General features: G+C 43.7%; 2 protein-coding genes across 4 annotated transcripts; both read left to right on the top strand.

Moving 5' to 3' along the window:
• Positions 1-329: 329 nt before the first annotated feature.
• S100Z (S100 calcium binding protein Z) lies at positions 330-12,892 on the top strand. 2 transcript variants are annotated; one of them, XM_042855962.2, is made up of 5 exons: positions 330-709; positions 3,805-3,911; positions 8,834-8,899; positions 9,441-9,600; positions 11,585-12,892. In XM_042855962.2, the coding sequence occupies exons 3-5, from the start codon at positions 8,835-8,837 to the stop codon at positions 11,753-11,755; spliced, it is 396 nt and encodes a 131-aa protein (XP_042711896.1). In that variant the 5' UTR covers positions 330-709; positions 3,805-3,911; position 8,834; the 3' UTR covers positions 11,756-12,892. The 2 variants fall into 2 exon arrangements, with proteins under 2 accessions (XP_042711896.1, XP_005288348.2); XM_005288291.5 differs by lacking the exons at positions 330-709; positions 3,805-3,911; positions 8,834-8,899 and adding an exon at positions 8,907-9,089.
• A 23,884-nt stretch (positions 12,893-36,776) lies between these two features.
• Positions 36,777-62,335, top strand: CRHBP (corticotropin releasing hormone binding protein). Of its 2 annotated transcripts, none has more exons than XM_005288292.5 (7): positions 36,777-37,002; positions 37,491-37,584; positions 37,969-38,126; positions 42,261-42,471; positions 45,051-45,199; positions 48,556-48,673; positions 53,817-54,581. In XM_005288292.5, the coding sequence occupies exons 1-7, from the start codon at positions 36,922-36,924 to the stop codon at positions 53,972-53,974; spliced, it is 969 nt and encodes a 322-aa protein (XP_005288349.1). In that variant the 5' UTR covers positions 36,777-36,921; the 3' UTR covers positions 53,975-54,581. The 2 variants fall into 2 exon arrangements, with proteins under 2 accessions (XP_005288349.1, XP_065455145.1); XM_065599073.1 differs by lacking the exon at positions 53,817-54,581 and adding an exon at positions 60,165-62,335 and having other exon boundaries at positions 36,842-37,002.
• The last annotated feature ends 9,372 nt before the right edge of the window (positions 62,336-71,707 follow it).

Raw genomic sequence — 71,707 nt, 5'->3', positions numbered from 1 at the left:
TGTTGCTTATGGCAACTTGACCTCACTGCTGCGAACTGGTAGCTGAGGCAGTTACTGATGGGGGCCTTGGAGAGAGAAACTGAACTCTGACTGCTGGGGAAGCAAAGCAAGGTGTAGGTAGTGGCTCAGCTAGAAGATCTCTGGCACAGAAGTTGCTCTTGTTTCTCTCCCATAACAGTGCCACTGGAGGACTGGCAAGGAACATTCTGGCCAGAGGGAGACCTAACTGACCTAAAAGTTACTAGGAAGTGCAGAGAATACACCATATTGTCCAAATGGAAATCTAAACAGCATGAGATGAAGGTATTAGCACAACAATACTCTTCAGTTTGGGTGACTGTCAAAAAGCAACCCATTTAAAGGCGGTATTTAGGACCAGAACTCTTTGATTTAGGGGCTGTAGGCCCCATAATCCCAGTTCTGTCCCCTGTGATGCATTACAGTAAAAATGGGAGGGAAAACTAAAAGCAGAACAAACAGAGAAGGGAGAACGGCTGAATATAGTGAAAGAACTGAAAAACAGATACTGAAGTGGAGAGGAGAATACAGATACATGAGGGAGGACACGGAAAACTCCGCTGAGGAAAGAAGGGAAAGAGATACGAGAAGGGCACACAGACCTGGGAAAATTCACGGTAAGAGGAGGAGGAAATTAGAAAGGAGAAATTTGACTAGAAAAGCTATCCCCAGCAGCAGACAGGTGGACAAGGTAAGTAGCACATAACTACAAAGTGCTGCCTAGATAACAGCTCTTTGGCTGAAAATATAAGATTTTATTGTGCAAGAAATGATAGTTTTGCACTTAACTTGTGATCTGAACCCCACAATGACACAGGATGGGATTTTTATCTGGATGTTAAAACCTAGAAAGCATTAGATATATGTCAGGCTTCTGGTTTAAACTGATTTTTCCTAGTAAGAGCGAAGCTAAAATGCTGATTAGAACTCACCAGTAAATATTTGTTCAAAATGAAACCCTCTTTATTTTATACTACATCCATTCCCCAGAGCCGCTGAGTTCCCCACATTGCTTCCAGTCAAGCCTTGCGCCACCTGGGCTACAGAACTGATTAGCCAGGCATGCAGCCCGGAATTGGATGAGGCTGGTTACTGAGAGCAGAAAAAGCAAATATGTACAGGGTGGAGGTAAAGGGTGTGTGTGCGGAGGAAGGGCTGAATTGCCTTCTCCAGCTCAGCAATTATTTGCCAGAAGATATTGCCAGCATAGTTTGGGGGCAAATGTTGAAAACCAGATGCTAACCAAGGGCCAGTTCTGCCACTCTTACTCATATAGATGGAGCAATACTTAATTGTGGCCTATACTGCCAGTTTGCCATCTGCTCTGGGAAGAGGCAGCATGTGGTTGTGCTGCCTCAGGAGCAGACCTGGCAAGGAACTGAGATTCTGAGTGTCACGACAATTCCCTTTGTCTCCCCTGTAGCCTAATTTGACCTGAGTAACTTAACACAAGTAAGACCTCATGTCTCAAGTGGCATGACTGGGAAGGTGAATGGAAGAATCAGTTGTAAATAAGGGCATAACAAGCATTAGGCAGGAGTCAGTCTAGCTAAGATAAGCAGGTGATGGAGACAATGGACAAGACAAGTCTGGAATGTAGAGCTCAGGTTATACATGAACTGTACATGGACAGATCATGCTGTACAGGGACTGGTTCCTGAAAAGTAACCAGGCTAATCATGAAGTGCGTGTTGCAATGTATAGGCAGGCAGTAGAGATGTATATAAGGCAAAGGTTTGCTGTGTAACTTTGGATTTGTGGTGTGCCCTGCGTCCACCCCTGGTTCTGAACATGGCCAGCTATGGCATCGTGTTGCTGTCAAATAGTGTTGCTGTCACCTGACTGACAAATTCCAGAGTTGAACTGAGTTTTTGGGAAGTGAGTGGAAGAGGGGCTCAGTGGATCCTAACATCCCCTTATCCCAGGGGAAGGAGGCCACTTCTGGACTATACCAAGAGCACAATGCTCCTCCCGCCACCACAGCTCCATTGTGCTAGTCAGCATGTTGTGGGGAAGCACGTGGAGCCAAGACTCCACCCATTATATGCCCATTTGCATGGAAGGGGGAGGAGTGGCCCCCCACAGAGGCTGGTCTTCCCCCATTCTGGGGCCCACCATGTCATAGCCCACACAGAAGAGTAAAGGAGTGCCTTATGCCTCCAACACCTGCACAAGTGTGGGCAAGGACCAATCTTACCCTACGTGTGTAGCCCCACAGACATCGGATGGGCTATTTGTGCAGTAAGATACTATCCAGCATGGGTAAGGGGGACAGAATCTGGCCCTATATGGTCGACCAACATACACTAGTCACACCATCCAATATGAAAACACTTCTAAACTACATCTTGGACAGCAATGGATTTTACATAGCATATTTCCATATTTAAGAGCAGGATCAAGCTCCTCTTAGTTATCAGCTGGTGGGAGGAGGGCAGTGCTGGGACTGTCTGAAAGGAGCACACAGAACATGAAGGGGAAACATCTTAAATGCTGGAGCTATATTAGCTAAGCCAGGAGATCAGGCTGTGTTTCATTTTGTTTCTGATTTATAGGTCAGGAAGTTGAGATAAAGTTTGGTCATCAGCTATAAAGGGAATTTATATAGGGCCTGATCCCATTGGGAGCCTTTCCATTGACTTCAGTGGGCTGTCATTAGCTAGCAAGATACAGTACAGCCTGTATTAAAACAGAGCAGGTAATGCAGCTTGAAAGGAAGGTGAAAGTAATCCATTGATTTCTATTAATTTTGGGTAACCACCTAATTTTCTAGGGCAGTGGTTCTCAACCAGGGGTACACGTACCCCTGGGGGGTACGCAGAAGTCTTCCAGAGGGCACATCAACTCATCTAGATACTTGCCTAGTTTTACAACAGGCTACATAAAAAGCACTAATGAAGTCAGTACAAACTAAAATTTCATACGGACAATGACTTGTTTATACTGCTCTATATACTATACGCTGAAATGTAAATACAATATTTATATTCCAGTTGGTTTATTTTATAAGTATATGGTAAAAATGAGAAAGTAAGCAATATTTCAGTAACAGTGTGCTGTGATACTTTTATATTTTTATGTCTGATTTTTGTAAGCAAGTAGTTTTTAAGCGAGGTGAAACTTGGGGGTACGCAAGACAAATCACACTCCTGAAAGGGGTACAGTAGTCTGGAAAGGTTGAGAGCCACTGCTGATCCTGAATGGCACTGAGCATCCTCCACTTTCATTGAAGCCCCCTGGAAGGGGAGAGTATTCAGCATCTTACAGGATTCCTCTAATGGAAGAGCCAAGCGAATTCATGACAGTTTCTTGGGAAACAAATGAAAAGAATCTCTTGACAAGAGAGCTTTGGTACAGCTGATCATGCTATTAAATATAAACCAGCCCCCTGGAATAAAGAGTTTCTTAAACAATTAGCTAAAGTGAAGTAGTCAGAGTATTGGAAGGGGCTATGCAGATTATATCATTGTATAAATTATTGAGCTGGTGTGGGGGAAAAGAAAGATATAACTTTCTCTCTCATGTCCTGAGGGTGGGGGCGCTGAAAGTTTATACCTCTCATCTGAAAGTTATACCCATTGCTTTCTCTGCTTAGCTAATTGAATTTACAATATTCAGTAGCTAGATGGTGAATGTGGTTTAGAGAGATACATGCTGAATTATATATTCGACTGTGAATGTTCCATAGTTTTCAGTACCCTTCATTTGTGGATGCAGCAGCTCTTAACTTTTGCTGTTTATTTAATAGTCTTATTCAGGTGTTTTTATTTATTTTGATTAATAAAGATTTCTGAGCAATGATGTAGGTATTAGTGATCACAGGAAGATACAAGCCTGAATGGCCCTGGCTGCTTGAGAAACAACCTCTATCCTTCTGCACCATCTCAACAGCGGTGAGTAAATGGAATGATCCCCCTCACAGTACCCACATTTATGACTAAGGGCTATATAACCATGGGTAACGACATCACCAGGCTGCCTCCCAGTAGAACCTGTGGGGGTTAGCCACCCCAAAAGGGAGAGCAAGTGGATAGTGCCATGGAGTGGAGCACATGCTGCATTCCATGCATAGGTATAGTACACGGTGAGAGCCCTCTACATAGTAGGTGCCTCCTAGAATCCCTGCTGGGATGGGGTACCTCTGTGAGACACCCCTCCCCCATTGTGGGTCTTTGTATAATAGACACAACTGAGCCCCATATGTTTACGCTGATTTTTCAGGTAGGTACAATCAAAAAAGGATGGGGAGCACCTTGCCCTGATGGCAAAGGAGACATGCAGATGAGAAATGACGTCTATCTATCAAGATACTTATGTGGTTCCAATCATTGTAGTATATGAGTGCCTCACACCGATTTAAAATAGAATTGGCAGTAACAATCTCTCTCTGTTTCTTCCTAGGCTGTAGGAGAAATAGTTGGATTTATACATAGCATTTCTGTTTGCTTGCTTGTTTACATTTGTGTGCCAGAGAAAGAGAAAGAGAGAGAAAGAGAAACTAAGTGAATGAAATGAGTTTTGTACTTAGTTCCGAAGGTGGTGGAGGCCTGTGGTGAATTTTCTCTCGGGGGCGGGGGGTGAGCTGAATAATGCAGGTCTTACTCCTGTACAAGCTCTGTCTTCCACACTCACAAGCCTTTCCCTTCCCCTCGGTAGGCAGGAGTGTCATGGTTCCACTGGAACGTTGCTGTCATGGGAGGTCCTGGTCAAAGAGGGCGAGGTAATTCTTAGGTAGCTAGAGCCAATCCTATGGAGAGCTTTGATTATCAGGACAGAGGCTCTGAACTGGGCTCTGTACTCATTGGGGAGCCAGACCAGAGAGAGATGCTCAGTGATGATGCATAATCTGTTTTGCCAAGTAGATAAACTGCTGCATTTGGTATCATTTGAAGCTTTTCAGTGTGTTTTGCTTCATTTATCAGTATGGTGAGAGAGACAGGAAAAGAATGTAGCACACGGAGAGAATACTCACTGGGTATTGGGGTGAATGGGAATAGAATTAGGGTTACCATTCGTCCGGATTCCCGCGGACATGTCCGGCTTTTCTCAGTTAAAAGTAGCGTCTGGGGGTAATTTGTAAATGTCTGGACTTCCCGCCCATGCAGAGTGCACGTGGCTGACAGGGCAGCCGGCCGGATGGTGCCACTTGCATGGGGCTCTGGCAGCCAGAGAGAGCCCCTCCTCCACTTCCCCCTCCTCTCCCCTGCAGCTGAGATCACTCCCCTCCTCTCTCTCCCTTGCTCCCCCTCCCTGCATTCGCAGCCAGCCGGCCATTTGCAACGGGCCTCTGGAGCTCCTCGCCATGCCCAGCGTGCCGCTCCGCAGCACTCTGCGAGGGCAGAAACTGGGCTATGCGCTCCGTGGGGGAGAGGGCCAGCATGTCGGGCTGCGCATGGAGCCTGACACGCTGTTCTGAGCGGCACGGTAAGGGGGCCAGGGGGTCGGAGAAGGGGCAGGGAGGTTCTGGAGGGGGCAGTCCACAGACAGGGAGCAGGGGGAGGGTTGGATGGGTCGGGAGTTCAGGGGGGGACTGTCTGGGGGTTGGGAGTGTAAGGTTTTGGGCAGTCAGGGTACAGGTAGGGGGTAGGGTCCTTGGGGGGCAATTAGGGTGGAGGGGGTCTCAGGAGGGGGCAGTTAGGGGACAAGGAACAGGGAGGCTTAGGTAGGGAGTGGGGTTCTGGAGGGCAGTTAGGAGCAGGGGTCCCAGGAGGGGGCAGTCAAGGGACAGGGAGCAGAGGGGTTTAGATGGGTCGGGAGTTCTGGGGGGGTGGGCTGTCAGGGAGTGGGGAGTGGTTGGATGGGGCATGAGAGTCCCTGGTGTCTGTTTGGGGGTGGGGGTGTGGATAAGGGTTGGGGCAGTCAGGGGACAGGTAGGGGATAGGGTCCCAGGGGGCTAGTTAGGATGGGGGGAAGGTCTCGGGAGGGGGCAGTCAGGGGACAAGGATCAGGGAGGCTTAGGTAGCGGGGGAATCCTGGGGGGCAGTTAGGTAGGGTTACCATACGTCTGGTTTTTCCCGGACATGTCCGGCTTTTTGGTCCTCAAATCCCCGTCCTGGGGGAATTGCCAAAAAGCCGAACATGTCCGGGAAAATAGCTTTGCCGTCATCCCTGCCCCAGTCCCCTGCTTACCTTGCGGCTCCTGCAGGCTGCGAGCTGCAGGTGGATTCCCCCGCAGCAGCTGCTGCTGCTCCCCGCGGACACCTCAGCTCTGTGTAGCTGAAGAACCGAGCTGCCCGAGCGCTACCAGCTTCACGGTTTGCCGGGCAGCCCCCAGACCTTCAGACCCTGCGCCCTTGGCCGGGCGCTTCCCCTCCCGGGCTCCGGCTGTGCTGGGAAAGCGCCCGGCTGGGGGCAGGGTCTGGAGGTCTGGGGGCTGCCCAGCAAACCGTGAAGCCGGTAGTGCTCGGCCAGCTGTTTCAAGGCTGGAGGGAGGAGGGAGAATGCGGGGCGCTCAGGGGAGGGGGCGGAGTTGGGGCGGGGACTTTGGGGAAGGGGCGGAGTTGGGCCGGGGCCGGGGGGCAGGGCCAGGGTCCCATGGAGTGTCCTCTTTTTTTAATGAGGAAATATGGTAACCCTAAATAGAATTATAGAATCATAAAATATTAGGGTTGGAAGAGACCTAAGGAGGTCATCTAGTCCAATCCAATGCTCAAAGCTGGACCAACACCAACTAAATCATCCCAGCCAGGGCTTTGTCAAGATGGGCCTTAAAAACCTCTAAGGATGGAGATTCCACCACTTCCCTAGGTAACCCATTCCAGTGCTTCACCACCCTCCTAGTGAAATAGTGTATCCTAATATCCAACCTAGACCTCCTCCACGGCAACTTGAGACCATTGCTTCTTGTTCTGTCATCTGCCACCACTGAGAACCGTCTAACTCCATCCTCTTTGGAACCCCCCTTCAGATAGTTAAAGGCTGCTATCAAATCCCCCTGCTCCCCACTCGCCCTGCAGTCCCTGCACCCCCCCCCCCCACCTGCCCTGCAGTCCCTGCCCCTGCAGCCTCTGCGCCCCCCGCCTGCCCTGCCCCTGCAGCCTCTATGCCCCTGCCTGCCCTGCTCCTCCTTGCCCTGCAGCCTCTGCACCCCCCCACCCCTGCAGCCTCTGTGCCCCCTGCTCCCCACTCACCCTGCACCCCCTGCCTGCCCTGCCCCTGCAGCCTCTGCACCCCCTGCCTGCCCTGCCCCTGCAGCCTCTATGCCCCTGCCTGCCCTGCTCCTCCTCGCCCTGCAGCCTCTGCACCCCCCGCCTGCCCCTACACCCCCCTGCCCCTGCAGCCTCTATGCCCCCGCCTGCCCTGCCCCTGCAGCCTCTATGCCCCTGCCTGCCCTGATCCTCCTCGCCCTGCAGCCTCTGCTCCCCCACTCACCCGGCAGAGGGAGAGCTGCAGGCTCCACGTGGACTCAAACACTGTTCTGTGCTGCTCTGTGGGGGAGGAGGGAGCGGGGAGGGGGAGGCACTGTGGCTGCTAGAGGTCCCAGTGGCTGCGAGTGGCTTTCAATCAGGTCCCGCCATCCAATCAGCCGAGCCGTACTCTGCATGAGGGGAAGGGGGAAATTCCGGACATTTCTACTTGATTAGAAATCCCCCCCGGACGGCCATTTAACGCTGAAAAAGCCGGACATGTCCTGGGAAACCCGGATGGATGTTAACCCTACACGCTTCTCTTCTGCAGACTAAATAACCCCAGTTCCCTCAGCCTCTCCTCGTAAATTGGGGATAAAACATGTTCCCAAACTCTGAGAGCTGATAGCAGGAGATTCTCACTGGAGGGCCTTTGACTCTTAATTTCACTTCCCTCTTTAGTTTGACAAAGACCAAGCACAAGTCTGTTGACCTGGGGAGTGGATGCAGGACTGACTCATCTATTAATTTCCTTGGGGGGGCCTTTGTGTAAGAGCGGTGATCTGGTTTTCTCCTGAGTGCATACATACCATGATGAGGACCTTATCAAGCAAGGGCCTGATTCACAAAGGAATTTAGACTCCTAAAGATTCAGATATGTGCCTAAAGGGATTTCAGTGGAAGTGAGGCACTTAAATACATTTGAGTATCTGGGTCCTAGGCACTTTTGGAAATTTCACTAGGTATCTATTTGCATCTTGATGTGCCTAAATATTTTTGCAAATCTGGCCCCAAGTGCCTAGACATTAAGGTTTGCTGCTTTAGAAATGCACACGGATTAGATTAGGTTAGATTGTGGTTTTGTTTGGAGGGAGTTACTTTGAGTTGATTTTTGTCATTGTCACTTCTAATTTTGCTCTCCAGGCCCCCACATGGGCCCATTTTTAAAAGGTCAAACAATAAAAGAATAAATATTTTGCATGCACCATTTATAGCACTTCTGTTGCGTTCAATGATTTTTTTGTGACAAGTTCATAGTGAAAAAATTATTAAACAGAGTAAACAAATACCCATGGAATCAGAAACAAACCTTTTCTTTGTGACCATTCCAGGAAAGTATGCTTTTATCTGTGTGTCTAGATATCAATAAAGCACTTAATCACTATAGTAGACAGGTGTGTGTCCATGTGTTTTAGAAATTAGGTGGACTTTAGCTACAGTGTTCCCTGTGTATATTTTCTTGTATAGTCTGTAGAATTGATAAGGCTCAGTTTTCGCTGTATGATATTGCCAGTGACTTTCCTGTTATCTTTATCTTTGTAAGAGCTCTCCCTTGGTTTACACAAAGAAATGTTTCCCCTTCACCTGATCTCTATTTTTAGTTATTTTCCCAATCCTCAGCTTCCTAGCAACTAATTGTATTTCCACCCTCTTCTGGTTTAATGATATAATCGCTCTTCTCTTTACAGAATGCTCAGTGAAGCCAGTCCCTGGAAGGCCACTTGGGGACAGAAGCTCACACCTGTTCATTCCAGGTGACTTAAAAAACCAAAACAGTAGGACCCAATAAAGTGAAAGCTGATGCTCCAGCATTTGAATCTGCTATCATTGGTGATTTCCCTCTGAGCATCAGGGAAATCGGTATGCTAGGCGGGAGCTCTCAGTATAAATGTGGGTACGATTTAGCTATCATTACCCGTTGACAATATTCTTTTGGTTGAACAGGTAGGAGATTATGTACTGGTATAATATGCTTTCTTTACGCCTGTGATTTCAACTTGCTGTATAAATGTTTTCCTGTTGATCATACTGGATGCACAGTAGAGCTTTCGTTTAACCCTTCACATTTATTTTCCAGAGCTAATCTATGATGTCTGCAGTACAATGTTTTGTTTTAATATCATAGTCTAGTGGTGTAAGTCACCATTTGATTGTATGGATCAAATGAATACATGTTTTTCAGTATTTATGACAGCTTCTATTTTACAACTGAACTAGACAGCTCTCCATCTCCTCACATGCTTGAGTTCTATATAATTCATGTACAGTACCAATGATTTTTGTTCTCTGTCCTAGAGCTGTTCCACTCTACAATATGCCTACACAACTGGAGAATGCTATGGACACCTTGATCAAGATTTTTCACCATTATTCAGGCAAAGAAGGGGACAAATACAAACTGAATAAAGGAGAACTCAAACAGCTCCTTACCAGTGAACTCACTGACTTCCTTTCAGTAAGAGGCAGTTTACATCTCTTTAAATTAAGGTTTAGTGGGTGAGGGAAATAGCTACTGAAGGATTCTGGAAGAGCATTTCCTTATACAATCAAGTCCATGCTGTGACAGCATCTAAACTATACAATCAAATGACAACTGTGTTTGTGGAGCCAAAGAGAAAACGCTAAAACAAGTGTCTTGTTTGATGAGTATATTAAAATGCGCACCTTTGCTTTGAACCACTAGTCACAAATGATGAAAACCACGTCAGTCACTGATTATTCAGCTGTGTGTTTGAACATCAGTGCCAAATACAATCTAGAAATAGTAGAAAAAATGATTTAGTTAAATCAGTTTTAATCAATTTAGTTAGAACTGAGTGTAGACCAGCCCTAAGCAAAATTGGAATACAATACAGGTATATAGTTCTCAGGAGGAGAGAGACATTTTTAAGTGTAGTGAATGGAAATGACTGTGCAGTCCCAAACATATGCAGACTGATTGCGATCAGCATCGGGAATGTTTCATGCTCTTTTAGGGCTTCTTCAGGCTTACAGTTGTATGGTACACATTTTTTCACAGGTTTATTGGCAATCCTGTAAATTCCAAATATAGCTCCCTATCTGTACTGAACAGAGATATTGCTGAGAAGAGCTCTCACAGTCATTGCTGATTTGAATTAATTTATGCACATCTGTTGTGTTCTTAAATTATTCAAACTGAAATTCTTATGGAATCTAGTACATAATTGATTCCCTGTATTTTAGTAATCCTAACAATTCTGTGGTCTTTAATAATAACAGCAGGATTATTTTGAATCCATTTATGAAATTTCTTGGACTGGATTTTCTTTTTAATCCTGGCTATTGATTACCTGCTGCCCTTACTCATATTGAGTAGGACCCGTACTTGCTAAATAAGGTTCTACCAATTTTGACAAAAGAAGGCATTATCTGGTCCTATATAAATAACCTCTTGAAATTATAAATAGCATAAAACCCCCCCAAACAACATTGATATAGTTCCTATTTTAAAATAAACATGAGCCAGATTTTCACTCGACAGCTCCACAAATCTGGTTGCTTCATTTAAGTGCCTATTTGTTGCTGAGCTCTTTTGAAAACCTGGCCCTATGCTTTTAACCCTGTTAATATTTATATACAGACATTTTAAATGAAAATTTCACACAGCACCTTCATTTTTAATTTTTAGAACAGATTGAAAGAATTGATGCTACTTACATTTTTAGCACATTACTGAATTGTACTATGATATACCAGAACTATACATTCAAGATGTGCACCACAGTTAAGTCATTTTCTTGTTAAACTGAGTACAGATTTGAGACATTGAAATAGTTAAAGATACAGTACATGTAAAAATAATTCCTGGAAGGCTTGTGGGTTTAGTGTGTGTATGTTCAAGAAAATGAAACACACTTTATACCTGTTATACAAATAATATCCAGGCAGATTATATTTAGGCTTGGAAGGATTAGATTTTCATCAGTACATGTTGGTAATCATCAATTTCACCATACACACACAAACCAAAGAAAAAATATTTTTCCATTGATAATAATCAAGTTACAGCTAGGCAAAGTAAGAAAAATGCTCTTTGAGAACTTATAAGAATTTGATTTAAGGATGCTTCCTTGGTATATTTTGATGTGCGAGGTTGACAATTTGTGTTTTAACTGTTGTAAAGCTTTAACTCTTTGAATATTAACATCTACTGTCATTCAATAATTTTTGTCTGACCCTCTCCATAATATCCCATACCTGTGAACATTTAAATTGATAAACATAGAACAAAATGCTTAAAAACATAATTGTGCACAATGAGAAAATGGAAAAATGTTTAAAAATAAACTGAAATCAGTCAAATTATAAAAAAATAAAAATGGAGTTCTGCCAAGCTTAACTACATTTAAGAAACATCAAACTGAAGGTCCACAAATCTGTTGGTCTTTTTAAATTTAATTTTCTTTTTTTCTTTCTAGTGCCAAAAGGATCCGCAGCTGGTTGATAAGATCATGAAAGATCTGGATACCAATAAAGACAATGAAGTGGATTTTAATGAATTTGTCATTCTGGTTGCTGCTTTGACTGTAGCATGCAATGACTTCTTTGAGGAACAGCTAAAGCAAAAGGAAATTGGAAATGATAAGTAAATGAACCACTCAGACACAAATGTAACTGAATCATGCTTAGTTAGCACTCATCAGCATTATGTGACTACAAACTATGTCGTGTTAATGTTATTAAATCGTAAGGACCAAGTCGTCAGTTGGTGTAAAGCAGCAGGTCTCTGCTGACTTCAGTGGGCCCATATTGATTTTCACCACCTGAGAATTTGGCCCTAAGTATCTTCCAAGATTTTCTGCTTTTACATCATGCATTTGTCACTTCCCTGAGGCAAAAGCTCCAGAAGATAGTTCACTTGACTGAGTTTCTGAGTTTTCACCCTCCTACTTGTATTCACCCCTTTTTCATCTACCCTGTCCCACATCTAGTGTGCAGCCCCCTCCACTGGCATGCATTCCTCTGGAAACTACAGTTTGCTGTCTGACTTTTACAGCTGGTTCAAATTTTTCAAACACATAATTTTCCTGTTGAAAAATGGGTTATTTTTTAAAAAATAAATTAAAAAATTTTTAGGCGGTGGTGGGAATTTCATTTGACACAATTTTTGAATGGGAAAATTTGAAATGAAATGTAATGAAAACTTTCATTGAGTTTTGAACTGAATTTTTAATTTAATTTTGAAGTGTCCTGTTGAAAACTCTAATTTTTTGGCAGGCAAAAAAGGATGATTTTTTTGGACCAGTTCTGCTCAGTTTGGGCCACCTTCTTCTCTGTTTTCATTTCTCAAGCCCTCCCTTCACTTGCACTGATAGGCTGCAATCATGCCTTCCTCCCATCCATTTGGACAGAATGCATGGCTTCCTTCAGCTTCCCAACCTTGCCCAGCTTCACTTCTATTGTGTTCTGCCACTCTGTTCAACTCCTTCTCTCAGCATAAAAGAGTTCGTGCAGAGGATAAATTATTTAAATAAATGAGTAGAGGACTTTTTGTCAGCTGATTGCTTATAGGAGGCCAGGGGAGATGTAAATGAGGCCATGTGATTCTGTTTTCTTTGTGTTGCATCATTAAATGGGAGGAGTCTTTGGAGGCCTGCTGCAGGAGTTGTGGTGGGAGGATCTTGCCAGGGGGTTGAGACTCTCTGTTTTTACCCTCAGTGACTTTATATTTGCTTTTTCTTCCTTCATTGTTTTCCTTAGTCTACAATAAAAGACATTTGGCTTAAGACTGCATGATTTGCTCTTTGTGTATGAGGAAAAAAAGTCACTTCAGATACTGTTTGGCTAGACATGACCTAATAATGGTGTAACTGACTTATCTCTACCTCCCCAAACCTCAACCACCTTTTGATGGTGAATCTAATATTCAAATGATTTTTGTTACATAATATAGCATTACAATTACCTAAGCCCTTATCAAAGTAGCATTCTGTAATTTAGGAGAGCATCATCAGCCATGTCTGGGGCAGTTGTCATCCCCTGAAGAAGAAATCTGTCACCGCCAGATATCTTGTCATGTAATGCTGGAGGCTGTCCAGTGGTAGCAGAAGCTGAATGTGCTGCCCCTCTTTGCAACGTGTTTAGTGATTTTATGACTGACATTTATATAGCATTCACAGGGGATTCGCTGTGGGTGAATGGCAAAAAAAAAAAAAGTGACTATTAATTTTTTGTCTCTGGTGATTTCTTGCCCCCTCGCTTACATGTCAGTCTCACTTTCAGTGAGACCACAATGAGAGCAGGGAAGCATTATTTTGAAAATCAAGGTGTGACAGTGCTTGGGGTACTGAGGTTCAGCTTGTTACCCCCTTGCCTCCAGTGAAAGGGAGATTTACACATGCTTAACTGGGTGTCAGCTCCCTGACACTACCAGCCTGTTAGCTACTCAAGCACTCTCCTCTGGGCTATGCCAGCCCTTACTTTGTCTTGCAGGTTAGCAACAGGTGCACCCCAGGCCTCAAGCCCCTTTAAAGCATTCTACTGTATTGTCCAGCCCTTTATCCACTGAAATTTACTCTCAGAAATACTAGGTCTGCTACTCCCATGGGAACAGTGTACATATCAACTTGTATGATTCAACTCAGGATCACCTCCTTGTATCATACCACAGCACTGGTAGATATAATAGTGAATAGTAAACAGTGATAAGTGTATTATCAAAGATTCAAGGGATAGCAAGTAAGGGTTATGGAAACAAGGGGTTATGTATAAAACAAAATCATAATACTCTTTCTATTAATCTTAACTAAGTAGGCTAACTTTCTCTCTAATGAAGTTTCTGTTCCTGCAAATGTTCTTTGCAGTGTTTCCACCACCATTGGTTATGATCCTGTTTTCATGAATGTAATTGTATTGCCCGACTACTTCCAAGGTGCAGGATAAGGAGGTGTCTTCTTTGCTTTCTCCTTATACTCCCCAAAGTTCACTGTCAATACCCAGAGTCAAGACAACCCCCTATAACTTATTCTGCAGTGTGTTGCCTTCCCGGTGATTTCACATGCTCCCGTTATCGTTGTATGTAAATGAGCTTTCCATTGTGTTGGCTTACAATGCTTAATTTACATGCCAACAGAGTGATAGGTGAATAAACATCTTTTATCTGGCAGAAAAACCTATTTTCCAGCTCTGCCTTGATACAAACTTTAGGAACCCATTTTCAGCATACATACATAATTCCTTGCATGTATCTGCACATCCATTTCATAGCGCTGTTAATGATCGGTGTGATCCTGGCTTTCATTTAAGACCTCACACAATATTCTTTAATCATCTGGAATGTACATACATACATCAGTATATTCTTGTAACTCCCTTGCCAGTTGACATTGAGGGGTTCTTAGGCTCACACAAAGTACCTCTGCTATGGTCACCTCTGGGTTCTCCAAAACATTACTGGTCCCCCTCGTCCTTCACCTTCCTCCAGTGAGGAGCTCAGTGTAAATCTTTAGACCAGGTCACACTGAACTTAATTATTTCCTGGGTCAAGTAATATTAGCCAGAAGCTAGTTTACCCACTACTAGTTTTAACTAGGAGGCCTTTGGAAGAAAACCTCAAAGCTGGGAAAGCTCACAAACCCAGTGCCATTCTCTAATTAGATACTGAAAAAGGAGCAAACTGGACTCTGATGAGAATTATGCCACGTCACACTTAGCCATGATGTGAACCTACTGCTAATGGGAGATGGCAGTCATGATGGAGCCATTCAGTGAAATAATCTAATGATTAGAATTTACAAGGGAATCAGTGTAGCATGAACTTCTTGTGAATGGGGCTGTCTTGCACATGAACTTCGTGTGATTCAGAGAATGACTCAAATCATATTTATTCCAGATTAGAGACAACAAATGCTGGATAAACCCTGTAAATCACTAGAGGGTTCTTATTGCAAAGACAACTATCAAGTTCTATCAACTTTTAAAAGAGCCCTTTTCTGAGCTCAGTCTTAAGACCAAACAGACAGGGGAGAAAATAGCACGAAGCATGTTCAATACCAGAAAACAAAATGGCATAGCATACCTCAGGAGGGATTTAAGCCACTTTTGCTACCCCTAACCCTGGGCTAACTGTGTTCTGGTCCAGTCCCCAGGTGTGTATTTATATCAGCTATCAATCCCCACCAAGGGACCATTAGGGCAGCTGGGGATTGCCAGAAAGCAGAGAAGCCTCAGCAATGCTCCCTGTCTTTGGCCACAACTCCTATGCAAGCTGCAGGGAGAGGAGTGGCATGGTAGCCATTATGCCGGCCATAATGTTGGATGAGAGATCCTTCCATGATAAGCTATGTCAGCCTTAGTGTCACTCTGGGCTGGTGAGGCCGGCACAGTGACCTATACACAGGGTGGGGGAGGGGGACTCTGGGTTGATAGTGGCTCACATTCACGGTCTCTCTCTCAAAAAGGAAGGTTAAAATCATTACTACTTTGCTTTGGACATGACAGCACTATACTTTCTATTAGTGAGACCAGTCAGAGAGAGTGCGCTTAAGACTGAAGATTTATCTGTTGAAGTTAATTAAATTTGCCCTAAATTCAAGAATGAGAGAGTTTTTTTTAAAATTGAAAAGTGAACATGTTACATGTGTTTTTCCAAACTCTCTCAGCTCCAGGGAAGACACCTAATTAACACAAACTAAAAAGATGCCTTTAATCAGAGTCTATCTGGAAAATCAATAGAAAAGTAAAGACCTGTTTATAGTCTAATATTTTTATAGTTACATTTAAGGCTGATCAAATTTTACAGCGATGTCAAGCAAGCTCCTTCCTAGCTAGTGTGAGGTTCTTTTTGTATTACACATACATAACAGATGTTTAGAAGACAAATTGCTTTGTCTTGAAACCTCCAGACAGTGACATTTACCTTTATTTCAGTTCCAATGACACTTTAAGTACCAGTCAGAGAAATAATTGGATTAATGCATCCTGATGTGCTACAAATCTGTGTAAATAACCTTTTAACATCCTCAAATACTATATCCAACCAGAGATCTCGATAAGCTGCTTGATGACATCAGTGTAACGATGACTATTTTGAAATGGAGCAGTCCCTTCAGGCACTGATTTACCCAGTAAATCCATCATAAGGCAGAGCCTCCTTTATTCTGTTGCAGCTTGGAGGTGTCAAATGGCTCAGGAGGTATTAGTGTTCAAGGTCAACTGGAATCACCATTATTCTACAACAACAGCTTTCAGCCATAAACAAGAGCAACCTAGTGTTTGAATGGTAAAGGCATAAAGCTTGGAGCTGTAGGGGGAAGAAGTAATGAGCTGTTAAAGAGATCACGGCAGATTTTTGCTATTGACAATTTCCAATAGATAGAATTCTTAGTAATTGCATTCCATCAAGTAATTAAAGAAATATTGAAAATTAATACATGGGATCATTTTACTATTGCAGACATGCAGCTGCTGCAGCACTCGTTCAAGGGACATCTTCTATACAACATAGGAGATACCATGCTGTGAAATGAATTCATTATGTAAGTGAAAGTACATGCTATAGTGAGTTAGTATTGATTACAGCGTGTGTTTAGGATTCATTTGATCAATTTTTTCATGGTCAAGCAATGTGAGCTGAAACATCATCAAGCCTTTAAATATTTTCATTAGCGATATTATATAGGTAGGGGAGCCATGCTGCACTTCATTTTGGGCTAGCCTCTGATACCTTTACTCATACTGAGGAGCACCTTACTCCACGAGTGATACCATTCACTTCAATGAGAACATTCATGGAGTGCCACTCAGTGTGATAGTATCAGAATCTGCCCTTCAGTATTTGCGTTTTTGTATATAATACTGTTGTATCACACTTGTTCATGTCCCATGGCCATTTGTCCTAAATACAGATCTGTTTCCAACGTGCTTTCTAGAAAAGAGGATTGAATAGGCAACTTCAAGTTTTCTTTCTCCCCTACGAACCTAAAGCTACTCTGAGGAGTAGGAGGAGGGAGGGAACAGGCCCTCAGCAATCCCCAGGATCTAGCAGCCCCAGAGATGGCATAAAGCCACTTTTGTCTCTCCTCCTACTTGCCTTCCCAGTTCTGCTTTAAGTGCAGCTTGGCTAGACCAGAAAAACTGACCTCTGGGTATAGTCATTCTCTCAGTATGTTACTTCACCCTTCCGATGTTTAAGCAATTGCATAGTTATATAAGCAGAGAAGCAAATATTTGGGGAAACACATGTTGGTATTTCTCTCTGCAGGTAATAATAATAGTGATCAGAGCATGCACAATCCATTATTTTAAAATGTTCTTATTTCAAAGTCAAACATTTCCTCCAAAGGCAAAGGGACTATTTCTCACTCAGGGCTACTTGTTTGCTAAGTGGTGCCTCTGCAGCTATCAAAGGGCCTGAACACAGCAGAATGGGTGTAGTTCTTCCGCTGTGCAAGGTGTGTGTAGGGGGTGGGGGGAAGGATGTGGGCAGCCATTGCAATGGGTTTCCAGTTCCATGCACCCAGAGCCCATCTAGTGGAGGAGCCAATCATGTGAGCATGAAGCTGGGGTTGGAGCTAGACTGTGGACAGAATGGAAGAGGGGGATTTCCAGCTCATTTGTAGTTATACAGATCCACCTTCACCACCTCACCCAACGTAAAAGGCACTTCTCCATAGCAGTCTATAGCAGTTTCTATGTTGCAGTACCAACAAAAGAGAAACCTGGCAGAGGAGGATTCTCTTCTCCCTGGTGATAGAGGGAGTCTCCTTCATGCAGCATGTATAGTCAAGTTGAGATGTGGTCCAGCCCCAGGTAGGGTTGCCAGCTGTCCAGGTTTTCCCAGGTTTGTCCCTTTTTTGAGGTAGCTGTCAGAGCTGTAAGAGCGCTCAGTACATATGGCCAGATGTCCAATTTCATCCCAGATGTCCTGGAGTTTTTTTCCTCAGAGGTAGCAACCCTTGTCTCAAGTTCATTACCTAGCAGGAGTTGCTCAGCTACTCACAGATTTAGGCCCGAAGATGATGGCTGAAAGATTGGTCACAAACCTGAATCTGAAATCAGATCCATGTACATTAAGGCTCTTGACAGACAGAAAGATTTGTTACATGGAGATGTGGCATCATATGCCTGTCTTAACAATATTTTTGATTGACAGTTTAACAATTAATGAATTCTTCCTTACAAAGATAATTAAGTCTGTTGCACCGTAGTATATTGTTTGGTGGACAAATCAGTAACAGTCTCAACTTTATCTTGCTTCTGCCACATGATACGAAATCAGAGAAAATCTTTTGTTTATTATCTGGTAATTTATTTTCTAAACTGGCTCACTCTGGAGCCTCTCCTAAGAGTTACGGTATCTCAGGCTACGTGGACTGGATAGCAGCCGGGGTAGTGCACAAAGCATACTGAACTGAATACATAAAAAAACAGGTCACTTTCTTGAGAGACACAATTCAGCCGTAGCATAAGCAGGCGCAACTGCCAGTGAAGTTAGCTGGAGCTGTACCTGTTTATGCCAGGGCTGAATTTAGCCCTAGTAACTAGATCCTCAACGGGTGTAAAACTGCATAGCTCCACTGAAGTCAAAGGAGCGACGCCATTTAATATCAGCTGAGGATATGGCCCAAGGACTTTAAACTAGTTTTAAATTATAAATTGTGCTTCCACATGCTGGAGGGATTTCAGTTCAAACTATTCAGAATACAACTATCAAATACCCATCTCTAAAACCCTGCATCTAAACTGCCAATGTTAAACTATAAAACAATTTTATGACACTGGAGACACTTTATGTAGAAATGCAGCATGAGGACTTGCCAGGGGGAAATGCTGAGTTAGGACAGATCTCAGGGAATATGGAAGAAGGTGTGCCAAATAAGGGCATATCTCAGGAAGCACTGGAAAAGCACAAGTGCCGGAGAATGCTGAATGAGGGCATACATTATGTAGCTCCAGATGAGGACATTTGTGACTCTCTTTATTTTCTGTGGACATTCATGAGTGATATTTTTTTGGTTTTAGTTTCAAGAAGTTTTTGCATGGCCAGCTGGATATCCCTTTGATTTCCCGCCTTCTGTTTATAAACATTTCAGGCAGCGAGCAGAAACAATATAATGTGACCAGTCACCCGCTATAAATAACGGATAGTGAACAGCGCATCAGGCCTGGTCAAACCAGATAGCTGGCAAACAATCTGAAATATGTTTACATGAAGTATGCCAACAATTTTGTTCAAATGTATTCCACATATCATTCTGATCAGAATGCTCACTATAATACTAGGAATAACAAAAAAGAATCAAGGGAATGTGGAAGGAGAAGAAAAGGCATCTAGGAGAAAGTAAACAGCATAGCAAGGATCTTAGGTATTCAGTATGTCACTCATGCTAGATTTTATGTATTTTATCTGTCTGGATGTAGATTGAGTGCTTGATTAAATCTGTCCTCTCTCTACATTTATCTAATGCACCCATCACTGTGGTATCTAGCATCACTGGTAGCAAATCCCAGTTTTTCCTTCCAAAAAAATCTGAATCACAAAGACTCAAGCCAATTTCCATCAGGGACAACAGGTGTTTCAGTTGAGAAATTATCAGCCTTTGAAACAATACAAAAAAGAAGAAAAAGCCCATCTCCTTGACATGCCTTGGCTGAAATGTCTTTGCCGTGGCACAGCGTGAGCTCAAGACACTGAACGTGGAGCTAAGTCAACAATGATTTTCAAATGGAAAATGAACCTGGTTTTGGTTGGGCGACACTTTTAGTTATAGGTCACAAATACCACATAAATACTCCTATGTGCTGATTATTGGTTATTTAATGTAGGTATGTACCCAATACCCTAGTGTTGTGATGTGCAGAATGACCTGATGCAAGATACAACAGCAGGAAGCCTCCAAGCAAGTCCAACTGCAAAGATGCTGGCAATGCTTGTGGACTATTGCAAACACTTTTGCGTGCAGACACAAGCATGGCAGGTGCTTGCCAAGCCAACATTCTCTAGTGTAGACAAGGCTTAAATTACTCCCGTGCCAGGGCCTTCTTTGTGAGAAACTTTGAAATCTCCTGCAGGGAGTCTAGAAGGGAAAGGCCCATATTAAAAATTAAACAACTTCAGTAGAACTGAGAGAGGCTGCACACCTGTACCTTTCTAATCTGAAGTTGGAACAGTGAGATACGCCTCCTTCATTTATTCCATTCATACAGCTACATTCACTGTATGTTTTCTGTCAGCATGGGTACATTTAACCCCAGATGAAAAAATGTCATTAACTCCCACTTCTCACTTCTGACTGCTTTGTGCAGACTTTGGGTTGCGTCATGGAGGGGTGATCATCATTAAAGCAGAGCTGGTAGTGATAGTTCCCTAAGGGTAATCTCAGTTTTTGAATGTAATGTTTGCCTGAGTCTTTGTAACCTGTTAAACTGAAAGCTTCAGTCTTCTCTCTTATTCAGTGCCAAAAATAGTGTTAATACAACACTTGCCATCTAGCCTGTGTTAAGTAATTACTATATAAATCATGTATATTTGACATTTCTTTAATCTCCCGTCATGACAAATCACACATCCTTTATGTCACATGGTCCAGTGTTAACAAGCAGTTCTCGATTTTCCCTTATACAAAGGTTTTTTATTTTTGAAGGAAATGTAGATATAAAAAGTGAGAGACAATCTGACTATGATCAGAAAACAGAAGAACATTCTATTAAGACTTTTATTTGAGGACAGACTCTTCTATAAAGTTATCAAGTTTTAGAAAGGAACATTTTAAATATATTCATTAATTGGTTTAATAAAAGGGCTGTTGAGGCTCCCATTTGAAGTCAATGGTAAAACTCCCATTGATTTCAAAGGAAGCGATCATGGGCTTAATATGTTAAAGCATACACTGTTAGGAAACCTCTCTAATACCTAGATAAAAAGTTCTGAGTGCAGGACCAAGCATGATCCTTAACTCTGCAGTTTATTGCTTTGTAGAGTTTATAGCTTTGTAGGTTTCATTCAGTGTTTTAATGCTGATAATTTTTATGTGTGAAGATATCTTACTAGAAAAATGTACATAAGCCAAATTCTGCCTCCTTTATTCACATTGAGTTGTACCTTCCTACATGAGCAATTCCATAGAAATCACTATTCTTCATGACAAAACCACACCTATGATGATTTAGCCTTTTGTTCATTGCAAATAAATTGTGGAAAATCTTAGTATCTTGAGAATTTGGTGTTGGATGTTAAGGGAAGTGCTGATGCTGCATAAGGGAAAAGGAACGTAATAGGAAATTATTTTGGTATCTTCAGTGTTTTTAATGTGATAATTGTAGTCGTTGATTGCTTACAACAGGAACTTTTATTTGAGCAATTAAAAACTTTTCTACATGTAGAGATCTATTAAAATGCTTTTATTCATTTAAACATAATTGTACAATTATAGGAATATTAAGTGACATAGCTTTGGATTCTTGTCGTTCTTTGGCCATATATTCAGGGCCTTGCAGGACTGTTTCCATTAGGAGCAGAAATTGACGATGGAGTCAAGTATTTCTTTGGTGCAATCCTACTTATTTACAAAGAATGTACAAAGTCTTGTTTCTCTGAACACAGTAGAGACAAACAACAGCAGGCAGTTCCCTTGTCCACAATTTCCAGCTCTGCCCCACTAGTCAGTTCTGTGGCCCAAAGAAATCTGTCTCTCTGCTCCCTCTCCAGGACATGCTCACGACTGCTTCTCTTGTTGCATGCTTACTTCCCTCTCTCTAACACACACACACAGTTTGCCAAACAATCCCCCAGCATTCGCATTTGCAATCAGGGAACCCCTCCACACAATTTAGCTTCTGATAAGGCCTTGCCATGCAGCCAACTACCTTGGGTGGTGACTCCTATTATTTTCAGCTACCTTATTCCATAAAGGGATTTAACTGCGCCTTCCATTTAGTCTGAATGAAAGATGGTTAGCACACTCATCGACTTTAATCTGGTCTATAATCATCTATAGATCAAAAAGCTGTTTGATGGCATCCACTAACACCTTCCAACATAACTAGTACAGCATATCAAGTAAATTGTTGGTGCTTCCAGGGTTCCTTTAAGTATCTCTAAAATACTTGCTTAACTGCTACATATGAAAGGTTACTAAAAATGTTCTGTTTTTCCACTTCAGATAAGGCCTTGTCTACACTACAGTTTTGTTGACAAAAGTCAGGTTTCATTGACAAAACAGTGGAGGCATACACACAACAATGCTCCTCCTGCTGATTTAACTCCTGCTACGCCGACATAATAGAACCACCTCAACGAGCAGCATAGAGCTTTTTGCAACAAAGTTAGAGTGACGCAAAGTTAGAGTGCTTTTGTCATTCTAAGTGGCAGGGCCAGCTCCAGGCACCAGCTTAACAAGCAGGTGCTTGGGGCGGCCAAAGGAGAGGGGCAGCACCTGCAGCAATTCGGGGGCAACAGGTCCCTCACTCCCTCTAGGAGTGAAGGACCTGCCGCTGAATTGACGCCGCCGATCGCGGCTTTTTTTTTTTTTTTTTTCCAATTGCCGCCACTGATCCAGAAGGTGTCCCACAATGCCCATCATGGCCGCTCTGGTAAGCAGTTTCTACTCCACTGCCCTGCAGACAGTTACACAGGCATGTACCCTTCCTTCTTTAAAGCCCTGGGAATTTTTGCAATTCCACTGTTTGCTCAACATCTACACCTCACATTGCATCTTCCCAGCTGACCATGCCAGCTTTCTGCAGCAAACACGCTCCTGCCTGACGTACACCGGATTTGCTGGATCTGTTGAGTCTCTGGGAAGAGGAGGCTGTGTAGTCGCAAATTCTGACCAGCCGTAGGAACTTGAACACCTACAAGCAGACTGCTGGTGGCATGGATGAGAAGGGGCACAAAAGGGACATGCAGCAGTGCCATGCTAAGATCAAGGATCTGAGGCAGGCATACCAGAAGGCAGGGGAGGCCGACTGCCACTCTGGTCCGACGCCGAAAACATGCTGCTTCTACAAGGAGCTGCACGCCATCCTAGGCAGTGACCCCATATCCACCGCCAAGAGCCTCATGGATACTTCGTGGGGACTGGAGGCAGCAGCCAGTGGAGTCAACCCGAGGATAAAGTGGTGGACGAGGAGGTCAAGTTAGAGGAGGATGTGAGATAGGCGACAGGCTCACTTGGTGGCATGAGCCAGGAACTCTTTTTGACTCCGGAGGAGTCTAGCTGGTCCCATCAGTCCAGGTCTGGCGTGCCGGAAGCAGGAGAGAGGAGCGCCAGTAAGTACTCATTTTGCTTTGATATGCATGGTTACGTGAAGTAGAAATGTCCTTTATTTTGTTACATGGTGCACGTGGGAGAAGGGATTGAAATTAACAACACTAGGCACTGTTTGCATCTGCTTTGCATTCCCTTGTGCAGCTACACAGTGGGGGCCCTGCAGAAACGTTTGTTAATGCACACTGTGATCTCCCAGGAATCCTCCATAGAGATCTCTAGGAAACTTTCCTGCAGATACTGTGCAATTCTCTGCCGAAGGTTCCTTGGCAGAGCTGCTTTGTTTCTTCCTCCATTGTAGGAAACTTTGCTGCACCAATCAGCAATTACTTCTGCAGGAACCAAAGCGGCACACAGTGTGCAGCATATAGACCCGGTCTGAAGCTGCATACATGCAGGAGATGCACCTTGGCATCTTCGGTTACCTTCAGAAGTGTGATTTCAGCTTTGATCACCCCCACCTGTGAAAAACGGTGCCAGTATTCAGAATAGTGTCCCAAAGCGCTTGTACTGATCCCTATCTGAAACCACCCAGACTCTTTGCAGAATCCCCCCACCCTGCCGGGCCAAACTCACCATGTTTAGTGCCCTGGCCCTGGGTGCTTGCCAAGGGAAAGTGACAAAGAAGTGTATGTAACTTTTATGATTCAAGACTGTCAGTGCACACACAATACTGACTCTGTGTATTGTTTCTTTTGCTTTGGCAGATGTGCCCTTGAGAGCCAGCTCCTACACACCGGTGGAGTGCCTCTGTCAGATAAGGTGGCAAACAAGGAGGAGTAAGGAGGACATTTTGCGAAGTGCTGCAATCGTCAGATCAGGCTCATAGTAAGTGCAGAGCACGGATAGAGACAATACATGAAAAACTAGAAATGGATAGCCAGAAGAGGAGACAGGGGCAGGAGCAGACAATAGAGGGTCAGGAGTGGATGATAAAGCTCATGGAGAACCAAACAGAGATGCTCAGGTCCCTGATTGTGCTGCAGCAGAATACATGCGTGCTCGACTCCCCCTGCAGCCCATGCAGAACTGCCATCTTTACCCTCCCCAACTCCCCACCCCTAATTCCTCTCATGTTCCCAGCCCATCGCAGTATCCCTTACACTCCACCCCAGGGACATTTTCCATAATGACAGCTGGACTTACACACAGCTGTGAGAGCCTCACTTCAGAGAGTGCTGCTCACTGGCACATCCCTTGTAATAAATGTTAATCTGTGTATTGCTGTTTAATAAAAATTTATTTTTACAAAGACAGTGATTCTTTATTTGTGACATACACAGGGTGGTTGCAATAGAAATTTGCTCTCCCGCCCTGGCCCTGTTGCTGGGAACAGGAGCTAGGCAAGCTTCTCCTCCCCCCCATGCTTGGCCCCTGTCACCGGCAGTAGGGCCCGGGCAGGGAGAGGGCTGCTGTTGCCTCCCAGCCAGACTCTCTCAGGCTGAAGCAGTTCTGTCCCACTCCCTGCCCGGCTGCCAAGAAGAGCAGCTGAATGTGCCAGGTGGGAGGTGCAGGGAGAGAAGGACAGAGTCCGCCCTTCCCCCCTCAGGTAATGTGGGGCAGGGAGAGTGTGGCAGCCCCAGGCTGGGCGCAGGGCGGGGGGGTCATTGGGCAGAGGAGACGTGGGGCTGTCACATGTCCTCCCCTTTAGATTGTGATTCTCCCAGCATGGGGAGGCATGAGTTGTCTATGAGAAAGGCAGTTGAAAAACACATGAAATGTTGTCAGAAGCCCTTGGAATTATGGGATGGATAAAACTGCATTATGGGATGGTGATCCGGCCTTCATGATGCACCGCAATCCATTCCCAGAACTCCTAGTGGGAGAAGGTGATGATTTGCACAGTGGGATAGCTATTCATGGTGCACTGCTCTCTCTGTCAGTGCTAGAGCACCAACTGTGGACACGCTCCGCTGACACAAGGAGCATTGTGTGAAAATGCACAAGTGATGTAATTACAGCGGTTTATGATCATTGACATAACTTAAGTCAACTTAACTCTGTAGTGTAGATGTGGCCTAAAGCTATTAATGCATTATCGACATGTGTTCTCGCTACTCAAAAAGAAAATGTAGGAAGATAACTCATTTTGTCATTTGACGTAGAAAACTCTGCTTATGTGAATTCAGAGGAGAAGAGGTGGAGGAAAAGAAAATAAGGCCAGGTCTACACTACAGACCTATATTGGTATAACTACATCACTCAAGGGTGTGAAAAATTCACACCTCTGAGCAATGTAGTTATACCGACCTAACCCCCCATGTAAAGAGCTTCTCCTGCTGACATAGCTACTGCCTGTCACGGAGGTGGATTAACTATGCCCATGGGAGAAGCGTAGTAGCATCTTCACTAAAGAGACTGTCATAACTATAAAGGGAAGGGTAACAGCCCTCCTGTGTACCATACTATAATCCCTCCTGGCCGGAGACACCAAAATCCTTTTACCTGTAAAGGGTTAAGAAGCTCAGGTAACCTGGCTGACACCTGACCCAAAGGACCAATAAGGGGACAAGATACTTTCAAATCTTGGTGGGGGGAAGGTTTTGTTTTTGCTCTTTGTTTTGGGGAGAGTTCGCTCTTGGGATTAAGAGGGACCAGACATCAATCCAGGCTCTCCAAATCTTTCTGAACAAGTCTCTCATATTTCAAACTTGTAAGTACAGCCAGGCAAGGCGTGTTAGTTTTATCTTTGTTTTCTCAACTCGAAAATGTACCTTTTGCTAGGGTGTTTACCTCTGTTTGCTGTAACTTTGAAACTAAGGCTAGAGGGGGGTCCTTTGATTACCCTGTAAAGTTATTTTCCATCCTGATTTTACAGAGATGATTTTTACCTTTTTCTTTAATTAAAAGCCTTCTTTTTAAGAATCTGATTGATTTTCCTTGTTTTTAGATCCAAGGGGGTTGGATCTTGATCTAATAAATAAATAATAAATTAATGGAGATATCCTATCTCCTAGAACTGGAAGGGACCTTGAAAGGTCATCAAGTCCAGCCCCCTGCCTTCACTAGCAGGACCAAGTACTGATTTTGCCCCAGATTCCTAAGTGGCCCCCTCAAGGATTGAACTCACAACCCTGGGTTTAGGAGACCAATGCTCAAACCACTGAGCTATCCCTCCCCCCCTACCAGGAGTTGGTGGGAGAAAGGAGGGGTGATGGTTAATTTCTCCTTGTTTTAAGATCCCAGGGGTTTGGATCTGTATTCACCAGGGAATTGGTGGGAGGAAGGAGGGGGGATGGTTAATTTCTCCTTGTTTTAAGATCCAAGGGGTTTGGATCTGTATTCACCAGGGAATTGGTGAAGAGTCTCTCAAGGCTACCCAGGGAAGGGAATTAGCACTTGGGAGTGGTGGCAGCGGACCAGATCTAAGCTGGTAGTTAAGCTTAGAAGTTTTCATGCAGGCCCCCACATCTGTACCCTAAAGATCAGAGTGGGGAAGGAGCCTTGACAGAGACAATAAACCAATCTGGACAAAGTCTTCGGAGCAATAGGGAAGCCCAATTCATGTGACTAAAAGGTAAGAACAAACATTAAAGCTGCATAAAGACCAAAGGAAGAAAAGAGGAAAGCTGCCATATTTCTTAGGCACCTCAGTAGCAAATTGCAACTAAAATGACCTTTGGTACTTGCCCTATCTCTCACCTTCTGTTGTCTCCTTACTTCTGCTTCTTATCATCCTCTCTTCTCTTCAGTGTAATCTGAAACAGATTCAATGGTAGCATGAATGCCTGCCTTCAGCTCTCTGTCAAGATTTTGTCACAATCACTGGGCGGGGGGAGTCTATAGAGACTCTAAACCCTGCTTGAAACCTGCTTCCATATTTCCCCCTGCAATCCAGGAATTTCAGCCTGTGAACAGCACTGCCTCATGAGGAGCCTGCCCTAGAACTTGACCTTTGCCAGACGCAGGTTCTCCATACAAGTTTAGCTTCACATTTCTGACTTGCTCAGAGAGGTTTTGAACCAAAGGTTTTCCTGAATATTATTTTACATTGTAGTGTCCCATTAACATTGGGGCCCTGATTTTTAAAGGCTCCTCAACCTTGCCTCCTTTTTTACAGGAGCTATTCTGCACTCATAATTAATTGCAGGTGCAAAATTTTGCACAAATGGGAGACCAGGATTGAAAATCTGGCCCTACACGTTACATGGTGACGTTTAGGAACCACTAAATCTGTGTCTCCTTAAATGGGCCCTGCTAATCCCATCAATCACCGATAATATATTGAAGGACTCAAAGTCAGTATAGAGTCATATATACAGCGGTCCCCAAGTGACACCAGGCAATCTCCTTCCCTCCCCCGCAAAGATTGGAAGTTGGCCCAGCAGGATGAGACCTCATCACACACGATAAATAGCAAGCAACAAAACTTGTTAACAAAGACCTGGCACCAGCTCCCAAAAGCACCACTGGGAAAGGGAAAAGCTGGCACCTAAATTATGTTTGAGTTACACTAGGGACAAGTAGGAGGGAGATAAAAGCATCATGTTGCTATCTTCAGTGCCTGAGGCAGTAGGAAGCTTAAAGTTCATCCAGACATCTCACACAGCGCATCACCCCAACCCCCTTCCTTCCCAGCCATCCTGATACCAGTGCTAGAGCAACAGTGAGAAACCAGCACTATCAGCTGAAGATGAGGTGCCTGGGGCAGAAGGAGAAATCCTCTTGACTCATAGCCTTGGTGTCACATCATAACAGGCTATTTGTTGCTCATGTCAGTTCAATAGACTAAAGTGATTGGGATGGAGACAAAATGTGGCTGAGACAAATGCCTGTGAGGGACTGGGCATTGATCTGGCATCAGGATGCTCCTAGCAGTGAGAGGAGTTAGTGAGTAGTGCAGGGTATGAACTCTGAACACCCCGGCCAGGAAAATAAGCCCATGTTTAAGAAACTGGTGTTAGACTGAGATTCACCTCAACAGTAAAATGCACTGGGAATGGGCGACAGGGGATGGATTACTTGATGATTACCTGTTCTGTTCATTCCCTCTGGGGCACCTGGCAGTGTCCACTGTTGGAAGACAGGATACTGGGCTAGATGGACCTTTGATCTGACCCAATATGGCCGTTCTTATGTTCACCCTCTGCACCAGTAAGGGAGCTGCAGCTAAAGGGGAGTCTCCCCATAATGGAAGGAAGTCTGTTTTACACTACTGCCTCCCCTAGCCAGGGTCCAGAGGAGACCCAATGATAGTGACTTCTAAGTGGATGCGCCGAGTTCAGTGTATCTCCTGGGCACCCTAGCTATGCCCTTTCCTGGCTAGAGCCATCCACTTTTCAGGTAGTGCTGACCAGCTTCAAGCCCCAGAAAAGCTAGGGGCACATTGGGCCTTGTTGTGATCATTGGGCCTACAACTTTACCCTAATTGTGACTCAACTGTGAAAAGTAAATGAAAGTTCAGAAAATGACACAATAACCTATAACAACAAATATTGATGGGAAAAGGTGCAAAAGGAAGACAGAAAGACTAAATTAGTCCAAACAAAAAAGCCTTCTGATATGTCTGTGTTAAGATCATGCCTGGTAAACAAGAAAAGCATGGGACCAAAAACCAGTGAACCAAAATTGGTGTGTGGAAATTAGGCCTAATAGATAAACAAAATAATAAGAGAAATGGCTATTCTGCCCATTACTTCCTTTTGGGGTCCTTAAAAGAAAAGACATTTGGGGAAAAAATGTGCAGAAGCAGCTGACTGCTAACAACTACTGACTGAGAGACAGGAAAGGAGCAAGTTTTACCATTATGGCTGACACTGCCACCATCTTCTGGGACCCCAAGATTTACCATAACATTGCTGGGCCGTTGTCATCCTAATCCCAAAAGATAGCCTGACCAGACTGGGTGAAAGAGAAGAACACAGATGACATTGCCACCTCCACCAGTTCTGACTAAATCCTGAACACCACCTGGGATGTGTAGCCAGTTAGTTCATTTTATCATTTAATTGTGTTATTCTTGCGGGTTATTCCATATGTAAACACTGTGTGATGAATAGATTTAAGTTATAGGACTATAGATGTACGACACTGACAAGTATTTAGGAGCAGGCTATCAGTTCAGCTGTTCCTCCCCCCACTGCCATGTGCTGCTCCTGCCCTCTGCCTTGGAGCTACTCCCGGGAGCCTCCTGCTTGCTGTGCGGGGGTGGGGGGAAGGAAGAAGGGGGCTAATGTCAGGGTGTCCCCCTCTCCCCTGCTCCTTCCCCCGCTTACCCCATCTCCATAGAGCAGGGGCGGGACATGACAGAGCTCAGGACGGAGGGAGCTTGCTGGAAGCAGCTGCTGTCTCAACTTGCTGATCTACTTTAAAAGGCAATGTACTTAGAGTGGGATCAGCATACTTAAAGAGGCAATGTGCATCTCTCTCTCTCTGTCTCACACACACACAGGGTGTGTGTCTCTGTCTGCCATGCTGTCTCCCCTCCCTCCATTTGTGCTGCCTTGTAGAGTGTGAGGCTACATTAACAACAATGCGCTAACCCTTGAGGGCTCAGCTATTCTAGCTCATCATTTAGCAGTAAGACATTCCCTGGGAGATATCCCACCCTCTTCCACCCTCTGACTTCACCACCTCAACCAAGCTTCACAATCATCATTGTTGTGTACAGTATTAAATTGTTTGTTTAAAACTTATACTGCGTGTGTGTGTGTGTGTGTGTGTGTGTGTGTGTGTGTGTGTGTGTGTGTGTGTGTGTGTGTGTGTGTGTGTGTGTATATAATATAGTCTTTTGTCTGGTGAAAAAAATTTCCCTGGAACCTAACCCCACCATTTACATTAATTTTTATGGGGAAATTGGACTCGCTTAACATCATTTCGCTTAAAGTCGTATTTTTCAGGAACATAACTACAACGTTAAGTGAGGAGTTACTGTATCAACTGTGAATGCCTCAAACACTAGAACAGCTTTAACATGGAGTCACAGACAATTGCTCTGGGCACTTTGATCTATCTTGCCACCCAGTCAAGCCTGTCTTTGTGATAGATGGTCCCTTACACCAAAAATCACAACAATATTTATGTTACTACTTCCAGTCCCAAAAGACCAGTCACTCCAGGTCAATTGTACTTTAGATCTCTCACCACAGACAAAGATTGTAGCCAATCCTATAGTAAACTAACTAAAGCTTTATTAAGAAAAAGAAAAAAATGTTATTTACAAGGTTAAAGCAGGTAAACATACACACACAAATGAGTTACAGTCTTAGGTTTTGAAAGGTAATAGACCCTGTTGTAATATGCACGCTCTATATGGCCTTTAGACTAACCCAAGCTAAACAGCTTGGGGATCACTTGCTTATGTTTAGAAATATTGCTCTCTCCAAATTCCAAGCAGCATAGTGATAACAATTCCTTCTTGACAGAGATTTTTATTCCCTTCCCCCAGTGTTCAATCTGTGATGGGATGAGTGTTTGTGTACGTACCATCTTCCTGGTGTGGGGGAGCAATCAACACAGTCTTTTGTCTGATGATGTTCCACAATGGTTCATCTGGTGTCTATGGGCCTTCTTTTGTTGGGCAGGAGATGACACCTCTTGTGGTAAACTAGTATTTCACACTTGACTGTAGGAGTGTCCAGTTTCATAGCTAACACTCTTATAGTTACAGAGCAAACACAAATATTACCTTATAACATGGGATATAGATATTAGGAGTAGGATTAACACATGCAGCATCCTACAAGCATTTCATAAAGTCTAAACACTAAGCACATTCTTACAACTTTAATATCTAAGATGGGCCAGACTGGTTTCCAGTTAAGGATTTGTCAGAGTTCAGTGAAGCCTTGGGGTCTTGTGATAAGCTGGTACCTGGTCTGTCAGCATCACAGTAAGACTTTGTCATCTCCCACCTCCCTGCAGTGTGTTCTTTTCCTTCCCCACCTTGTTTCTTCTCTTTCCTATCCCTCTCCTTTTACCTTCTGTTTAATATTTTGCAACACTGCTGTAAGCCTGTACAGTATTAAATTGACTAGAGAGGCAACTGAAAGCAATGCCCTCAACCACCCCATGCTGGTACCACTTTGCCAGGTCTTGGGGTGGCTGATAAGGCCATGTGCTGTGCCTGTGTTTCTCCAGCAGTGATGTTGCAAGTGAGAGTCAGCACCAAAGATGGAAGCTACATTTTCTATCTTTGCTCTTCTTTTCTCTCTCCTCTTGCATGTGTTTGTTTTGTGGAAGCAGGACTGGATTTTAACAATAATAGCTTCGGTCCAGCTCTTTTCTCCAAAAAGGACCATTATTGCCATGTCTAATACCATCTAAAAGACTGTCAAATGGGGGAGGAGGGTCCCTTTTAACAACTCTCCAGCTAGAGGGAAAGGGAAGAAGGGATGACCTTAAAATAAAAGCCTTACTTAACCCTTCACATTTCAAATGCTTTAACCTGTTTTCATTCTTTTCTGTATCCTTAATAAGGGGTTACAAATATTTTTAATGGTGTGTTTGCCATGGTACTTAAGCAGGCTGAGGTCTCTTGATACCAAACCCTGAATCTTGTTTATCACTATTTAATGTTGGACAGTGAAAGAGTCACGTTAACACCTTTGACTCTTTGGGCCCATATATTCCATCTAAATTAATACAACAGCCTCTATTACTGCCCTTGCAAAGCAAACTTTCTGATCCTGGGGCCCCACAGCCATGAGCTATGCTTGTGGAATCAGGGCTGAATCAAACCCTGAACCTCCACTGGAATGAGAGCATGATGTGGCAGTATTTCTAGAAGCTGAGGTCTGGTACTGCTTCTGGAATTCCAAATTAGGCTCCTGCTGATTATGGAAAATTCTTGTTCCAGTGAATTAGAGAGAGCCTGCTCTCCATGCTACTGGGGACAGCCTCCTATATCATGTCCCCAGCTCAGGTTCCTCTTTCACTGTTTTAGATATCAGTTTGCAAACAACTCCCACCATGAAGAGTATTTTGACAGGCTTGCCATGTAATCACCTGTGGCCATTACACACATAGACCCCCTGGCTGTCACTGAGGAGCAAACCTAGAACTTTCAAGGCAAGCGCCTACAACTTGAATAACTCCTTTAGCTGTGAGTAGCAGGCTCCTCACCTCACTGGGGCTCTAATCTTGAGGGAGACTCCATTATACAAACGTACCCAGGGTATTATACTAACACAAAGCAGCTCTTGTATTCTAAAAGGGTATGGCAAAATAATTTCATTTCAGCAGTTGTACTATTCAACTGTATTTTCCCACCTCTTATTTACTATCATCGAGAACCCATATCTGAGGTAAAAGTTTATGAGATGCTGTCACAGGGCGGGTTCCCCTCACTCTGGATTCCTTACCGTAAACAGTCCTCACACAGAACTCGTGGCAAGTTCAACACCAAGTGCTTTATTTACAGTCTGACATAATATGCTCCCCACAGCTTGAGGTTCTTACATGATCCTTAGACACAGGTGGAGAGAGTTCATCTCCCTGAAATCTTGGGCTTCTCTAGCCTTTCCTTCCAGTTTACCTCTCTTTCTCTTCCTATGTCTCTTTTAGCTCTCCTTGGCTGAGGAGCTGAGCCAACTTGGTTAATCATTCAATCCTTGGCCAATTATCTCCCAAATTTAGCCCATGTGGGGACACTTACCAAGTGCCCAGAGTGGTGAGTCAGTCTTAGGCTTTCACACTATCACAGATGCCTACAAGCTCTGAGCAAGCTACTGAGAATTTATAGTACATGCCAAGAGGATTCTCCCAAGCTCTCAGTTTAATCTCAAGAAAAGAAAAAAAAAAAAGAAAAAAAAAAAGAAAAAAAACCACAACCAAGCTCTAATAACCCTAGATTCTTATTTGACATGACTGAGGCTGAATCTGTGCTACCAAACCTCTTAACTGTAATTCACCAGTGGTGCAACTTCACTGGTGGAAACTATCATGTAGACAGAATCTGAGTGTACACTATCTGCACAATAACTTCCATCATTTATGCTACTGGTGGAGCTACATGGGTAGTGAATTACAGCTGTGTAGCTTGCTAGTGTGTAGGCTAGGCCCAAATAACACGAGAAAAAATTATTTAGCCTGAAGCAGGGTTAGACTGGAAATGTGTTTTATTAGGTTGTATAATTGGATGTTAACAAAAGACATATCCTCAGAAGTGTTATCATGAGTCAAATAATGAAAGAAAGAAATAACACCCCATTGGTTTGCCAGAGGGTATGCATGGCATTTCAGGTGCTTTTCTTTACAAAATATTTTAAAATAATTTTGGATACTGTGAAAACCTCTAATTTCTTTCTGTTTGTGTTTGATTGTCAAAACCACATTTCCTGAACAAGTAGCTCTGCAATAAAAAGTTAGGATTTTATAAAGAGTCTTGAACAAGAATATTGCAGTGAGAAATACAGACACTGCTCTGGGTAGGAAGTATTAAAACTACAGTATTAGCAAGATAGGGATTCATTCTATATGTTGCACAAGGCAGTTCATTAATGAGAGTGTATTGGCATGAAGTAAATGAAATATTATTGCATTCTGGAGCATGAAGTTGCTTATAGTTCTCAACTTGTTATGGTAGGAGACTTATAGGTGAGTCCAAGTCTAACAAGGACACATACAAATTATTCCTACTGTTCATACTGAAATCTGATTTTACAATAGTGTAAATCTTATATTTTTGCATAGTAACTGAATGCTGTACCAGGTCTTCTGATCTATCAGCCATAGAAAGGGTTCTGAGTAAAAGATAATATAAATACAAGATTTGTGTGACTTATATGATCATATTCTGGCCTCACAGCTGTGCAACTTTTAGGGATTTGAAGTGATGTAAATAAGAAGGACCATAGTCTTTGGATTTTGATTTTAAAGCTCAAGAGCCCCTTAAATGAATATCTAGAGTAGTTTTTTTTTAAATATTGCAGGGGGATGATGATTTAATCTGTGTTGAAATAATTGCCCCAGTGTGTTTCCATCTAACTGGATCTCTTCATAACTGTTTTGAAGTACAAATAAAATAATTGTATTCATAGTGGGCAACTGGTTTAGTTACAATAACACCAATGAACCTCTTGCTCACATTTAGGACTGAGCTTGATCCAAACCTTTGTTTGAGGTTCCAAAAGATTCGGCTATGTTCCTTGCCAACACCAGTTTCTAGCCAAGACTGGAAGCAGTGAACCACCACAAGTAAAGCTGCTTGTGGCCAGACGAAAAGTGCTATAAATCTCAAAGGAAGCCATTCCACTCACAATTGCACCTTGTTGTTCTTCCATGTGATCCCGAGCCTCTAGTGAATCTGCATGATCAACTGGGCTCCTCAATAAGGTATCAGTCACCACTGGGGACATCTCTGGTGCATATTCTACAAAAGGCTTAAATCTCAAATGGGAGAGCAATTTTTGAGATTTAAGGGCCACCTGGTTATGTTGTTACTGCTTACTAATTCTATCAGTGGCTTGTCACAAGTTTGAAATGATCAAAAACCTGGAAATAATGCGTGAAACTCTCACACACTCATAGGCTCACCAAACATTCTTCTTGCATCCGAAGAAGTGAGGTTCTTACCCACGAAAGCTTATGCTCCCAATACTTCTGTTAGTCTCAAAGGTGCTACAGGACCCTCTGTTGCTTTTTACAAACATTCTCTGTCTCTTCAGGTATTCCAGGGCTCAGGGCCTGAAAGCCATCAGGCAACATACACTAGAGGCGTCCCTCATTTTAACTGGATTAGCACCAATCAAAACCATGGACTAGATTCTGTGCTGTGTCTCCAGAGGGATTCAGCACAGGAGGAACAGGTCTTGGTTCTAAGCTGCTGCTGGGGCTGAATCAGAACTGAATCTCCACTCTTAGATGGTGAAATTTTAGCTATAGCTTTGATTTGTTCTAGATTTGCCCTCATAAATTAGTTGTCTCTTACACTGTGATCTTGGCCTGTATATGTTTTACATTTGTTTTATTCAGTTTAAAAAGTGAACATATGACAATACAAGCTGAATGATGCTAGATTCTCCTACAGGAGTAAGAGCAGGTCCATCGGTGGGGTACCTCTCCAGCTCCAGTCTCTCCTGATTCTGATATAATGTTCCCAGGGACTCTTGCAACTACTCAAGTCCTTCTCTATCCTCCTTCTCTATGATAGCATGACCAGGGGCTTAGAGCTGTGATTTTCATATGGATTTGGTGTTTTACTGTCTTAGGTGCCTTTGCAAATCTCAGCATAGAGCCACAATATTTAAACATTTCAGAGCAGACTAATTGAAGACAAATTTACTATTTCATTGCTGGGTCAGCCACCAATTAACTATTCCGTTCACAAGACCAGTTTTAATAACTTTGAAACAAAACAATGTCAATGTTTAAAAGTCGTATGTGAACTGAATGCATGAGATGTTTTACACACTTAGAAACAAGACATTTTTGGAAAGGCCAAAATATGGGGAGGCAATTTCTCGGTTTATATTTCTTTATGAAGATTTTTGATGCAACACAAAACCATAGGTTTAAATAAAGAGGATAAGAGGAAATAAATTACATGAAAGCAAACTCTAAAATAGGAATTTTAATCTTAATCTTAATAAAGAAATTCATTTGACAGAATTCCAATGATTAGTAAAAGATTCCAAACTATTGTCTCTGATGACATAAATCCCTTCAAATGGACAACTCTTAATGAGTGAGCTTCTGGGGGAATCCTGCTGCTTCCTGGGACTTGCTCTGCCCTCCCCCCTGCCCTGTTTTTACCTCCCTGGAGCCCTTGTGACTGGGGGAAGTCATATGGAACCTGTTGCCCATAGGAGCTGCCCCCAACCAAGACAGGCAGGGGAGGGAAAGCAGAGGTCCCTGGCTGGTCCTTCCACCCTGCTACTCTGGCTGCGGATGGGGGAGACCTTGTTCTACACAGTATGCACCTGCTTTTACATCTCTAGGAGAGGAGACCCCATTTACCTACCTCCTCCACAAGGGCATTGTGAGGGATAATTAATTAATGTTCATATAACACTATGCAAAGCATCTCATAGTCTAGCAAACAATTGGTAAGAGCCCTTGTAGGCACCGATAGCATTGCAGACACCCATGAATTCAGAGGGTCCAGTTAACATAGTGTAGGAACAGGTTCTGGTTCAGTGTGGGATGCTGCTGCTGCCTTTCCGGGATGTGCTGTGAAATTCCATGTAAGGGGAGAGGGATGCGGGGAGGCTCTTTGTTTCCTGCTTTGCCTTTGGATAGTTGGGCTAATTCTAACTATCAGTCCCGCGTTTAGTAGGTGCAGAGGGACACTGCGCTTCTCCCTGTAGCTGTTTAACTATGCCAGACAGGTAAGTAGAAAAGACAGCTGCCAACGAGAAGAGCTAGACTGGCTTGGAAATGTGTGGCTGTGATTTGGACCCTCGTCATACCCACGTACTTTGTCACTGAGATAGGGTAACCCATGGTAACTGAATTCCTAGCAGTACAGGGACCAAGTGCCTCCCCTCCCAACAGCTCTATAAAAAGGGTCTGTCAAAGGAACCCCACAGGCTGCTGCCTATCAGCACAGACAAGAAAGAAAACTTAGACAGTGAGAGAGAAGCAGGGACCAGAGAGGAAGTGCCAGCATGGCTTCTGCTTTCAGACTTCAGTGCCACTGCATCCTGATCTTCTTGGCAGCCCTCAAGGGGGAAACCAGATACCTAGAGGTGAGCAATGCAACTGACACCTATCACAGCTCATCACACCTTCTCCTGCCTTCTTCCAACTTGCAGTTCCAGGTTTAGGGCATTCTGTCTGTCTCCTCTACCCCTCCCACTCCCTTCCAAATCCTTAGGCGCAGACTAGAGGTAACATTAAGGGCAGCAGTTCCTCTCCCCCATTTCCCCAGCTAGTGCGCCTTTCCGCAGCCTGCTGGCATTTTGGCTAAGGGATTGAGAGACTCACCGTGTATCTGGATTGCTCGCTCTCCCTCTCCAGCTCTGGTCCCCTGTGGAGCTGGTTGCCTTAGACCGCGACAGGCAGGAAGTTTCAGACAAAGCTTTGCCTGTGCTGGCCCATCTCAGGAGGAGGGCGGGAGGCCATTCTCTGACACCTGTTTCAGGGGGGTACAGGCCGAGGGAGGGGGGGGGGCTGCTGCCATCAGCCCATTTCACCTTGGCCCAGGCTCTTCTTGCCCAAGTGTTTCTTTCCCCAGGCGAGGGGTGCTGGTGAGGACGAGCCCTTTCTGCTCCTCAGCGCAGACCTGAAGCGGGAATTGTCAGGCAGGCAGCTCTACCATCGGGCGCTCAGTGAGTTTCTTCGCTTCTCGGCTAAGGGGGAGCCCCGGTGAGAGCTCAGAGCGGGGGCTCGGGACTGGGGATCCGGGGGGGGAGGGGGCTGAGGGTGCGTTTCTTGGCCAAGGCGTAGGGGATCCGGGGTGAGAACTCAGACACGTGGGATCTGGGCTCAACAGGACGCTCCTGGCTGAAGGGAGTGGGAGATGGGATGGGCAGCCTGGACCCCTGGCACGGAGGTCTAAGCCCGAGCAGCCTCCGACTCCCCCCAGCTCAGTTCTCCCCGGGGGGGCGTCCGGGGGTGTCTTTCTGCAGCACGGTCTGAGCACCGCTCCCCGCAGGGTCTGGGCGCGGGTCTCCCTGCGGGGAGCGGTGCTCAGATGCAGTCTGTCTCTCCAGGATGCATCGACATGCTGAGCGTGGAGGGGCAGTTCACCTTCACCGCCGAGCAGCCCCAGCTGCACTGTGCCGCTTTTTTCATAGGAGACCCTGAGGAGCTCATCACAATAGACTACGACTTCGTCCATATTGACTGCCAAGGGGGAGATTTCCTGAAGGTAGGAGGCTGGCAGCTCCTGGTGATGATACTCGTGTCCTCCGTATACTAGCCAGGCGCAAGGCATTGCATTTATGGGTGTGGGGGGATGGAGGGGAAATGTGTGTGCGTGTGATGTATATTTTAGGGGTTTAAAAAGTAACTGCCATTGGTACTTGTGCTCCTAAATCCCGTAGGCGTTTCTGAAACTCTCCCCCTGTAAAATCTGATCGTGATGCAGGCGGAGTTCCTTGCTAAACTGCAGTGCAAACGTTTCAGAACTTTCACAGAGGACCCCCGGCTATTTCGTCCTCCCCGTTTTCATGTGATGGGTTTAAAAGAGAAGCCCCGTTACTCTCTTAGCCTCATTTCATCAGTGTTGCTTTGTTGTTGCTTTTGTAACACGATGAATCACACGAATGCTGTTGATATTACTGTAGCTCTCAGAGGATTTCCACTGCACAGGCATTTCTTTAGCTTTAGTTTACTGATGAGGGGCTTGGTCCATTCTTTCTTTTAAATGGCTCCAATGGAGCTTTTCACGGCGTTCTCTTTAAACAGAATGAACTTCATGACTCATGGTCAATTATATTCCAGAACGAAGAAAACGTCACTGGAAAACTCTGAGTTCAATGGCCTTACACCAGGGAGAAACTTTCACCCAGTACTTAATTCAGTTAATGAGACCAGGGGAGGCTTCAAAGTACCAGTGTCGTGACCTCATGGTGCCCCCCAATCTTAACATGGGAGAGGGCTATACACCTGCAGATTCCATCCTTCCCGGCAGGGGTCTGGGGATGAGGAGAGGAAATAAGGAGGAGGTGTGGAATGAACCAAGCCATGCCTTGGACTTTTGACTTCCCCGTGGAAATACAGATCCCTGCTGTATTACTCTTTTGTAGTCTCTCCCACCTTGGGATTTCCACAGGTGTCACATTGCCAGTGACAGGTTTCAGAGTAGTAGCCGTGTTAGTCTGTATCCACAAAAAGAACAGGAGTACTTGTGGCACCTTAGAGACTAACAAATTGCCAGTGAGTGATACTAGGGGAGAAGCGATACTGGGGACCTCCTGTGGAGTCATGGCATTTGACACCGGACCTTTTCTAGGGACAGAAAAATTCAGACAGAACTTCACTAGGGGCCTTCGTGGATTTTCCTGCAACCTACGCTCTGAGTTTCACAATTCTTACAAACAGCCTTACTTGCTTATATTCTAACACCCACATGTAGCCACTTGATCAGGATTTGCTGCTCTAGAAGATCTGGGGCCTGATCCTTGGGTAAGAAAGCCTTTCCCCATAAGCATAAGGATTCCTCACTAAACATTTGCAGGATCTGGCCCTTAGCGTCTAAGAGCTCTACATGAAGACCACTGAAGCATGTAATGGCTTGCTGAGTAAAAGCAATGAGAAGACAAGTGAATCAGCGCTCAAAGGGTAGTTGCTCAGTTAAGCTAATTGCAGTGCAGGTACTTCATTTGTTCTGGCTCTGAAAACAGTATTCTCACAAAGTTTCTCAGAACACTGTAAGGGCAAATTTGATGCCAGGGTTACTGTCATGTTCTTTCATGGTCAGCACAAGCCTCAGAGTGAGATGAGACGGAAATGTAGCCCAGTTGGTTCCAGGATGAGAAAAAGACAAAGTGGATGAGGTAATATTTTTTTATTGGATCAACTTCTGTTGGTGAAAGGTACAAGCTCTGGAGTTTCACAGAGCTCTTCTTCAGGTCTGGGGAAGGTTAACAGCATGCCTAAGCTAAATACAAGTTGGGACACTCTGGGTACCTTCCCCAAACCTGAAGAAGAGCTCTATGAAGCTCCAAAATTTGTACCCTTGGTCCAATAAAAGATATTACCTCACCTACCATGTCTCCCTCATTAAAAGGAAAGGCACAGAAAGGAAAAGGTCTGACCTAGCACAAGCAGTAATACTGGCAGGAATTCTTCACTGAAGATTTATCATACTGATTTTTCAAGCTGAAGTGCCAGGGCTCAGGAATGTCTTCTATCCAATTAAAAATGAGCATTAAAACATTTCAAGTGGAAAAAGGCAGAGGCAAAGTAATTAATAGTTAGAGGTTGAGATGGTGACATGTTTGACGCTGATGCTAGATGAGGTCAGTCAAAAGCTTGGCTTAGTAATAATGGAACAGTAATAATAATAATAATAATAATAATAAAATGATAGTTTTAAACCATGGGATTCTCACTCCATCTTCTCTTCATTAAATACAACCAACATTACCCCAGGAAAAGTAAAGCCTAAACATAAAATACATACATTTATCTTCTATGCATTGACTGAAACACCAGCAGTTACTTTCTTTTAACCACAGAGAATATAGAAACACAGATTATTCTAATTTCATTGGTGGTTTTGGACTAAACACCTGGTGTCAAAAAAACAACAGATCCACTACTAGTTGAGGCTGTTTGGCATTTCTGAGTTAGGATTATAATGCAAGATCTACCTGTAGAAATTACCAAGAAGATGATAGCTAATATAAGCATTATTTTTTAGGTACATAAGATATGACGAGCACTGAGCAAGACACAACATGAGAATGAGAGCGAAGCAGGTGGCAAATTGGGATTATTGCTACTCATTGGCGAAGGACCGCTCATACAGCTAGCATATTATTTTTGTTAGCTCATCCCACCATCCACTTGTTTCACTCACCCACCTGTTCTGTGTTATCTGTTTAGATTGTAAACTCTTTGGGTCAGGGAATGTCTACTTCTTAGTATCTGTGCAGTGCCTAGCACAATGAGACCTGATCTGGCTGACTCCTCTGTGGCTACCATAATATAAATGTAAATAATATGAACACATGGTACATGTCCCTGAAGTATAAATAGGACCTTATCATCTAAGGACATCATTCTGAAAACCTTTATTCATGGAAGCAGTCATCTACTCGCAAGTAGAGTTTGCAGGATAGAACTCTATATGATCTTAAAATACTTAGTCACTCTCTGACCTAGAATACAGCTGCATTTCTGTGCCTTTGATGTGGGACCAATACCTCCCCATAGGTATTGGGGAGGTATTGTTAAATTGAACAACAAGAAAGGTTGTTAAATTGCTGATAAGGCTGCACAAGTGGCTTTCTTCCCAGCACAACCAACGAAAACCAAGGTGATCACCAGGTAAAACAGCATCAGAATCCCAACCAGATTCCATTCACAGATCTTTCTCCTAGAAGTATAGCATGCTCAAATGCATTTACAGACTCCTCATTTCCATGAACAACCTTTCACCTCCAACACACAACCACCCACAACACAGCACACACTCAGTTCCTCAGAATCTCACTCAAACTTTCCAGGCTTGTTGGACTGAAACTCTGGCTGTCAAACCTTCACAGGTAATTGGAAGGCTGTTTGGGACGAGGGGGAAGGTGAGATGGATTCAGCAAGTGTGAGGGATTGGTAAGGGCATAGCTATGGAACCAGAGAGAAAGACGTTGTAGCAGGGCTCTAGAAGCAGAGAGATAGGATGTACAGAGGGTGGGGAGCAGCATCAGGCAGGACAGCAAAGCCAGACAGGAAGCTTCAGAGAATGGATGTTGACTGTGAAGATGCATTGTTCTGTCAGTTGCCACCATGCAAAATATAATGTTATCTTTCAGCATCTTTTAACATTGATCTCCCATGAGATCTGATATTATTTCCAGGAGCACAAAGCATTATGAGATGTATCAAGTCCATAAGCACTGCCTTCAAAGGCATAGGAGTCTGAAAAACACAAGACCCTCTGTAAAAATGTCAGGAAGGATTGGTTTTTAATCCCTTTAATGTTTAAACATGAGGGGGAGGGGTTGAATTCTGCCAAGGATTTGTAAAATACAAGTTTGTATTCCTTATTGAAGTGGCATCATTGTGGGAAAAATCAATGTGAAGTTTCATGTTTCAGAGTTGGTTATTCAAAACCATCTAGGGGAGTTAGGAGCTCATTAAAAATAAATGGGTCCTGTGTTACTAATTCCCTTATGTGCTTTTGAAAATCTCACCCTCAAACTCCACCTTTAGAGGAAAACTCTAAAGTGGAGCCTTTCTTACATCTTTTACACTCTGTAATCTTTGACACGTCTGGAGACTGCTGACAGAATGGTAACAAACCTGAGCTGTTCTTTGAATCACTGAACCCCTGTAGGTGTTTGATGGCTGGATACTCAAAGGTGAGAAATTTCCTAGTTCTTTGGACCATCCTCTCCCTACTTCAGAAAGATATATAGATTTTTGTGACAGCGGCAACATCCGAAGGAGCATCAGGTCATCCCAGAATGTGGCAATGATCTTCTTCAGGATTCATGAACCTGGGAATGGATTTACATTTACAATAAAGAAAAATGCCAACCTCTTCCGTAAGTCTGATTTTCATATTGCCACTTGGATTGTCAGATGGACTACATTTGGATTAGGAACCAAAAAGAACCAATTATTATGAACCAGTACAGTTGAAAAGAAGCTGATAAACTTAAAACCACTCTCTCTGAAATCGTTTTCAAGTCTTCAGTAAATCGATAGACATAGAGGACCAGATTCCTAGCTGCTGTAAAGTGACATCGCTCAATGGAGCTATGACAATTTATACCAGCTGAGGACCTGATTCAGAAATTACTGATATAGGCTAAACTTGTGTCTCACATTGAGAGAGAGAGTCAGTGAAATATGAGAGATTTTTTTAAGAATGCTTGCTATATGTAAGAGCCAAGGAATTTTTATTTCAAAGAAGATTTGTTCAATCGATAATGTTAATATATCCAATAAGAGTAATTGGTATTACTTTAAAGATCATAAATTTGGCAAATAACTAGAGCTGGGTAGGCAATGAGAAAAAATATTCAAATATGTTATTTGAAATATGTGGTGAATTTTGCCAAATTATTCGATGGCTGTCTGTTCAAATGATTTGCACAGGTCAATTAACTGACCAAATAAAAAATATTTACTCAAAACACAGCACAAAATTCAGCAAACAATTTATTTGACAAGTACTATTCGACTCAGTCCAGATACTAGTCATTTGATAAACATACTAGCTCAGAGTGCAATTCGGCCACCCTTACCCACACTGAATATGCTCTACTTTTTATTATAGACCCAAACCATCCTGTGCATGGGAGGAAACTCAGAGGAAGGAATTCTCTGTGAGGCTCCCCCATGGAAAGAGAGGGTTTAATCTCCTCCCTCCCCCTATGAAAGGCTGTGGGGGCTGGTGCCGCTTCTCTGCAGCATGGCTCCTCTGGAGCCTGCCCCTGCCTGTGACTGCTCTGAGGAAATGACAATACAACACCCAGGGCCAGGATAGGGGGAAACCTGTATTCCCCGGTTCCACTCACTTTCTCTTCAGCCCATCCTGTCTCCTGCTCCGCAGGGTGGACCCTGAACCAGATCGTGGGTCCCCTGCAGGATCGAGAAGGGTGGGAGGTGAGCTGCACACAGCGGGTTCTGTGTGGATCTAGGGGCAATGTCTGAGCCATACATTAGAATAAATCCTCTTTAAAGGTGAAAGATTCCTTGGAATGAAAATATAGGCTCTTAAATATGGCAGGAGCAAGTGTGCTAAAAACAATTGCAGCTCTGCACCATTGAGACACAAGGTAAACTGCCACTGAATCTATCAATTTAATGAAGATTTTAAAATAAAACCAGTATTCATCCTCTCTTGTTTCAATGGGATCCATTTCAGTGTGAGTAAGTTGGGGCAGAACATGGCTATCAATGAATGTTTTAGTAGTTATATAATGTAAGATAATAGCTAGGGGACTTCTTGTAATATTTAGCTTATTATTCAATACTGACCAAGAGCTAGGTCTTAATCCCTAAGAAACCCCTGCTCCTGTGCAGAGCCTCACTGAAGTCAATTGGACTCTATGAAGATACAAGAGTCAACCCAGGCAGAGTCAGTTGCAGCATCAGGTCTAAGGCTACATCTACACTGCAGTCAGGGGAATGATTTGCAGCTTGTGTAGATGTACCCGCACTACCTTTAATCTAACCAGTTTGCTAAAAATAGCAGTGAGGATGTGGTGGTGCAGGCTTCAATGAGGGCTAGCAATGCAAGGATGTACCTGGGGAGGGCAGGCAGGCTTGTATGTCCCACAAGTATAGCTAAGCCCTGGTCTATGCTACAAACTTATGTTGATATAATTACATCACGAAGGGGTGTGGAAAATCCACACGTCTGAGCGACATAGTTATACTGATCTAACTCCTGATCAGGAGGGCGTCTCTCATAGACATAGCTACAACCTCTCTGGGAGACAGAGTACCTACGCCAATGGGAGAAGCTCTTCCGTCGACATAGGTAGTGTCTTTACTAAGCACTACAGCACTGTAAGTGTAGACAAGCCCTAAACCACAAGCCTTCACATCTTCACTGCTATTTTTAGCAAACTAGCTAGATTAAAGGTAGTATAGATAATCTACAAAACCTTCTAATTACACCCCCAGCTACAGTGTAGATGTAGTCTAAAATACTCAGCTAAAAGGAGTTTCTTCAAGTTCTTTGGCATGTGATATTACGTTCTGAGTGATATGCTGGCAATTGCTAGAGAACAATGCCATGTACTAGCCAAAGGAAATGCTGAGGGAATCTCTTTTCAGCATTCTATTTATAATAAAATGAATTGTTCTTTGATAGCATCCATTATTTGAGAAAATGGGACACAGTGAAGAGGGCAGACTGGCCTATGTTGGGAGTGTAATGACACAGCATGCAGGCCAGATTCTGTTCATGATTACACCAGCTGTAAATCAGAATAACTCTGCTGAAGTCAGCAGAGGTCCTAGAGAGCAGAATCTGGCCCTGTGAGTTTGGCCTGTGAGCTGCAATTACATCAAAAGTGTCTAGAACACAGTTGGATGTCTACATCTTTGCTGTATGCAGATTGTGACTACTGTCCAAATAATTATGCTGTATCTTTTTCCTGTGCTAAAGCTTGCAATGTCATCTCTCAGACCCCTACTGGAAGGTTTACCATGGTAATTCCTCATCAGCACAGAAACTGCAGTTTTTCCATAATCTATCCAGTGGTGATAAAAATATCTGACCTTATACTGGGACATTTAAATAGCCTCCATTTAAAGGTGAGTTGTTTGTTTGTGTCATAGTAAGTTACTGTCTTCAGCTGGAAGAGGTTATACAGAGTATCATTTGTATATTTACTATTATTAATATGGTGAGTGCCCTTATATGTGCTAGGCATCTCATAAGAAACCAAGGGCTTCTGCTCAAAAGAGCATGCAATCTACATTGACACAAGTAGTGATGGTCCTAAACAGGCAAAAGGGTAACACATATTGTGTGGTTATGGGTGTGTTTAGAATGACAGACATTAAAAGCAGGAATCTGTTTACAATGGACCCAGTCCCATGAGGTGCTGAGAACTCTCTGCCCCTTCTTATTTCAGTAGGAGGGGAGGGGACCTGTTAACTTGCAGAATTGGACCTGGGGTGGTTTGAAATCTATGGAAATGGTATAAAATTAGTACCTTGAGTTGAGCCGGGGAAACTCTGCTGACTGGCTTCCTCTGAAGATCATAGAACCCATTTGGACCACAACAGGCAGGGCCGGCTCCAGGCACCAGCTTCTCAAGCAGGTGCTTGGGGCGGCCGCTCCGGAGAGGGGCGGCAGGTCCAGGTATTCGGCGGCAATTCGGCGGACGGTCCCTCACTCCGCCTGGGAGTGAAGGACCTCCCGCCGAATTGCCGCCACAGATCACGATCGCGGCTTTTTTTGTGTGTGTGTTTTGTTTTGGCTGCTTGGGGCGGCCAAAACCCTGGAGCCGGCCCTTCCCAAGAAGACCCATTTATAATTTAAGCCCATTAATACAGCAGGAGGGAGACCCAGAGCAAGCAAAGAGACCCTCCAAATCCATGGAGAGGCAAGCAGGTTCTTCCACAGCTCAGCCATGGAGGAGCTTAAGATGATTACACACACACAATCTAACGATGAACAGCTGTTAGTTCTAAAGGGTGCCAAGAACAGGAGGAACACCCACAGCTGCAAAGAACCTTTCCCTCCCATAACATGCAGACTATGGGGAGGAGTGGGGCAGATTTCTTTGTCCTAGGGGGTGCTTCTCCTGTCTTGGCTCCCTTGCAGAACTACCAGCTGATAATCTTCAAGTTGTGCAACCTCTTTATGCTCTTCCATCACAGAGCTGTGGAGGAACCTGCTTGCCTCTCCATGAATTTGGAGGGACTCTTTGCTTCTCTGGAGCTCCCTAGTGCCACAGTAATGGGCTTGTAAGGGTGATGTCATAGCCTCAGGATATGTCTCCACTGCAATTAGACACCTGTGGCTGGCCTGTGCCAGCTGACTCGGGCTCAGGCTGCAGGGCTGTTTAATTGTTGTGTAGATATTTGGGCTCGGGCTGTGGGACCCTCCCACTTTGCAGGATCTTAGAGCCCGGGCTCCTGCCTGAGCCCAAGTGTCTACACTGCAATTAAACAGCCCTTTAGCCTGAGTCCCGTGAGCCTGAGCCAGCTGGCACAGGCCAGCCATGGGTGACTAATTGCAGCTGGACATACTCTTAAGAGATATGGAGATGGGGTCTGACAGCCACCTGGGCTGGGGCTGGGTTTTGTCAGACACATAGATGCTATGTGATGGCCATTGAGGGGCTCCTTTGCCCACAGGTTTTCAATAGTGTTCCATACCTATGGAGTCAGCCTGAGGCAAGGGGCCTGGGTTCTGTCCAGCTTCATGATGTCAAGCACCATAGGGCCAAGATTTGGCTGTAAACAATGTATGGGAAAGAACAGCAAATGATTAAAGCTAAGGTATTGAATTTCATGCAGATAACAGCAATGTTCAGTCTGTGGAGTTTGAAGTATAATTTTAACCACTTCATAAATTCTCATCATATATTGATTATACCATTGCTGTTTCATCAAAACTCATCATATATTGATTATACCATTGCTGTTTTGTTTGTGGCACAGAGATAGTTTAATTTAAAAAATAGAACATTTATGGGAGCCTGGGTGATTCAGTAGATAAACTGCATATCTTAAATCTTTGAGGATCCAGCTCAAACCAGTACCCATGTATCACCTTGCCTTACTGTCCCTCCTTGCATGGATTTACATGGTTGTCTCTGACCAAGGAGAGAGAGTGTTCCCCCAAACACAGTTCTTAGGTTATTGCCAGGGCAAAAAACCCGCAATAAATGTAGGTCTCCTAAGTGAAAAAACAGAGTTTGCCCATTATAAACTAGCTGAAAATGCCTGTGGATCCGATCCTGCCAACAGGTGCACACCTCTTTTGTCCCACCAGGAGTCCCATTTGTCTCACTGAAGTCTCTGGGCCTCCAATCACATAAATGGTGGCAGAAGTTGCCTAGAAATGTAATTTGCACCAATTTGGCATAGGGCAAAATGAGTGTGACAATCATTAACAGCAGACGTGGGATTGTAACAGGAAAAATAATAGTGGCAACTAACTGAGCACAGCTCTTACCATGGGTTGAAGTAGTAGAATGGGAGTCGGTATAAGGTAATGCTGGCAGTCAGCATTAAATCACAGAAGAAAATCTTCGCAGTTTTCCAAGACACTAAAGCTGCAGAAAGAGATTCTCCCCAGCTCCCTCAGTCCATGGAAACCAAAATGTACTGAGGGGCTTCCCCAGGATTGCAGGGAGGGGACTCTTGTGTTGGCTCCAAAATCCTCTTTCACTCTGTCCCAGTGGATTTTAGGTCTGCTAAAATGGGGTTTCTCTTCCTTTCACAATGCTCCCTACTTGGGAAAAATGGAGGGGGAATGTTGTGCTCTCCTGATATTTTCATTGTAAGTGAACTTAGTGAACAACATAGCCTGGTTAGTTGTCACACTGACAACTACCTAGAAATGTAATGCGATGCTGAAACAGAGTGGGGCGCGCACTCTCTCTCTCAACATTGAAATGAAACATTTTTTTGAACATTTCATTTGAACCCAAACAATTTTTTTGACTTTTCAGTTTGAAAACAAAAAATTGTTTTCAGGGTCTACTTGAAACATTTTAAATTTTTTTATTTTTCATAATTGCCAGTGAACCAAAAAGTCAGTTATTTGCACAGCTCTGTGTGTCTATGTGGAATTTATAGTTAGGATTATATTAGCAGCAAAAATTAATTGACTAAACTTTGCAAAGGTAATATATTTCAGCGCCACAGCTATAGTATCTTACTGCTTTTGATAGGATGATTTGGTTTGCTAGAACCAATGTGATCCAAAACCATAATTGGGTACTCCTATTGGCAAAATCCATCTACAGGTTACTTGTATGGTCTCTTAAGGAAATTTAATTTGCTAACTTCAAATTAGAGCATTAAACAGGCCAAAAGTGGCCTGATTTTTACAGGAGAGCCCACAACTCCCATTGACTTCAGTGATATCTAAATGGCTGTTTAATTTATTAAGTATATTCAAAATGTATCTTCTGTCTCTGTCTTTATAGAAACCATCAACAGGCTGTGCAGGAGTGGGAGATTTTGTGGAGCTGTTGGGTGGAACTGGATTAGACCCCTCCAAGATGTTCCCTCTAGCTGATCTGTGCCAATCTTTTCATGGTTCTGGTGAGATCTTCTTTTGTTTAAATTTGTGCATGAGGAAATAATTAATTAGCAATAGAGTACAGCAGAAATCTGATTTCCTGGTAGGTTTGGGTATTTCATATGGAGCAGAACCTGAGAATCAAAGCTGTTAAGAGTGCAGCCAGTGTGTTTAGGTTTCCTGTATCACAGCCCTCAGATGGAGAACCTAAGGACAGACTAGAAACCACAGCAGGGTTAAGCTTCAATTTAAAAACAACAACTCATTCTTATTACAGATAGTCTATAAGGCCTGCAACACAAGGATGTTCCTAGCAACCATGATAAGGTCAAAACAGGGCAGGCAAGTTCTGAGTGGAGGGGGAGGAGTACTTCGTATGTTACTCAAAGTCCCAAGTACTGCGATGTGATTAAGCAATTTTTTGGTCTGGTGACTGAACCGAAAAATCGAATATATCTATATCTATCTATCTATCTATCTATTATAATTTCAAGGTGACTCAAAAGCAAAATGTTTAAAATATTTTGGAAAACCAAAGTAGTTAAAAAAATATACATTTCAGGTCAAACAAAATATTTTGTCCAACCCAAAATGAAATGTTTAATATTTGAGGGTGTTTTTTAATACCTTTTTAAACCTTTTTTATACCTTTGATTTAAAATACAAAACAAAAAGTCATTTTGAAATTGAATACTTAAAATGTGAAATTAAAAACATCAAAACAAAACATTTTGATTTTTTCAGATTTTGTTCGGTAAATTCAGTATAAACTAGCTAAATGTTTCGGTCGACCTGAATCTACATTTTTTGATGAAAAAGTTTTGTCCTAAAAATTTCACCCAGCTCTAGTTCCAAGAGCCTTCTCTTCCTTTGGAAAGGAAAAAATGTACTGCTTACATAATTTCCTCTAACATGCAGGATGTTAGAGAAGCTCTAAATTAGCATAACTCAAGCTTTTCAGGCTGATGACCTGTTATTCAAAGTAAAAAGTTTTTGCAGTCTCCTTATATTTACTATAAAAGAAAGAGTAAAAATGTATGTGGGACAATAATAAGCCTATATAATGTACTTTTGTGGATATGTGATTCGAGAGGTTGACAGAAAACTCTTGATCGTGACGAGTAAGGGTGTACGGGGCAGTGAGATTTTCTTTGCTTTAGATTGTAATTCAGCAGCTCGTGACATCTCCTCCGACCCCCAATTGCCTTTCATGATCCATCTTTGAGGTCACAACCCACCATTTGAGAAAAACTGCTCTATACCATAGCAAGCAGAATTAAAGTCTCAGACAAAAAAAAAATGTTACTGAGCCTACGCTGAGTGCTCCTATGAGGTAATATTGTTTCCAAGGCAGCTTTTGAATAGTGTGAAATAGTGCTCCAGTTAATGAGAGAAAGGGAAATCATACAATACTATATTGTCAGGATGAATCTGAAGGGTTGGGAGGTCAGTGGATTCAGGCTCCCTCCAAATACAAAAGGCCACTTTGAGTTCTTGAAATGGTTTACAAAGGTTAATGCCAAACTCCTCCTTGGGCAGCTCATCACAAAGCAGGGTTTAATAACAGGCTCAATCAGCTCTGACAAGGTTTGGGGCCTGATGCCACTCCTAATGCATATTTGGAAAACACAGGTATATGGAGAGATACAGCAGAATAATTGGAGAAGCAATGAGAAAGATAGAGCTCATTACTGTGGGACCTCCATATTGAGAAGTTCCACTGACTTCAGTGAGGACTCTGAGTGCACAGAGGACTTAACAGGATGAAGATTAAGGAGTGAAGGGGAGAGAAGCAGAGGAAGAAAAAAGAGAGAGGCAGAAGGTACAATAGAACACAGGGGAAAAGGAAATGGAGAAAGAGTGGGAGCAAGTGTAGAAAAAGTGTGAGGATGGAAGAAATGAGGACAGGTGAGAGAATGGGAAAAGAGATGAGCAACAACATAAATCAGGACCAGACTCCAAAGAGAAACTGCTGAGCTCCAGTTCATTTGCAAATTTGACACCATCAGATCAGGATTAAACAAAGACTGTGAATGGCTATCCAACTACAGAAGCAGTTTCTCCTCCCTTGGTGTTCACACCTCAACTGCTAGCAGAGCACCTCACCCTCCCTGATTGAACTAACCTCGTTATCTCCATACTGATTTATACCTGCCTCTGGAAATTTCCATTACTTGCATCTGAAGAAGTGAGGTTCTTACCCACGAAAGCTTATGCTCCCAATACTTCTGTTAGTCTTAAAGATGCCACAGGACCCTTTGTTGCTTTTTAACATAAATCCTATAGAACTGACTTGAAGCAGGATGGATTAGTTTCAGCATAATGTGCTGCTATGAAGCTTTAGGAACAATCGTCACATCTTAGAGCTCAGGTTCATCCTAAAAAGGACATGTTTGGGCTCTGAAAAAGGGATAGCACAAAGATGTATATTTCAAAGGTGACGCATTGAGGAAGGAAGGCACAAGGGATATGTCTGCACTGCCTTTTGATATGAGGGAAGGTTAATAGTAAGGAAAATGTCACATTCCCTCATTGGTAAGTTTAAGATTCTGACAGATATTTTTAGTAAAAGTCAGGAACAGGTCATGGGCAGTAAACAAAGATTCACAGAAGCCCATGACCTGTCCCTGACTTTTACTAAAAATACCTGGGGGAGGGGGATGACAGAGCACTGCCGAGGCTTGCAGCTGCTCCAGACCTGCCACTGCTCCTGTGGTAGGGGCTGACCCAACCCCAGCCTCTGCTCCGGCAGCCCTGCCCCAGAAGTAGTCACGGAGGTCCCAGAAAGTCATGGAATCCATGATGTCCATGACAGAATCGTATCCTTACTCATTGGTAATGCAACATGGAAACACAGATCTCTTGATGCCTCTTAACCAATGGGGTGGAATAACCATGTAAATAATCAGCTATCCATAGAAATGTAGGGCTGGAAGTAACCTCAAGAGGTTGTATAGTCCATCCACCCCACACTGAGGCAGGACTAAATAAACCTAGACCATCCTTGACAGGTGTTTGTCTAACCTGTTCTTAAAAACCTCCAGTGCTGGGGCTTTCACAACCTCCCTTGGTAACCTATTCCAGAGCATAGCTACCCTTCTAGTTAGAAAGTTTTTCCTAATATCTAACCCAAATCTCTCTTGCTGCAGATTAAGCTGATTACGTCTTGTCCTACCTTCAGTGGACATGGAGAACAATTGATCACTGTCCTCTTTATAACAGCCATTAACATATTTGAAGACTGTTATCAGGTCCCCTTTCAGTCTTCTTTTCACAAGACTAAACATGGCCTTTTTTTTAACCTTTCCTCTACAGGTCAGGTTTTCTAAACCTTTTATTATTTTTATTGCTCTCCTCTGGACTCTGCAATTTGCCAAAATCTTTTTTAAAGTATGACACCTAAAACCAGGCACAATATTCCAGATGAGGCCTCACCACTGCTGAGTATAGTGGGACAGTTACCTTCTGTGTCTTACAGAAGGGGGGAAGGGATAGCTCAGTGGTTTGAGCATTGGCCTGCTAAACCCAGCATTGTGAGTTCAATCCTTGAGGGGGCCACTTGGGGATCTGGGGCAAAATCAGTACTTGGTCTTGCTAGTGAAGGCAGGGGGCTGGACTCAATGACCTTTCAAGGTCCCTTCCAGTTCTAGGAAATGGGATATCTCCATTATTTAAAAAAAAGACACTCCTGTTAATACATCAGTCTTTTTCACAATGGCATCTCATTGTTGACTCATATTCAATTTGTGATTCACTATAACCTCCAGATCTTTTTCTCCAGTACTACTGCCTAGCCCATTATTTCCCATTAGTATTTGTGCATTTGACTTTTCCTTCTCAAGTGCCATGCTTTGCATTAGTCTTTATTAAATTTCATCTTGTTGATTTCAGACCAATTCTCCAAGTTACCAAGTCATTTTGAATTCCAATCTTGTCCTCCAAAGTGCTTGCAACCCCACACAGCTTGCTGTCGTTCAGAAATTTTATAAGCATACTTTCCACTCAGTTATCCAAATCATTAATGAAAATATTGAATAGTACCAGACCCAGGACTGACTTCTGTAGGACACAATTGGACACCTTCTCACAGTTTGATAGCAAATCTTTGATAACTACACTTTGACTATGATTTTTCAACCAATTGTGTACCCATTTTATAGTAATTTCATCTAGACCACATTTCCCTAGTTTGCTTATGAGAATGTCATATGGGACTGTGTCAAAACCCTTACTAAAATCAAGATATATCACGTCTATTGCTTTCTTCCTATCCACTAGGCCAATAACTGTCAAAGAAGGAAATTAGGTTAGTTTGACATGATTTGTTTTTGGGCTATTCCTTATAACCCTATTATTCTTTAGGTGTTTACAAACTGATTAATAATTTGTTCCAGCTTCTTTCTAGGTATTGGATTTAGGCAGATTGATCCATAATTCCTCTTATTAAAGATAAATTCATCTTCCCCCAGTGCGTGCCCCTGCCCTTTTACTTTGTTGTAATGAAAAGAGGCAGGATTGAAGTAGACATCTGTTTCGATACTCCCCCATTAATTGTGTTACTGTGCACATTGTACTCTCATCCTGAATTCTCCTATGGAGTGTTGTCTTAAGAAAATGCGATTAATGTGAGTGTTCCCCATTTGGGCATGCTGTACTGTACTAGAATTTAAACACACTTTTTACATTAGGAGGAATCTTCTTGGTGTTGCCACCTAAAAACTGTCATTCTTTCAATAGGAAATATTTCACAAATGGTTTATTAATGACACCTCCATGGTCGGGAATGGTTTCCTTTAAATATTATCATCAATGGCATTTAACATTCATATACATTTCAGGGTATAGAAATAGAAAGGGAACAGGTGGAAATAACGTATGGAATTAGTATTAGTAAATAGAACATTTGGTGAAATGGTCAAACCATTTAAAAATTAATATAAAAATACAAAATTTTATTTTTTAATTTTGTTAATATTTAACTTGTATTCATTCAGTAGTGTCATCATTCTACAGTCAGTTGGGTGAAAAGTTCATCATAGTGAGAAAGTTACTATATAAGAATGGATACTTTCAACTATATATTTAGGCATGTTATACTATAAAAGTGAGGTATTTGTATTTAGTAATTCCTAACATAATGTAAAACCCTATCTTTTCATTGATTAGCTCAAATGAAGATTGGCTGTGACAATACTGTACTACGAATGGTGTCCAGTGGCAAGCATATTAATCGTGTGTCATTTGAGTATCACCAGCTTGACCAATATGAATTGGAAAACAGAAAGGAGAATAGCATTGAGGAGTTCTGCTTCCCTAGTATTTGAGAAACCATTCAAAGCATTTTCACGCTGCTAGCAAAAATATGGTCTTGGTTGATAAAAAATGTACTTTTAATTTTAACTAACTAGTATTATCAAACTTTCTATGGCATAAGCATCCTTATCTTTTTCATATTAAACAGCTGTTCCCATGACCAATCAGGAAAAATGACCTAATGTGTTAATCTTTCTATTTATCATAATACTGTTTTTTGTGTGCAATATTTAGGTTCCTTTATTGTATCCAAAATTAATAAAGAGAACAGATGACTATGTTCCCAATATAATTATTAATTCAAAAGGACATAGGCGAAAATCCTCTGTGTAGCTAGTTTGAGCACGCATAAAAACTACAAATTAATATCAAATTCAATTAGCAACTTTATCTTTTTATATCAGATGCACGCACAAAAAGAAAAAACTATGGTGGAATGCACATCAGTTTTATAATAGAAAATTCATTATTAGTATGTGCAAAGATTGCTTATTTATTACTATAAATGTACTATTATTTATTTCTAATTACTTGTTTTTAATAAAAACATTTGTAGCATGGAAACTTTTCCTTACACAAGTCCAAACATGAATAAATACATTCAAAGTGTTGGCAAAATTTTATGTTGCATTTGTTCGAGAAGCTGTTTAACTCTCTGGTTAACTTTGTAAATCTTGTGCAGTTTTGTTGGAAATGATAATCTTGGACATCTGTCACGGTAAAACTGGACCATTAAAGTAACATTATGGCCACAAATTCGGTTTGCACTGTTGCATACCCATATGAAGACTTACAATAAGCACTGATTTAATAGTTAATTAAAAACCTTAAACAGTAAAGATAATTAAGTGGGCACTATTAGGAAAGTGTGGGTATAAGTACCTATAAATACAGGTATTTTTGTCCCTGGACCTTTACCTACCCATAAGAGGGGAATGTTGTGTTAGCACTCCAAGTACAGCTTCCAGAAGGGTAACAGTATATTGAAATATCAGCATTACACAAATGATCCTACCTTAGAAAAATAAGGCTCCATCTCAAGTGTATCTCAGGAGCACTTCTCGATTGATTCTTCACATCTTTGAAATTATTGCTGCTAAATTTAGGCCTTGGTGACATGGCTGAGATTTTTAATACTGGGTCCCTAAAATTAGGCTCCTATATCCATATTCAGGCACCTAAACAAATGTCCTGATTTTCAGAACTACCAACCACTCATCTGCTCCCACTGAAATCAGTGGCAGTTGCTAGGGCCTCAGCATCTCTGAAAACTGACACTTCTGTAGGAGCCTAACTTTGGGGACCCTGTTCTGAACCTATAAAATCTGTTGTGGGTTGGGTGAATCATCATTGAAACAGGTGGGTGTAACCACTACCCCTCACTTAAGATAGCGATAAGAAACAGTTAGGCTCCTTTATGAAATAACAGGAGTTTTCGTCCTAAACACAGGTACACGCAGTGCCTTAACCAAAAACACATGTGAGTCTGCACAGGAATTAGAATGATGTGGGTAGAGGGTTTATAGCTGGGTTTTGTTTTGTGGGACCGTGCATTTCTGTGTGAGAGAAGACAGAAGCAAGCAGAAAGCCAAGCTGACGGTAACAGAAATGCTGGTAATGTGGCTCTGAGAGAAAACTTTTGGGGCACAGAATGCTGGCTGGGAAGGCAGGCTTGGAATAGGAAGCAAAGAAACTTTCTCCTACTATTTGTTCCTACAGTATTCAGGGAGACAGGATTTTGTGTATAGTCTTTGTAAATAAACAAGATTGCATCAAAGAAAATACCTGTCTCTATCATCAATTTCTCCTTCTAGTGGAAACAACCTGCAGGGCCCTGCACTTCAGCTATCTGTGTGTGTGAAAAAGGGGTAACAGTAAAATTATCTTTTTGGAACCAGATCATGACACCCTCTTCAGAATCTGTTACAAAAACCATGCTTGAGAGGTGTTCACACAGCCGTTTCTTTCTCACAGTGCAATCACATTATGTGTGTGTGTGTGAGAGACACCCATCATGCTTTGTATCAGTGTATCCCAGGAAAATCTAAAATGCTATACTCTAGCAGCAGAAGGGGATAGAGGGCCTACTGTCTGCTGCTTCTTACATTATGCAGTAGTTTATATCCATGCCAAGCGAAGGCAGTGTTCTAACATCAGCATGAGTGGAAAGTGTCTGAGCTGATGGTACTTTACACCCTCCTTTGCAAGCATGTAAATGGCTATACAAGCTGCAAGGCAATGAAGTGCCTAAGGGGTGTATCCAGAGGACCTAGAAGCTGTATGCACAGTGGCACCAGCAACATATAGGGCAATGCACTTTAATATGCCATGCTATATAGATAGGCTAGGAGGACCAGTCAGCCCAGTTACACAGCACAGTAGAAGATTCTACATAGCAAGGAGACAACCATGTGTTGCACTGACCACAGACAAGAGTGACATATGGCTATTCATGTGCTTACTAACCATGGCAGTTATACAGCATGTGGACACAATCAATGTGAAGAACGAGCCATAATAGCTAGCCCAGGCACCATCCTTTGCTGCAGTCACCAGAACATCTTGCCACCTTATGAACAAGAACGCTACTGCTCACTGTTTCAGCATTTGTAATGTTTTGGTATGAAGTCTAAATTGACACCCTGGGATTGTAAATGTTGCTTACAGTGCAGTAGTGATATATTCTCGTACTGCAAGTGCTGTTTTATTACTGAGCCAATGTTAAGAGTGCACATTACTTTTCTCTAGTCCAGGGGTAGGCAACCTTTCAGAAGCGGTGTGCCGAGTCTTCATTTATTCTCTTTAATTTAAGGTTTCGCGTGCCGGTAATACATGTTCATGTTTTTTAGAAGGTCTCTCTCTATAAGTCTATATTATATAACTAAACTATTGTTGTAAAGTAAACAAGGTTTTCAAAATGTTTAAGAAGCTTCATTTAAAATTAAATTAAAATGCTGATCTTACTGGTGTTCTGTTCACCTAGGCCTGCAGTGGCTGAGCAGGGCGACTCGAGGTCAGGGCAGAGGGCTGCGGTGTGTGTGGAGGTGCAGGGCAAAAGGCTGGGTGTTGGGGGGAGGTGCAGGGCAGAGGGCTGGGAGGGTTATGCCCTGTTTCACCCCCTCCCCCAGGCCCATCCCTACCTCTCTCTGCCTCCTCTACGGAGCTGTGTGCAGCCTGCCGCTCTTCCCCCTCCCCCTCGCAAGGGCCATCCCGGCAGGGAGAGGGAGGCGGAGGGGCAGAGGGGCCGGAATGCACCAAGCTGTGGGAAAAAGCGGGGGAGGAGGGAAGCTTGGCTGCCGCAGGACAAGCTTCTGCCTCCTGCCCCCGCAGGGGAGAGCGGTGGGCGGGGGGGCTGAGTGGGGTGGTGGGGGGCCAGGACCCCCCCCCACCGCTCTCCCCTGCCGGGGCAGGAGGCAGAAGTTTGGTCCTGCTGCAGCCAAGCTTCACCCTTCCCCGCTTCTTCCCTCAGCGTGGCGCTTTCCGGCCCCTCCTCCTCCTCCTCTCACCGGCAGGCTGCGTGCCATTCAGAATCGGCTCCCGTGCCGTGTTTGGCGCGCGTGCTGTAGGTTACCAACCCCTTCTCTAGTCCTTGTGACGCTAGTACTGAATAATGGTTGTGTACCTATGTGACAGGATCCCCAGAGTGCAACCTGGGACTGTAGGGCTAGGCCCGGCTCCAGGATTTCTGCTGCCCCAAGCGGAAAAAAAAAAAAAAAAAAGCCGCGGCAGTGCAATTGCTCCGCTCCACTCTTTGGAGGGACCTGCCGCCAAATTGCTGCCGAAGACCCCAGATGTAGGAATGTGTTGCTCCCTAATCACAAGCCTTGAAGAACGGCAAACTGTTCCCTTGGCAATGAGGCAGGAGTGACCTTGTTCTAGCGCCTATGTTTGGGAAACTTATTTGGCTGATTTGATTGTTTCCTCGCAGCTGGCATTCACGCGCTCAAGAGATGGGTTTGTTATCTTATGTGCATGTATACTGCCTGGCCTTTTTATGCGCAGGAATGTAACCACTAAGAAGTGTTGTAAACAAAGTAAGTAAAGAATAAAAGCCCCAGGAAAAGTTCCTGGAGGTAGAGGGGCTTTTCGGCTACCACAGACCTGGCGTTCTGTTTCCTTTCCTGCGTCGTCACCACAGCTGGTGACCCCGACGTGATAACCCCCTACTCACCGGCTGGATATGCCGAGCGCGCCCGCGGCTGTTTGCCGCCCCTTATTCGTGAGTATGGGGGGCGAACTTTCCAGTGCCCAGAAGGAGCACACAAGAGTGTTCAAGATTACACGGCAGCGATCATGCATCGTTGTCCCGGTCGCTCATATTGAGGACCCCCTAAGGGAAATAGATCGCCAGTGCCCCTGGTATCCGGACTGCGGGTCGGTATGGCTTCTTGACTGGAAAACAGGTTGGAAACTTTGAGGGCATAGAGGAAGGAAAGGAGTAAGTAATTATAGGCATGGGGATTTCAAATCCCCAGGATGATAATTGGAATGGTAAAATGTGTATGAGACAGAGTTTTTGTACCAAGGTGCAAAGCTCTCCTTTATTCTGCAGAATAAAGCAACTCCTTATCCCTGTCTGGCTGTTATTGGCTCTCAGCTAGGTGGACCCGATATTTCGGTAACAGTTTCTGGTGACTCCGCCGGGACTCTCCTGGCTCGGACATTGGACTCCGGACGGCTGCGGCGAACTGGGAACGGCGCCAACGGGGTGTTTCGCCCCTTTTCTCTGCTTCACCGCAGCCCCTGGGGTTCGTGCTCCGATAAGGTGAGTCCTAATAGGATAAGGAGACACTCTCTGGTAAAACCCTCTAAGGATAGCTCTTTGAATTATATGTTAAGTAAATGGCCTTTACCCGGTGTTCAAAAAGAAATAGTTACACCTTGTGTAGAAATTGATGTGGCTAGTGTTGTGGAAATTGAATTGTGGAGAACATGTGCAGTATATATTGTAGTAGAGGTATAAGAAATGCAAACCTACCAATATAGGTTGTGTTGTCTTGTTCAGATCACTGTGTGTTTGAAAGCAGGAGTTAGAAGTAAAAGGCAATCAAAAGTCCGGGAAAGTTAATTGTGTCCCTTTTTAAGTAAGAATCTTTAAGCCGTGGATAGCTTTGGATCTGGAAGCAAGCCAGAAAGCATCTGTATTAATGCAATTTTCTAACTAATAAGGTAGTAGCCACTGAAACCTGGGCTGCATATGAAACAAATACAAGGAAATATGTGGTAATTCCTCTGTTTTGCCTAAAATCAACAAGAGTATGTGTAATAAAGTAAATATTTTAAGTAATGACTGACTGCCCAGAAGGGGTAGACCTCGGTTCTTTTGTCTTTCAGATCATCAGAGAAAATGGATGCCAGCTGAATAGCATTCGATGTACCATGCATTTACTGGTACAATAGGAATTATTTTTGTGTTCTTTGTCCTGTCTTGTGATGTTTGTCTTGTGGCCAGAATTGTTGGATTTAATATTTTCATAGGACAGTCTAGCTCAAATTTAAATAGAAGGGTTAAATCAAAAAGCAGATACTTGTTTTATTCAACTTGGAATACAAAGTGTTTGGATAAATCAGGAAAATGTGATATACTAAAGTCTGATATATTTGCTTAAGTAAGAAAAAGAAACTTCATTGGCCAGATTTTTTAATTGAAAAATTGTTGTTAAAATTTGCATACCAACAGTCTTTGGAAACAAGGACATGGAAGGTTAACCCACTCCCCATATTGCCCATGGGATCCTTCTGGCTACCTCAGATTTCTAGCCAGAGGGCTGGGGAGGGAGGAAAGCGATTGGACACCAGAGGTTGTACCAAGTGGACTCCTCAAAAGTGGGTGTGCTTGACCCGGTTTGTTGCTCCAAAGCTCTGTAATAAAGTTATTTTACTGGAAGAGTGGACATGGCATACATTGAATAATAAGACTAATGTACTGTATAATGGCAATGTGTATGCGTTCATTGTTGGAAAAAAGTGTATAAGTGAAGAGTGAAAGTTTCCTTTGTAGGTTAAAAGAAGCCGAGAAAGGGAGAAGAGGAAAAAGCACGGAATGAGTTAACTGAGGAAAAAATAGCTAGCAAGCTCAGTCCAAAGATAAGACCTGGCTGACAGCCACGAAAAGGGGGGGCCTGAATGTGCCCAAGCAACTGAGATCTGCAAAACACTGCCAGGCACTAATGAAATGTGTTAGTTTTTTTTTTTTCACAGATAAAAGAAGTGCTACCCAAAGACCCTAGCAGCCCTGCCATTTATTGAAACAAGGAAACTGAGTCTATGTAAAGTCCATCAACGAAAGACTGCTTTGGCTCCACACTGGAAAGGCCCTTTCCAAGTCCTGTTAACCACCAACACTGCTGTGAAGTGCCAAGGACTGCCCACCTGGACCCATGCTTCTCACTGCAAAAAGACCCCTCCACCTGGAGAGGATTCTCCAGCTGCTAATCAGCCTATTTCTCCTGCTAGCTCTGCTGTGCCTCCTGGACAGCAGGGAAGGAGAACAAGGTGAAGTGCTAGTAACCTCTCCCTTGTCCACTGACAGACCTACTGTGCCTCTAGATTTTTCTAGAAGAAGCAAAACCATTACAGGGTGATGTGCTAGTAACCTCTCCCCTGTATGATGCTAAACCACACTGTTTCAAGAGAAGAGAAGAAGGAACACTTGCTTAATTGAAACCACAAAGTCCAGGGATTCCTGACTACAAGAGACATTAAGAACTGACCCTGGTGAAGAAACAAAAAATTATACACTGGCAGGAAGAAACTTGTGGAACCCATTCTTGGGAACGTGGTATTGATTAGATTTTAAGGTTTATTCTACAGGCTGCGCCCTGTGTTTTGGATAAGTCCTTCAGCATGTATTGCCCCCCCAATTAGATTTTAAATGATAAGTACCAAAAGCACCTTGTTGCTATTGCCCCTGCCATCTCCTCCATCACACTATTACCCCTGTAACACATCCAAATACAGACAATGCTATATATTTGATAAAACCAATGGCCAAGGCCTTCACACTTTAGTGACCAGCGAACCCCAAGAATTAATAATTGCAATTGATGGGCTCTATAGCGAATGTTCCTGGAATTTGCACTGTGTTAAATGAGAGAGGCCCTTATTGTTATTTAGTCACCCAATTAGTGAACCATTGAACGAAAACCCCGATACAGGCTGGAGTTGGTGAGTTACATGTTATCTCCGCCCTTAGTTCAATAACCCAGAAGTTGCTAACAGAGATGGTATTGAATATCACTGAGGCTGGGAAGGCATTGCAGTGGGATCTAGCATGTTCAGACATTCAGGATTTCCGGAATGACTAGCTAATGGCCATTCGAAATGATCTAGAGCATCAGGCTTGGCCCACTGCCCTTACAGACACATCAGGAGTACCATCTGATCTGTGGCATGAAGACATACTTGGAGACTTTCTGGGTGGAAGTGCGGACGTTCTCAATGCTCCTTCCAAGCATATGGACCGGTTGAGGGGGTGTGGGCTCCCACATACCGAATCCTGCCGGGTCCATAGGGAGGATGCATGTGGGATTGGGTAATTTACCAAGACATCTGGGAAATTAGACTACCTGGTATGCCCAATTGATTTTAGTAAGTGCTCCGGAGATTACATCTGACATTTGGATGGGGTTAGGGAGTCAATGGACATTTTGGCCGTTAGGACCCCCACAGCTTCAGTGTATCCGTAAACTGAAGCCAGGAGAAGTTGTCACTGTTCATGATTGCGATTGCTGGGAGGGTAGGGGACAAAGAACTACCCTGACAGGACACTTACTCTTTTAAGCTAATGATAGTTGTGTGTATGTTAAAGCCTCCACATTGCAAGACATACATTTTAATCTCATTACCACTGCAGGCAATCATATTATTTACTGGCCTGCAGATAGAGTTTTTTAAGTAGCCCTTAGGTTCCAGATACCCTTTAATTGGACTAGTTTAGTACTTGATAGATTTCAGAATTTGTTTTCACTGTTACCAGAGATTCAGAAAATCTCTGAAGTACAAGGGCAAATTCACATGCTTCAAAATATATATTAAGTTGAAAAGTATGCTTTCCAGACAGCTTATAGAGTATCCATTTTATGTACTAAGTAGGATGTATTGTGCTTTATGATTAAGATTGTACAACAGCCCCATTATATTATTGCTATGGGAATGTTATTGCTTGTGTTGCTATTAGTTAGCTTAGGATTATGTTATCATTGTTGTAAAAGACGTAATAATAGTAATACCTTTCGTGTTTATGCTAATCATGCATTGTCATTACATCCAATCAGAACCCCTAAGATTGAAGCATCTGATGTAGAATTTGAAGTCCAGGGCTTAATGCAAATAGAGATTTAAGAATGTTTGTTGTACTAGAAGTACAAAAAGGGGGGGGGGTCGTGGAAGCAGAGAAAGAACTGTCAGAAAAGAACTGCTATGCATGACAGTTTGTTAGCAAGAGTCAGGCTAACTGTAATCCTGATAACGCGAGATTTGTAGAAGCGAGGATTGTGTGAGGCGGGTGAGAAAGTACTGTGTGAGAAGTTATTGTGACCTTGTATAGATAAGGTGTAGAAGACCTTGTGTAGATAAGGTCTAGAAAATATTGTATGTTGGCAAGAGTCAAAACAAGTAAGGAATTAAGATATCAAGATGGCCTATGTATAACAAAATGCAGCTGTCCCTCATTATTTTTGTAATGAAAGGTATAAATGCAAGGTTTGTTAAGTACCTGCCTTGTTCCTGTTTGCAAACCATTCAATTTGCAATAATAGAGTATTGATTAGGTATAGCTTTATACCCCCTTTGTAGCAAATTATGCTAATAATACTTGTGCCAAAGTAGTTAATTGTTTTACTTACAAACCCCATGGGGGGTGTTTGGCAACTGGTCAAGCCTTATGGGATTGGCGTTTTGCTTTGCTGTTTTGTTTAGTGTATACCCAATCTAGTGGCATTGTGTATGCTACCCTGCGAGAGCGCTTTGTTTAAACACCGCATCTATAAAATAAAATAGGGGGGGATGTAGGAATGTGTTGCTCCCTAATCACAAGCCTTGAAGAACGGCAAACTGTTCCCTTGGCAATGAGGCAGGAGTGACCTTGTTCTAGCGCCTATGTTTGGGAAACTTATTTGGCTGATTTGATTGTTTCCTCGCAGCTGGCATTCACGCGCTCAAGAGATGGGTTTGTTATCTTATGTGCATGTATACTGCCTGGCCTTTTTATGCGCAGGAATGTAACCACTAAGAAGTGTTGTAAACAAAGTAAGTAAAGAATAAAAGCCCCAGGAAAAGTTCCTGGAGGTAGAGGGGCTTTTCGGCTACCACAGACCTGGCGTTCTGTTTCCTTTCCTGCGTCGTCACCACACCCAGACATGCCGCCCCAATAGCGTCCGGAGTGCCGCCCCTTGGTACTGGCCGCCCCAAGCACCTGCTTCTTTAGCTGGTGCCTGGACTGGCTCTGTGTACGGCCACTGTGCCCCCTTAACTTGCTAATCTTCGTTGTCTCTTACAATGTCTTACTGGTGACAAGCAGCAAACCCCTCCAGGTGCTGTTACCACTCAGTATATCCACATGTGGAGCCCCACATCCAGCTAGATTGCATGAATGCTCCCGGAGCCACTCACGAATCACACAGAGCACAGGTTCTCAAACTGTGGTCCACGAGCTCCATTCAGGTGGTCCACGGAGAGTTCCCTCTAAGGTGTATGTCTGGGTGGCTGTACACGAGAGAATGAATCTAATTAGTGGAGCCGCACAGGCGTGGCTCCACTAATTAGGTGTCGGGACCCTGGAGAAGACACACATGTAAGGTGAGGTGGCGGCCTTGGGGGAAATAGGGGGTAGGTGGGAGGGGGAAGTGGGGTGAGAAGAAGGGGTGGGGAGAATTTGGGACTTGCAGGGCTGCGGTGGCCAGAGAAAGAGGCAACTTTCCCCAGCTCCAGGGCTGCAGCTGCCAGGGAGAGACGGCCCTCCTTCCCAGCCTCAGCTCTGTGGCTGCTGCGGTGGGGGGGAGACTCCCCTCCTTCCTAGCCCCAGCTCAAGGGCTGCTGCGGTGGGGGAGAGAGGAAGAGACTCTCCTCCTTCCCAGCCCCAGCTTGGGAGCTGCTGTGGCGGGAGAGAGAGGGCACATCCATCGCATTAGAAAGGCAAGATTACTGGTATTAAAATATGAGTTGTGTGCTTTTATTTGTAGAACAAAAAAACATTAATTATTATTAACTTTTTTTTATATAACGCTTTTATCCAAAGTGCTTTATAATAGTTAGCTAACGGTACAAACAACATTTGGAAAAATCGATAAGTGGTCCGCCAAGACCCTCAGCAATTTTCAAGCAGTCCGCGAAAAAAAAGTTTGAGAACCACTAACACAGAGCAAGTCACTAGCCAAATTACACCAGCTCCCAGCTTTGTACCTCAGGAATATACCATCTTGCGCTGTTCAAGACCTTTCTTGAGCAATGCAATTTTTTAATTGGTTCACCACTTCATCAATGGAAAGTGGACATGCAACAGCCCTTTAAAGCTAAGCAGATTTACCAAATACTTCAATCAAACTCACTGGTAAGGATAAACATTAGAATAAGGTTATTTATTACAAAAAGATAGATTTTGAGTGATTATACGTGATTGGCAAAAATTATAGTAGTTACAAAAGGAAAATAAAAAATAAGCACGCAGTCTAAATTCTCAGTCTTAATACACTAGGCAATATCTGGACTAAGCAGTTTTTCTCACACAACTGGATGCTGCAGGAGGGTTACAGTCTTTCATACGCAGGCTCTCCCTGTTAGCCAGGGGACCAGTCTCCTCAGCTCCAGCATTTTTGGTGCCTTCAGCATAGGTGGGAGGAGATATAGGGCAAACCATGAGGCCTCTTTCCTCTATTTTATATCCTCATTCCATGTGCTTGGAGAACACAAGACCAAGCATGTCTGGTGGGCGTTGCTGAGTCACCAGGCAAGGTTAAGCAATTCCCCATGTGTGGCCTTGTGCAAGTGAGTAATTCCCCTGGTGTGGCCTTGTGCAAGTAACTCTCTTGCTGGACAATGGCTGTTGATGGTTGTTTGACACCCGCCCGGGCACTGGTTACCTCCCTTGTTGTTGTCTCTGGGGATCTAATATCTGGGTGATACCCCAACTCACAGCATATTTTAGTAACAACCACACAACACAATCTCATAACTTCATATGCACTAACGATATACATATTTAGATAGAACAATGGCTTTCAGCAGATCATAACCTTTCCCATGATACCTTACATGGCATGCTTTATATGAAATATCACAATTATATAAAAATGATGAATATGAGGGTTACAGGGCACTCCCCCAAGGTATAGTGTCACACGTTAAGAGTGCACATTACTTTTCTCCACTCCTTGTGGCACTATTACTAAATAATGGTTGTGTACCTCCAAACCAAATGAAAGTATTTGTCTAGTGTCCCAGACCGCTATGTTGCTACAGTGCTATTGTGTGGTTGGAAGACATGTTGAGACTGATGCAAACATTTCACAGCTTCTCTCGTGTTATTGGCTATCTTATATGTATAGAGCATTAATCCTAACATGAGGCATTTTGGAGTTTTGATTCTAACACGTGGTGTGCAATTTATCACAAACCCGTGCACTTTGTGACATGGGGCCAGATGTGCCCTCCACACTTGCAGCTCCCTCTTACCCTCCAGATCTCACCTACCCCACTGGTGTTTCTGCAGCACTATGCCCCTGCAGGGTTGGGATCTGTGGGGGGGAAAGGGCAGCCCTTTATTACCTGAGGCCATGAGACAGGGAAATTATGTGCTTCCCCTACCAGCCCCATGAAGATCGATTGAAGAGGTGACCCAGCCTCAAGCCCTATTACCTCTCCCACCAATCCTCTTTCAGCGACTGCTGTGCTCAGCGGGAGGTGGACACTAGGTTGATATCTAAGGGCAACACTTCCATTGACTTCAATAGGGCCAGGATTTTACCCCAGGACTCTAGAGCCAATGCAGCCACAGAGTGTGTGCATATGGAAGTGGCAGGTTTGGGGCTAGTCCTCCAGCTCATTTTGGGAGGGGTTCCAATGGAATGATGTTAGAGCAGTAGTTTTCAACCTGTGATCCACAAACCCATGCGGTTCGCAGACTTTGTCTAAGATTTCCAAAGGGGTTCACATCTTCATTCAAAATTGTGTCCGCAAATGAAAAAAGATTGAAAATCACTGACCTAGAGAGGAACCTCTCTCTAAGCCTCCTTATGAAGTTTTTACTATACGAGGGGTCCATCTCACCCATGGATATCACAGCCTTGCATTATATAGTCCCAGTGAAACTGGATCACTGGGCAGAACAGGTGAGATCACTGGGACCAGCAGTAGAATTTCAAACTTAGAAGGCACACTGAACCAGGCTACCACGTTAAAAAACTGCCTAAGAAATGTTTGCTTCTTTCCTCCCCAAAGGCGGAATTTCCCCCTGGAACTACCCTGGTCTGACCTGCAAGATAAGCGGCAAGCGCAGGACCAGTGACAGATTTAGGGTTCAAAAGCTCAGGACCAGTTCATGGCTGAAAATGGCTGCTATACCCCCAGTGAGTGGTTAAAGCAGATTGAAACTGAAGAGCCAAAGAGGTGTGGGGAGCTGTTGAGAAGAGCTGCTCCACCAAGCCAAGGAGAGGAGGTCCCTGCTACTTTCAGTAAAGGATGGGGAGTGGCACTCCCCAACTCAGTGCCTCTTTCTCTAACATTGTTAAAGGGTTTAAAGGTAGATTTCCGACTCTCTAATGGGATGCAGTACTGTTTTCTAGTCCTAATATGACCTAATATATTTGGCCTTAAAATAGCAATATTATTAACACAAAAGCTATTTTAGATTATTTTCAGGGATTAAAATGTAGTTAGAATTATCTTCTTCCAAGGTATGTACATTCAGGATCTTGGTACTAAGAAATGTCTCTAGTAATTCCGCTGAGTGTTATGCACACAGCGTTTGTTGGCACTTGGCTGGAATGAACTGCACGATTCACTTGTCGCTTCACCACTCGTGATTAATGTTGCCTTCCAAACTTATGCTGATAAAGCTTTTATATAACCCCACACCATCGTGTATTTTGCACAAAAACACAAGCCATTCTTTGTGCTGCAGATGCAGCTTTTCCTCATGTGAAAAATCAATGCATATTTAAACCTATCTTGCTGTATTTATTGAGGCCTTAGTGGTTATTAACTGCAGAGAGCACAGTAGAAATGTTTTAAAACCACAATTGGAAGGCAGTTTGCTACTGTTGGTTCCTGAGAAAACAAGATACGAAGCAGAGCCGGGAAGAAATAGGGGCATGAGCAATCCCACACTCAAACCTCTGGCATTGTGATGCAACTGTCAGACTGCTCCATCATACTGCCTTCGATTTATTTGTTTGTTCCACCAATGAAGTCCTCTACACTTAAAACTCAAAAGGCAACTAATCAGAGATCGGCTGACGTTGTCCAAGGGCAGAGAGCCACGCCAGTATTTATTTAATAGTTTTTGAAAACAGGTATTGAATTGCCTTGGTAACAACCAGGATGAACTGGTCTGTGATGATTGGCAATGGAAATAACCATGCTCTGAACAGGACAAGTGTCATCCTTCTGAATGGGAGTCTAAATATTTAAATGGTTTTCCGAATGCTTTATATTTATAACTAAATGTACTGCTAACACTAATGCGATGAAACTGTGCCATTCAATTCACTTGATTGAAGGTTGATTGCATGGAAGATTTTATCTGTAATTAGGCAACAGTCTCCAAAAAAGCTGAACAATGAAAAATGTAGGTTTGTAGATTGCACCAAGTGCTGGATGATATAAACAGCTTTGCTATAGAATATCGCTATTCTTAGAAGATTTAAAATGTAACTTCAATGAAGTCAAAATGTTCTGGCTTAACGTGCAAGGCAGATTTTATTCTATTTAAAGGGGATCTTTATTCACCTGTACATACAGGCAATCTATACTAGTGAACCCCATTACTGGAGACACTGCAGACATGTAATTGCCTTATGTAACAAAGATATTTTTTTCCTTAAAGAATTTTTGTTTTTCTGCATGAACTCAAGTAAAACTTCTTACAACCCCAAAGCTTTACCTACTCAGTACTAAATACAAGCTAAATTATACTTCAGGGAAGTGATTCATTATAATCATTTTTATTTAGATCCACATTACTTCTGGTAGCTGAGCGATTTGCTTGTTGATAAATTGACGCACTTCCCACTTTTTTCACTTTGTCTTTAAAGATCAGCAACAACTAATCATAGCAACTATAGATTTCATTCACACATCATTTCCTATCAAAGGAAAAGCAGTATATTACACGTGAGTCACTACTAAATGAAAAGTTTTCATTATCATCCACTGTTTCAAACAAAATTGATATTCATGGTATCACGTTGCCTCAAACTCCCATCAAACCATCATTTACAATATTGACTAATTTCATAATGTTTCCTCTCAACTGTAATACAAGGGGGCTTCTAACAAAAATTTGCTTTTACCCTTTTATGGCGACACAACTGTCATCCTCAAAAGGCCCAGACTTAGCATTTTTCAGTGGCCCCATGAAATAATTTCATGCCCATAATACCCATTTTACACAGCACTGGCCTAAGGAGGACTCTTTAGGGTGCTCCCAGACATAATACATCTTTGATATAAGTGTGCAATATTGCCAACCCTGAGTTCAAACTCATGAGAGTGACAAAATAGAATACAGTTTTGTTGCTGTACCTCTTGGTGTTTGAGCTTCCAATGTGTGGGTGACAACTGCAGACTGCAAACACAACCTCAGTTGCATACAAAATGTGCTCACATAGACACATAGCTGCTTGTGCCCCAACTCACTCCCCCTTCCACAGCCTTCCCCGCTCCCCCTTGAAGCCTCCTATCCCTCAATCCCCTGGTAGGATCCATCAGCTGTCCCCTTCCTCCAGCTTGTAGGCTACCCATGACTCCTGCAGTAACACAAACTAGGGGAGGGGACAAATCTCCTGTGTTTTGCCTGCTACAGACTCTCCTCAGAGCACACTGGGGCACCATGGTACTAGAGGCAGCAGCTTTGGCTACTTTGAGTCACAGTGGCCTCTAGTAGCCAAAAGGGGAGGAACCTGTAGGCAGTTCAGGCAAAATTCAGAGGTGTGTCTGTGTGTGGGGGGAGGAGAGATCTTCAGGTTCACCCTAACCAACACACACACATCTCAGATTGCTAATGGAGTGTTGGAGACCAGCTGCTTATTTTGGGGTCCGTGCTAGTTGCCAGCATTTCACAGGGGATAAGGGACCATTAGATTAGGCCACTAGTCTGCCTTCCTGTATCTCACAGGTCACTATATTTCATCCAGTTACCCCCTCATAGACCCTCAAGACTTGTGGGTGACTAAAGCATAAGTTGTTATGCAAAGAACAATTGTCAAAATAAACTGGGGAGTCACTCAGCCACTGGAGGGTTTGTGTTCATCAGAAAGCCCACATACAGCATTGTTCAGACATTAACTAATCACCTCTACACCCTGTCAGGTAGATAAGCATCACTCCCCATTCAAGTAGCAGATGAACTAAAACACAAAGGTTAGGTGATGACTCCCCCTGAGGCCTTAGTCAAATGGCAGAGTTGGGATTTGCTTGTAGTCCAGTTCGTTAGAATGTCGCAATTCCTCGCTCTGAGTCTGGTGCTTGCTCCACGCTGCCTGTCACACTCTGAGTGGCCCTTCCTTGTGGCAAGAAGTCACACGGGCTGCCCAGCAGAAGATCCAGCCCCCTGGGAACATGCAGCAGTCCCAGTGCCAGCAGCAGCAGTGTATGCGGCTGCTAACTGATGTTGGGATATTCTGAAAACTGAGGGGCCTCTGGCCATGGGTTGACAGCAGACCCTAAGGAGCCCTTTGTAAGAGGTTGGGAGAAGACTGAAAACCTATGATTTCCAGGAAGGTTCAATGAGAAGCTTTCATCCTATGGACCAGTTTAAGTCTAACTTTACAAGGAAGTCATTTCCCTCTCGACCCCCGAAGGAAAAATGAGATAAGCCCTGACATCTCCTTAACTTGAGGGCAATGGTTCGATGAGGTGGCAAAAGGGGAGCGGGAGCTGCAGAGGAACACTGCTTATCGAAACCAGGAAGCGGAGGGGGACTGCTCTGCCCCAACTCCTCCCTACTCGAATTCCTGATCAAAGGGCCACAGTTTGACAGCTGTGAGCTTCGTGGCCCAAAAGCTGGCTCCAGAAAACATCTGCATTTGCAGTTTCTAAAGGTTTTCCTCTGTAACTTCTGCAAATACATTATGCCGCATAACTGAAGGGTCGTGGTTGATAATCAGCTGAACAGGAGCTCCTCGTACAACACTATGGCCAAAGGGCTAATGTGATCTTTGGATGTGTAAACAGCGGAGTATGAGTAGGGTGCCTGGTGGTCCCTCCATCATGACAAAGGGGCAGCCATGCCAAACTGGAGTGGCATTGCGATCCTGTGCGATGGGTTGCAATGCCACACACTGAAATTTGGGGGGGGGGGGGGGAGCATGGCTGTGCCAAACCTGAGTGGTGCTGCAACTGTGCAGGCCAGGTCACAACGCCAGAGCAGAGAGCCAGACCCAGACCTTTGGGACAGGAGCCCAGCCACCACTGTTACAGAGGTGACTTGTGGGGGAGCAGGCAGGATCATGTGCCCCCCAGATTTCTGCCAGGGAGGGTTCACACCAGAACGTGGCCAGCAGCAGCCTTTTGACACTGTGCGGGCAGGAAGGGACAGGAACTGCTTCCAGACGCAGAGGGAGGAGTGAGGCAGGGATGACCTGGCCCGTGTCTTTGCAAAGATCATCCCTTCCCTCTCCCTCCCGGTCCTTCCTGCCCGCACAGCACGGAAAGGCAGCTAAGACCTCCATGCTGCTGCTGGCCACTGACATAAACCAGCTGCCTCCTGTCCCCTGGCTGCAGCGCAGGCAGGAAGGGGTTAAGCACTATGGAGCCATTGTGCACCGAAGCCCCAGGGAACTTGACTGCCGAGGCTTCAGCAGCCCAGGAGCCCAGCCAGAAGTGGCTTAGCGGGGGAGGGCGCCATGGAGATGGGGCAGTCCCGCACTCCTTGGGGCCAGGACCCAGAACAGCGTGTGTGTGTGTGTGTGTGTGTGAGAGAGAGGAGGATGCTAAGCCCCTGGGGAGCCTGCAGATTGGGCTGGAAATCACTTCCCCTCCCTCCTCCAGTGCTTATTTGAGGGGTTGAGAGGCTCCCCCGGGCCAGTATAATGTTCACCTGGTGCTGCACAGGGCTCTGGGTGGCTTTGGCACATGCAGAGTTCAGCTCCTCCGGGACAGTGCCCCAGGCCCAGCCAGAGGCAGCAGGGGAGAAAGGAGGGGGCTGGGTCTCCATACACCACTGGGAATGGGACATACCCCGCCAGGGGGGTTGTCAGGGTTCCTTCCCCATTCTGAACTCACGTGGGGACCCACGTGAAAGACCACCTAAACTTATTTTTACCAGCTTAGGTTAAAACTTTCCCAAGGCACAAGTTCCACCTTGTCCTTGATCGCTGCCACCACCAAGTGATTTAAATAAACATTCAGGGAGGGCCACGTGGAGCCCTATCTCCCCTCAAAATATCCCCCCCGACCCTACACCCTCTTTCCTGGGGAGGCTTGAGACTAATATCCTAACCAATTGGTTACAAAGTGAGCACAGGTCAACCCCCCTGGGTCTTTAGGACACTGAAAAACAATCAGGTTTTTAAAAGAAGTTAATTTAA

Source organism: Chrysemys picta, chromosome 6, assembly GCF_011386835.1.
Source record: "Chrysemys picta bellii isolate R12L10 chromosome 6, ASM1138683v2, whole genome shotgun sequence".
NCBI classification, from domain to species: Eukaryota; Metazoa; Chordata; order Testudines; family Emydidae; genus Chrysemys; species Chrysemys picta.
Note: the sequence above shows the minus strand (reverse complement) of the source record. Positions and strands in the feature narration are given on the sequence as shown.

Excerpts from the sequence above, each read along its gene's own strand:
- S100Z (XM_042855962.2), top strand. The coding sequence starts at position 8,835 with ATGCTCAGTGAAGCCAGTCCCTGGAAGGCCACTTGGGGACAGAAGCTC. Across the intron at positions 8,900-9,440 it reads CTCACACCTGTTCATTCCAG|AGCTGTTCCACTCTACAATA; the intron begins GTGACTTAAAAA and ends TCTCTGTCCTAG. Across the intron at positions 9,601-11,584 it reads AACTCACTGACTTCCTTTCA|TGCCAAAAGGATCCGCAGCT; the intron begins GTAAGAGGCAGT and ends TTTTCTTTCTAG.
- CRHBP (XM_005288292.5), top strand. The coding sequence starts at position 36,922 with ATGGCTTCTGCTTTCAGACTTCAGTGCCACTGCATCCTGATCTTCTTG. Across the intron at positions 37,585-37,968 it reads GCTCTACCATCGGGCGCTCA|GATGCATCGACATGCTGAGC; the intron begins GTGAGTTTCTTC and ends CTGTCTCTCCAG. Across the intron at positions 48,674-53,816 it reads CCAATCTTTTCATGGTTCTG|CTCAAATGAAGATTGGCTGT; the intron begins GTGAGATCTTCT and ends TTCATTGATTAG.